Source organism: Plutella xylostella, chromosome 28 (genome assembly GCF_932276165.1).
Source record: "Plutella xylostella chromosome 28, ilPluXylo3.1, whole genome shotgun sequence".
Classification (NCBI taxonomy): domain Eukaryota; kingdom Metazoa; phylum Arthropoda; class Insecta; order Lepidoptera; family Plutellidae; genus Plutella; species Plutella xylostella.
The window spans coordinates 7,069,252-7,141,340 of record NC_064008.1 but is presented as its reverse complement, the minus strand read 5'-3'; the positions used below and the strand labels follow the sequence as shown (position 1 = coordinate 7,141,340).

At 37.2% G+C, this 72,089-nt stretch overlaps 3 protein-coding genes across 3 annotated transcripts in view; 2 read left to right on the top strand and 1 right to left on the bottom strand.

The window, feature by feature from the left end:
* LOC105391626 overlaps nucleotides 1-7,735 on the top strand; it is an 8,417-nt gene extending 682 nt beyond the window's left edge. Inside the window, exons 2-6 of the mRNA XM_011563131.3 lie at nucleotides 1-511; nucleotides 764-906; nucleotides 1,386-1,527; nucleotides 3,168-3,291; nucleotides 7,457-7,735. The exon at nucleotides 1-511 is cut by the window's left edge and continues 198 nt beyond it. Coding sequence (XP_011561433.3) covers nucleotides 1-511; nucleotides 764-906; nucleotides 1,386-1,527; nucleotides 3,168-3,291; nucleotides 7,457-7,657 — 1,121 coding nt within the window. The 3' untranslated portion in view covers nucleotides 7,658-7,735. The remainder of the gene's footprint in view (nucleotides 512-763; nucleotides 907-1,385; nucleotides 1,528-3,167; nucleotides 3,292-7,456) is intronic.
* A 24,325-nt stretch (nucleotides 7,736-32,060) lies between these two features.
* On the top strand, nucleotides 32,061-41,077 carry LOC105383938 (aldehyde oxidase 1). Its single transcript, XM_038111235.2, has 17 exons — nucleotides 32,061-32,201; nucleotides 33,524-33,681; nucleotides 34,048-34,208; nucleotides 34,769-35,151; nucleotides 35,361-35,581; nucleotides 35,803-35,905; nucleotides 35,987-36,111; nucleotides 36,235-36,522; nucleotides 36,741-36,902; nucleotides 37,252-37,380; nucleotides 37,631-38,118; nucleotides 38,296-38,479; nucleotides 38,683-38,878; nucleotides 39,018-39,787; nucleotides 39,899-40,091; nucleotides 40,509-40,622; nucleotides 40,870-41,077. The coding sequence occupies exons 1-17, from the start codon at nucleotides 32,159-32,161 to the stop codon at nucleotides 40,938-40,940; spliced, it is 3,789 nt and encodes a 1,262-aa protein (XP_037967163.2). The 5' UTR covers nucleotides 32,061-32,158; the 3' UTR covers nucleotides 40,941-41,077.
* A 6,582-nt stretch (nucleotides 41,078-47,659) lies between these two features.
* Nucleotides 47,660-50,284, bottom strand: LOC105383937 (UDP-glucosyltransferase 2). The gene is made up of 4 exons (XM_011554075.3): nucleotides 49,227-50,284; nucleotides 48,847-49,069; nucleotides 48,308-48,527; nucleotides 47,660-47,953 (listed from the first exon to the last, which is right to left on the bottom strand). The coding sequence occupies exons 1-4, from the start codon at nucleotides 50,061-50,063 to the stop codon at nucleotides 47,668-47,670; spliced, it is 1,566 nt and encodes a 521-aa protein (XP_011552377.3). The 5' UTR covers nucleotides 50,064-50,284; the 3' UTR covers nucleotides 47,660-47,667.
* Between the last annotated feature and the right edge of the window lie 21,805 nt (nucleotides 50,285-72,089).

Sequence of the window (72,089 nt, the reverse complement as noted above, 5' to 3'; positions counted from 1 at the left end):
AAACAGAGCCCACAGAGTCAGCTACGCAACCTGAAACAGAAGCGACAAAAGTTGAAATAAATAATCGTAATAACGAAGAGGCTATGGATATTCCAAAGAAACCTATTCAACCAAGGAAACCTAGTTTCAAGCCTCTTAGAAGAAAACTTGAAAGGGAAGATGAAGAGCGCGTAGAGACAACAGCTGAGACTTGGAATGAGCATCGAATGAGCCCGATCATAAGTTGGTATCAGAAGCCCGAGCAGACTTTAGACAATTTCGACGTTTCGTTTGAAACAGTGCCAACGAAACGTAGAAACACTAAACCTAAGAGGAAAAAGACTAAGTCTCCTAAAACTGAAGCAAGATACATGAATGAAGATGAAGAAAAACCTTCTTTTAAAGCTGATGAAGGGATCAATTGTGATGATTTTGCATCGTATGCTTTGAACTGTACTATTGAAGCTGCTTTGTTGTATAATTCTACGCGGAAGTCTCCTCCACTGCCTTCAAAGTTCTTCGATTGGTGCAGGTACGTCCAAAAACATTTTTATTGCCATGTATTCTATAACTTCAACTAAAGTCATTATGATAACTAAACCAATCTTTTGGACTGCCTATTACTAACGAAAATTAAACAAAGCATCTTTTCTTTGTTTTTGAACCTGTTTCTGCTTGTGTTCAATAAAAAGTATTATATCTTTAATTTTATCTTTATCAGTGTACCCGCTACGAGATTATATATTTGACTAAAATTTGCTAACGTATTCAATCCTTATTCCAGAGCTATAAGGCTGATGACAACCTGTGCGATTGACTGGAACAACGCATGCAAGCATGTCACTGAAAGTCATTTCAGTCACGACAGCGTCAAAGGCCACGTTCACGTCCTGAATAACGTTTGTGACGATGAACCTTTTGCTGCCCGTAAGTTTTGTGAATAATTATATGTTGGGTGTTATTCGTTTGTGTCGTTTAAGCTTTTAAATTGCTATTGGATTTTAACCCGCGACGGAACAAGATGGTTGTACTTAATTATGTTCTGGTTGTAACGTGTCTGTATGTCTATCTGTCTGTGGCACCGTAGCTCTCAAACACCTGAACCGATTTTCGATTTGCTTTTCGGGTCATAGGTTATGTTAATACTAAAATCGGCTTAGGGCCAGTTTTTGATCCAAGGTCAACTTTAACCATTAGTCAAAACACGTGTCAAGCATGACAGCTGCATAGAATTTTGATGGTTTTTAACTAATGGTTGCCATTTTTGACCAATGGTTGGGTCAACTAGGGATCAAAAAACTGGCCCTTAGACGTTAAACAGCTATGCGGCTTATAGTGTTAAATGTCGGTTTTCTTTAACGTTGGTTAGGTTATTACGGACATTCATTAATTACCCATTATCTTAGGTTACGAGGACGTGTGGCCCTGTATCGAAAACACGATATTTGAGTGGGAGGAATGCTACACGAACTTCAAGAAGGAAATCGACGAACAGAAGAGCTCTTCACAGTCTTGGACCCACTACGATACACATTTCAAACTTTGTTGGTAAGAAATATTTATTACTTATAGTCCTGTCCTAACTGAGCGGTGGTAGCTCAGTCGGGTAAGCGCTTACTTCTCAATTATTTGACGGAAGTTTTAATAGTTTTCTCTTCTCTAGTTATTTCCATTTCCACATCACATTATATTGATTCAGTGCTAATCGCTTCCACAACATTTTCCCCTCATGTTTCCATTAATATTGTCAATCTAGGGTGACTTAAACAATCACTTGTGGCAACCCTGCGCGTCCTTGCCATTCCTTAGCGTCGCCGAACCGGCATAACAGTGAAAACCCAACATTCCTCGGGGAATATTTGAACAATCCCTCAAAGATGGCGAATTCCCGACCTTGTTAGTTTGCAACACTGGCGACGCGTTGTCACAATGTCACGATGTCGCTGCGGGTGACGGTGGGCTTATCACGTAAATTTGGGTATTGCCATCGATTTACCAGTGATTTTTGCACTCGTATCACGTATAAATAAATAAACAATATAAGGATGACAGCCTGGAGTCTATTACTTCTTCTTCTTCGTTCCCGCTGCTTCTCCGAGGAGTCTAGGGCTGATACCAGGCGCTTCCATCCTTCTCTGTCGGTGGCCAGCAAGCTGAGCTCTGGCCGCGATATCGAACACTTTCGACACGAAATTAATTAATTTTACATTTTAATGAAAATGTGGATAGGATATAGTTATGTACTTCTTAAACGATAAGATACCTAAGTAGGTACATAGTTACTATTAATGTTTTGGAAAATTAATACATATGATGCGATTATATCCCATTCCATGGGGAAAGACATTTCCACGGGGAAACACATCTGACAGAACCCTTATTATATTCGAAAGTATATTATTTAGCATAACATGTCAAAAAAATCACCCAGCTGGTTTACGTAATCAAACTGTGTGTTGAATTACTTACAGTCATCATTTTGGTCTGTTTATGAAAGGTGCTTTCCCCTAATAAGTTTACCCGTTCGGGTGAAAACGGACACTTTCTAGGGAACCGGTTAAAAGGAAAATTGCTGTGTTTGTTTGTTAAAATTTGCCTTTTCCTTTGTCGCAATCACACAATGATGTACCTACCTAGATGAATTTACGTGGAATTTGTCTAAATTTGATTTTGTTTTTCTCGCTAATCCAAATGAAAAGCAAATATGAATTTCAAAGCTATAATACCGTCCAGATTATATTCCTTTAAGACCTTATTGCTATAACAATCTCTAAAGAACAATGTTCTGGCGCCAATCAGTAGCTTTAGTGTAAGTTTTTACATAATTATACAGTGGCATATGGAACGTCAATGCCAGGTGGAACTTTTTCATTGCTCGTGAGTGTAATAAAAGGTTGTATATTGCATTATCAGCACGGTACGTTAAGCCGTGGGTCCCGGTTGCTGCTTCAGCAGCAGTCGTTTAGCCCAGTCAGAGGCCTTCGGGCAGCTTGAAAAAATCTGACTGTCAGATTTCCCGGACAACTCTCTCGGCACAAGCTTGCTTGTTTTGGGGTCCACCAACCCGCACTAGGCCAGCGTGGTGGACTAGGCCTGAAACCCTTCCTTCATTGGAAGGAGACCCGTGCCCCAGCAGTGGGGACGTGATGAGTTGTGATAAAAGGGTAACATTTTATCATTGTCCGCAGTGCGCGAGCGCAGTTCCGCGCGTGCACGCTGGACATCCTGTTCCAGAAGTCCAAGTGCACGCAGGAGGAGGCCGTCACGCTGCAGAAGTTCTCCGTCATCGTGTCCGAGGGAGATGTCTATCAGGTAATATGCACAGACGTCTATTTTATACTGACGACACGGCACCGTAGCTAAGGCGGTATTGAAGCTGCTTCCGAAGCTTGGGGCCGCGGGTTCGAATCCCGCCCAGGGCAATCATCTGTGTGATGCAAATGCTCATCGAACAATGTTTGCCTTGTTTCTGGTTGTCGTTTATCTATTTAAGTATCTATGTATTTGTGTAACATACCAGAAGAGCTAGCACGGGGCGCTATTGACGGGACAAAAGTTTTGCATCGGGCAGACTCAAGAGCGAGAGCGACGGAGAACTTTTATCACGTCTTAAAAGCTCCCTGTGCTAGCCCTTGGCATGCATGACAGTGTTGACAGCCATTGAACTAATATTACTTGACAGCACGTTACGTTGCCATGTTCTATATTATTGTCTGTGCAGGGTTTTGTAAAAAGGTTGATCGAGTGATTCAGGGGGTCATTCTGAAAAACTATTCTGCTTCGAATTTTGGAAATTCGTGAAAAAAGTTTTCTTTACCAATTTAATGGTTTGGGTCATGGGCCATTTTACTTGTTTTTTCTTGACCATATTCCATTTCGAAAAGACGTTAGAACAAAAGTAGTCTATTATGACCCCCGAATAACCTGTCTTTTTGGCTTCCCATATTAAGTACTTTTGCAACTACCTAAATATACCACTAGAACCTAATATTAATACTTACCCATTATGTTCTAACTGTTCAGTGTCATTTATTTACGGTCGCGATAAACGCGTAAAAACAAACGAACGCCAACGATAATTTTCCGCGGGAGAGAAATCCTGCTGTTTTTTACAAACAGTCGATTAGTGGAAAAGAAAGGAAAAACAGTACTAAATTTCCCGAAGCCGGAAATAGGCGGAAGACAAAAGAAAGAGAAAATATCTTTCATATTGTTTACGATTCACGCCTCAGTCGGTCTTCCGGTTAATATAATGTGGGGGCACAGCTTAAATATCAAGTCAAATCGACACTGGAATAAACTAAAAAACGAGTAATGAAAAAGTTCCATTCACAAAATGCCGTCTCCAAAGATCCCAAATTGTTTAAACTTTTAATTTACAACTTGAACAAAATATTTACGTTTTTAGTTATAACTTATAACCCCCTTATTCATAAAAAAGTTACTGGACGCTTTAACTATTGAAGTGTTTTGTCCCTTTCTGTCAAATAACAAATTGTTATCTGTCAGAGAGTGACAGAACAGTTCAATAGCTACAGCGTCCAGTACCTTTTTTATGAATAAGGGGATAAGTATCTAGTCTGATGCGCTGCTAAATGGACTTCAATACTGCAGACGGCTTCATTAAGCTAGTCTTTTCCGTTTAGGAGTAATTAGATGCTATTGTCAATGGAACTTTTTCATTGCTCGTCAAGCCGAAAAGGGTCATTAATGAAAACTTTTGAAAATTCGCTACAAATATCTTCTTCATCAGAAGTAAATTATATGTTTTATTCAAAGTGTAGTTTACACTCCTGTATATTTTCTCATACTGTGCCATAATTGCTATTTGCGTTTTGTGTGGCTCGTGTTTTACAGCGTATTTATTAGGTATGTAAATGATTTCATACTTAGAGCTTGTTTCTTTTCTAGAAAAGTTCTTAAAGAAGCATATTTTTATGTTGATGACTGCAAATTTTCATTTTTTTAAAGTTGAAATAATTCACTACTCAAAATGTGTGAACTATAAAATGTTTGTAACTTGGAAACTATACTAGCTTTGATCGACACACAAAGCACTAAATAATTTAATCGCACCAAATATAATATGTGCCAGGTCTTTGATAAACAATAAACGAACAAGATAAAATATCACATACAAAAACAAAGCTAAATACCTACTGTCCGCATGTACTGATACAGCTACATTTGTTTACTGCCGCACCGAAACTGAGGTGCTATTATTTGAACGAAAAACGAAAAAGATATTAGTGCAAAAGAAAGGTCTCTTTATCAAACGCCTAAAGCACGAAATGGTTTGCATATCTATTAAAACAATCTTCAATGCTAACTTTGAACGTTACCCGGAATAAATAAAATCATCAACATTAGCCTACAGCAGTTCACTGCTGGACATAGGCCTCTCCCAAAGCACGCCACTGGATGCGATCTTTAGCTTTCCGCATCCAATCGTAACCAGTCACCTTTCGCAAGTCCCATCTTGCCGGAGGGCGTCCCACACTACGCTTGCCTAGTCGCGGCCTCCACTCCGGAACATGTTTACCCCATCGGTTATCGGTTCTTCGACAGATGTGACCAGCCCACTGCCACTTAAGCTTACTAACTCGGTGAGCTATGTCTGTGACTTTAGTTCTTTGAAGTATAAATAAAATAATTACTTATATTTTATGAACCGCACACCGCATAGCACCAAACAATTTTATCGCACCAAAATAAAACGAGTCAGGTATACGCTATACGCGCGACGCTGGCGTGATAAAATTTGCAACACTTTTGATAGAATATGGGTACCGACGGTCAAAGGCTAACAAGGTGCTTGAGAGTTGCGCGAACTGCGAGCGCGGGCGCGCCTCGGGCTTGCCGCGTTTTTTTTTGTCCTAACTGATCACGACTATGCAATGGGGTAAACGTGTTCTGGAGTGGAGACCGCGACTAGTCAAACGTAGTGTAGGCAGCCCTCCGGCTAGATGGGTGACGACTTTCGAAAGGACACTGGTAATGAGTGAATGCGGAAAGCTATATATCGCATCCAGTGGCGTGCTTTGGGTGAGGCTTACGTCCAACAGTGGACTGCTATAGGCTGTTGATGATAATGATCACAACTCAGCACGGGGCGTATGGAAGGAGCGTTACATGTCAACTGTATACTGTACCCATTATACTCATGTGTGACCACTGACCAGTCCTACGTCTTTATCTGCCGTAAGAATAGTCTATGGCAACCTCTTATTATTATAAATCCTGTAACAATTTTTCACTGTTCCAGCAGTGTACAAACTTGCTCTTCCTGCGGTGATCAGTTAGGACGCACTATAAACAAAAGCGCAAAGATAGAATACGATGTGCTTTGTTTCGTCATAGCAATTGCGAAAATCTCAACTTTTCCTCACAAACAACGAAGCTAGTTTTACAAATCAAATTGTCGACTTTTCATTCTAGTGTCGTTGGCTTATAGTTTGAAGTGGGACTTTTAACTTTGGTTTAAAACCCGTTGCTGTGGCGCTTTCTGCAATATCATTTTGTTTGCTGAATATTGGGTTTTTTGAAGCTAGGAAAATTTGATTCGTTTTCCTGAATTTTTGGAGCGTAGATATACTTTCATCGATGTTGATTACTTTGATACAGCCTAGCTAGATCGAAGATCGAAGCAAAATTTTACTCAAAATAGTTAATTTAACTTCATATAGTTATCGCTTATCGCCTATAAAGAGGTCCCCCTGCGAATTCCATACATATAAGTAGGTGCCTAACCTACTTAAATTTTTCTCTCTTTGTGTGTGTGTGATAGACCTTCAAAATAGTATATACGATAGTATAATTCCCTAATCCATATCCATAAGCTGTATCTTTATCTTAATTAGTGTGATTCTGGGAATCATTTCAACATTCGTCTAACTGAAATTTAATTAAAACTAACTCACAGCTGGCTCGCCGACCAGTATTAAAGTACTTATGCATACTCCAATGTATAATTCTATAGTTAATTCCCTTAATAAATACGTAATCCTTGGTTTTCTTCAGGATATTTGAATTAATTATGCTCATGTGGCATAGCCCTATTAGTTTGGCCGCTGTGGTCGGAATGATGCCAGGGAGATCTTACCTTTGAACTCAATATCATCATCATTACGACCCATCACGTCCCCACTGCTGGGAGACGCATCTCCTTCGAAGGAAGGGTTTTAGGCCTAGTCCACCACGCTGGCCTAGTGCGGGTTGGTGGACGGTCACTGAAGCTAGCTCGACTACAGACACTTCTCAATATACATTGTTCATAACTAAAACAATGATAGATAGATAAATTATTTATTTAATTAACACAATACAGGAACTTAGGATACATAACATTAAAATTACATAAACGACTTGACTTGACATTAATATAACAGATAGGCAGTTAGAAAAGCAATATGTGTGCATTCATCATTTTAGCAAAAGGGTTCCAGCTCAGCATAATGCAACGTATTCTCTTCCCCAGGACTGCGACCAAAATGTCATGTACGACAACTGCCCCGGCGGAGACCCGCGACCCCCGCGGGACCTGCTGCTCAAACTCACGGAAACCGAGGAAACGCCATCAACAGACTCTGGAAACGGAAACAGAAACGCCATCAACCTGACTTCATTCTACACTGTGCTAAGTGTGTTTTATCTTGTCCGATTGTGTTGTGCTGTGTAGACTGTGTTTTGTTTTTGTATGCGATTTTTGCGTTTTTTGTTTTGTGTGTTTTTGTTAGGTAATATATTTTGAAAGTTTTGGGTGTGTTTTATTTCATGGGTTTCGTGTCATTTAGGATGGGGGTGTAGCTATAAGACCTGGTTCAGAAGGGGCGAATTCGCCGCGAATCGTTTCGCGCGAATTCATACGCGCGTTGTTGAGATAGGTACTAGACATCAATACATCGCGTCCACAAGCATCGCGCGAATTCAAAATACGCGCGTAAATCGCGTGCACTACGCCAGACTCTCGACTCGCACGAAATACGCGAGAGTCGAGATACTAGGGACACCTTGTTGCGTCCAGTTAACGAGCGAACTCTAAAGCGTTTTACCTTCAACTCCATGTTTCCTACTGAATTCCTTCCCAAATCTCGCGCGTTGGTTCGCCTTGTGGACGCAACGGTCGCGCGTAAAGCTGCGTACACACCGGGCCAACGAACGCCCAAGGAACGCCAACGATTATCCCAACGATGGATATTAACATACATAATACAGGGCAGATTGCAGAAACGAAGGCCAACGAAAAACGTTCGTTGGCGTTCGTTGGCCCGGTGTGTACGCGGCTTAATACGCGCGAGAGAATCGCGGCGAATTCGCCCTTTCTGAACCAGTTGCCCGAGCACAGGATTCGAAACCTCCATTTACGTTGCGTATCGTCAAATGTCACTGTCAAAATGTAAGGCAAATTTGTTAGTTCCAAACTCGTTCCAAAAGTGGCATTTGTTTTTTCCATGTTAGGTGAAAATTCACCAAACTCTAAACGTATTTAGTAGCCTGTCATACGTCTGTCAGTTAGTACAAAATGTATTTAAAATTTGATTTAAATACGTTTAGCGTTTGGTAAAAGCGACCCTTCGTGTAGATTCGAAAATAGTATCGAATCCTATGCTCGCGCCTCGGTCTAAGTTACAAATATGAGTGAAGTAATGCAACAGGGACATGACGTGTACGTTGCATTATTATCAACACAAATATACAAGCCGTTTTAAATACATAATAGTATTTTTTATACAGGGTGAGTCTTAAGTAGGTGCATATCCGGCCGCCGATTGTGTTATTTAGTTTCTTTTCATGTTTCTGTTTGTGTGCAATAAAGAGTATTTTATCTATATATTTATGAGATATTGCAACGTTAGTCGCTTCATTATGTAGAATCAAGACCTAAAAATTATCCATTATCTTGTATAACGCCTGCTCAGGGCCACTACAAATCTGCGGCTGACCCAATTTCGATGAAACCCTTCTGCAAACAGTGAGCAGAGCTTTGTAAAAGGAATATTAAAATAGTTCTGAATTACCCGGCCACTGAGTAAGTTTACCAAAAATATGGTTTGTTGAAGTTGAGTCCTAGAGATTGAAAAACCAATATTGTCGGTTGAAAATTTATCAGTGACGATCCCGGTTACTAGATCAATGTACCCGGCATACTGAACAACTACAGACCTTCTAATATGGGATGAATATTGAAATCCGTAAAAAAAACAATTCATTTTGATAGAGTACGTCAGTACGGTGCTAATATTTTATTTCACGATTTAGGAGTTGATCCCACTATGAAAGGTGCAGTAACCATGTCAGGTCATTGACCTATCCAGGCTCCACTGCATATTTAACGTTTCTGACGTAGATAAACGATGAAAAAAGATAAAGATACCGTGAAACAGGCAACGGGAATGTCAATAAAAAAAATCTACCCTATATTATTTTATGTTTCACAATAGCTTTTTCCGCGAACTTTGGTTTACCTTTAAATTATAAGTACTTTTTGAAACCTTACACTGAAAAGGTAATAATTGCAATTTTATTTGTGTTATTAATTAATACAATTTGATTTTACTTTAATCTGATGCGAACAGATGTGAACATTGCTTTAAAATTTATCATACAATTTTGGAGAGGCCTTTGACCAGCATTGGATGACGGTGCCTCTGCCTAAAAGAGAGGTTTAATCAGATTAATAACGTGTATTTGTGTATCTATTTGTGGTAGCGTAGCTCACAAACGGCTGAACCGATTTTGGATTATTTTTTTATGGGTAGTAGGTGTTCTTAGACAGGTTTTATAAAAATCGGCTGAGCTGTTCAAAACTTATCCGACTTTTACTGTTGAATGTCGGGGTCTTTAACCATAGTTTAGGTTATTAGCAAATAAATGCGACTTCCTGGTTATACGACATCTTTATGAGTCTACAAAACAACAATCAAACTCGCATTACCACCCTGCGAGCCTTGCCTGGCTACCAACTGTACCTCTGAGTTGAACTCTGTAAGTTTAATAAAAATCTATACAGACATTATTTAAATTGTGTTTAAAGGACTAGTTTAGTAGTAAGTAGGTACTTTATTTTCCTAATTAAATGAAATTCATTTTTTTTTACCTGCGACCAAAAAAGAGCGATGTTATAACTTACACATGTATGTGTCTGTGGTAGCGTACCTCGGAAAACACTGATCCGATTTTCGTATTGTTTTTTTAAGGTAATTAGTAATGTTAAGTACCCCAAGTGTTCCTAGTCATGTTTCATGGAAATCGGTACAATTTTTATCAACCTATTTAAATTCAAGGTCGAATGGATAGATCCAACTAAAATAACATAAAATAATTGTGATATCTTTTAAATCTTTCCCTATTTTATGCGAAGCAGTGAGTTCGTCGTTACTAAACGCATTATGGAAACCCACTGATTTAGCACATTTTTTCTTTGCTCACCCACTGAAGTAGAAATTTCAACTTGTTTTTTTAACATCCGACGTTAGAAAAAGTTGGTGTTATAAGTTTAACGTGTCTGTGTATCTGTCTGTTGGTAGCGTAGCTCCCTAATGGCTGAACTGATTTTAGGGTGGTAATGTCACTCCGAGTGTTATTAGCCATATTTTATCAAAATCAGCTTAGTGTTGAATGAGTTTTTAACGATGACTAGATTATTAAAATTTTGTTTTTTGCCTTTTTTGCTTAAAAATATAATCTCTCCAGTGGCAATGTTCTTGATGGAAAACGAATTGAAAATGTATAATTTTCCATAACTATTTTATTTCAGGTATTTTTTAATACGTTCTTCTATCGTGTAAATGCACTAAGCTAACTTCCTCCAGTGTTTTGCTACTCTTATTGCGAGATCATTGGCCTTCATCAGGTCTCCTTGACTGCACTTTGGGGCATTAGGACACTTTAATACGTTGAATGTATTGCCTAAGCCCCTTTCGTCTTACTTTTGAAACAACCTGTAGTATAATAATAAAAAGAACTACACCCACTTTCATAAATTATAAAGTGTAATATGTTATTCAAGGGTGTCAGCTTCCTGCATACCGAATTTCATCAAAATCCGTTCAGTAGTTCTTACTTGAAATAGTAACAAAAGTTTATGATAAATACTTATTAGTTGCGTAGGAAGTATTAACCTACACACAATGAGACCAAAATAGGAGTCGAAAGGTCAACAGACTTACCAAAGTACAGAAACTGAATAATACCCCAGATATAATATTAAGCTCCAATGGTCACTGTAAAGTTTGTAAATTCAAATCATGAATGTTTCATAAATCCAAACTAAAACTATCTCAACTATCCGCCAACATAGATTGACCGTAGGTCTAGGGGTCAGTTCTGATAGGAGGGTTACTCTATACTGACGAAAAACGAACGAACGAGAGCTGTGGTTCTGCAGCACGTCTAATAAAACGAGATAGGGTCGTGGCTCGCACAGCAGCGGTCCAAAACTTAGATTTTCGTTATATGGAGTGACCTTTATGTTCTGATTAGGAGAATTCCCTACGAATAGTCACCTTTATTTTCATGAAGAGAACATTATGGCTGAAACACATGATTGCTATAAGAAATAAGGCCGCCTTTTTGTATTGTTTTTATTTTCAAGGACCTATAATTATAATTTACTGTAGTCTTTAGTGCAAATAAAGAGTATTTGTTACTGTAATTTGTAACAGTAAAACATGATTCGAAGCAACGATTATTTATTCATTAAACATTGCAGTGTTATACATTACAAAATACGATTCCCAGAAAACCAATATTTTTGATTGAACGGACATACTAAAAAAATATCCGTTCGGCTGAGGTTTTGTGCACCAAGCCATTTGATCGACATCTGTTGCTAAAAAGTAAAGTGAAAATATTTCTGTAAAATATTAAAATAAGTATTTCATATAAATTTACAGCATGTTTTTAGGCACTTGTTCAAACAGACAACCGGATAGCCGAATTTTATGGAATTTATTAATTTTATACCACGTGTACTTACTCTAAAGTGTGTTTTTTAATCACAGATACTAAATTTACAGATTCAAAAAGGTTCATGAATAGATTAAGTGACGGGACAATCGACTGTTGATGAACCGTTCAGAATCTGCCAATTTAGTATCAGAGATTAAAAAACAGACTTTAGACCCGGTTTCTCACTTGGGGTCTCAAAGCTCTTCAGCCTATCACAGAGCTACAATCCGTACTCAAGCTTATCTAGACGTTCTCACATGTGAAACTGACCGTTACTAATCCCAATGTAATTCGGAGTTATCATCGAAATTTTAGAATTTTGTACTTATAAAAAAAATTCATGAGTAGTATCTATTACCCATTTATAAATAAAGAAATATTATATTACAAGTCATAATTGGAACGGCAAATATTTTTATTACGAATTTCTTTTTGCCATATAAGAGTGCCTGTTTGTATTATTAACATACCTAAATAAATACTTACGTGTGTCTTTTTGCTGTGATATAAATTACTCACGCTACCAACCTTTCTCTTTTCCGCCCAAATAATTATGATTTATGTCTGGGAAATAAGGTAATTCGTTCTACTCGTATGTTTAGATAACCTAGATAGGTACCTAAGTACCTAAGAGCTGTGGTGCTGTACCGTGTAACGGATATTACTTATTTCATCTAGATTCTATTTCATATGTACCCTAAATTCATTATACCTATACTTATTCAAAAACGGAGATACGGCTCGCGATGTATCCCGTGAGTACAAATGTACCTACAGCGAAAAACGGGTGATTTTGCATTTGGGTGGATATATTATGGATATTCCTTATTTCTATAGAATTATATTTAGAACATGGCAAGAGTCGAACCCACGGCCTCACGAATGTGAGTTCAGACCTTACAGAGAGTGAGTTACACAGACATCTTTTATCCCACAGGTAATCATTATCCAGACATTGTGAAAAAAGACCTAAATATTATTGCTACAATATTTGAATACAGATGCAGCCTTCAACACTCCTTCCACACGTTGCCAAAATTTCTCACCCGCTACTGCAGTCGTACTAAAAGTTTAAAACGTTACAGCTCAAAGAGAGAATCCTTAAAAATGTCCTTGTTAATATTCTCAGCGCCGCCCGGCTCGCCCACAAATGATGGAACTTTCAGCGTGTGTCTACGTGTTGGCGAAACTTCGGTCTAGATTCTAGATATTTGCCGGCGGATCAGAGAGGTTATTGTGAATTTTTTACTCTTTCCGCAAAATGGGAAGTTTTGTAAGTTGAGAGTTTGTATGCAAATAAAAAAAACTGCTTTTTGAAGGAAGGTGATATGATCAAAAGTGTTTTGATCGATTCGATCGGTTTGTAGAATCTTATATTTCTTAAAAAAAGAAGAAATTTAATTATAGTTTATATTTTTTCCTTATTTTAAATCAAAGAAATTCGTAATAAATTACTGTAATATATTATATGCTTCACAATAAAAGTATCTTTACAACGACTGACGACGCACGCAGCCAAAATAATTGCAGACCTAACTTAGTACAGGCAAAAGCTATTAAAAATAAGAGTGAAACTTTTAATTACGAATTTTGGCTTCAAAGGAAACCTTTAAAATCTAGCGAAATTGCGGAGTGAAAATTTTGTAATTATGCCTTTATACTTGGGAAGCCCCTTTGAAACGTTTTATCTTGTGTAAGATTTGTTTCCTTGTTTTGGGAAAACATAGAAGGCTTACAACCTTATAACTTTTATCTCAATACACTTTGTATGCAGACTTCCTCATCCTTTTTAAATAACCAATGTGCCAGTTTCACACCCTGGTAACATCAAATTAGACTGAATTTTAACAAGGAATGCAGCGCTGTAGTTGTTTGATTTTTTGTTGATCAACATTCATGTTCCATCCATCGGCGTCGCGGAAGACCCAGACGGAGATGGCGGGACGACCTCGACAGGTTTTTGCCTCAATGGCCGAAGGAAGCACATGATCGGGAACGGTGGTCAGTTCATAAGGAGGCCTTTGCCCAGCAGTGGGACACAATACAGGCTGCATAAAAAAAAAACATTCATGTTTGGATTGTACGGATTTTCATAATCAAATCGTGTGGTTACCAGTAGATATAGCAAGTGAAATTGGCTGTATTTTTTTACGTTTTTCATTTTTTGATCGAAATATATCGATTCCTATAGGTACCTATGTTGTAAAAGACAATTGAATATTTAGACTTTTTTACCCGAATCCTCCCAATACTATTCTCAAGCCTTTTTCTTTCAGACAATAAATATTTATCGTATGACCATAGAAAGGGTATTCTAGGAATGATTCACCTAGAAAAAGATAAACTGGGTAGAATTTTGTTAGTGACCGACCTAAATATGAGTGAACAATAGTTGAAATTTACTAAATTTTGTTAGTTAGGTATATTCCTCGACGGCTAATTTCACTATTTTTAAATTAGTAAGTGCATGTTTTTTTAAGTATATTGACTACTGCTGCCACCGCACGGGTCCGTTATAGATTTTGATGAACATCGCGATATCGCGATTCGCCATAAATACAGCCCTGTGATTAGTAGAAAGTGCGTTAGACTAGCTAATCGACGTCCATAACAGATCCGTGAGCAGACGCTACCTTCATCGACTTGTATGGTTAAAATCACTGATAAATAAATAAAAAAAAAACACGCACTCACGCCTTGTACTGATGTACTCCCTTGCGGGGTAGGCAGAGGTGCATTGCTGCACCCACTTTTCGCCAGAGTGTTATGTTAGTCCCAATGTAATAGGGGGCGGGCCTATTGCCATGGTTAAAATCACTGATAAATTCACACCTTATATAAAAAAACTTTCTACGCACAGTATAAATAAGGGCCGATAAAGGAAGGTTAAATTTACGCTCCGGCGTACCTACATTGTTAGCATGAATTTGTACTAAAATTTTATGATCCAGCCGAAAAAGCTATTTGGTATTTCAGTTGGGCACCTTAAATAAATATGCTTTTCAATAATATTCTGAGAGCCAGTGTGTATTGTAAATCGGATTACAAGTTGACCCTTGCGGTAGTGTTGTTTAGCATAGGTACCAGCCGTAGAATGTGGGGCGCAACTTCTAAAATGAAGGTTTGTAATTTTAGTCAAAGTCAAATGTTTTTATTCATCGTAAAAATATAGAATTTTCTGATGAACGTCAATTTTTACAAACTACTCTCCGTTCGGATAAGGGGCTCTTTCTGTTTAGTGACCCTAGTTCAAGAATTGATAGTGATTTTTGTCTGAATTTAAAAAGCTAAGATTTTGAGATATTATGTCGGTATCTATCTTCTTACAGCTACATAGTAAAAAACAGTTTCCAAAAAAAAATTCGCGAATTTCAAAAATTGTATACCTACATAAGAAAAGTTGTTCTGAATTGAATGACCCCCTATGTCACCTCTTTTCGGGTTAATATGCTACTTTACCAAAACGAGGCTGAAGGGTCACTCTATGCGACGAAACTGGAGGGTCACTTTATACAGGGTGTTGCAAAAAGGGTATACTAAGCCGAAACCTACATGTGCAGCATGGTATATTAAGCCCGAAACTGAAATCAAACTTCAAAATTCCCGAGAAAAATACATTTTCCATAGAAACTATGTTGGTCACGTGACTTTTTACCATAGAGAATGACTTTTTTTTTCGCGATTTTTAAAATTCTGAATTCAGTTTCGGGCTTAGATATACCATGCTGCCCATGTAGGTTTCGGCTTAGTATACGCTTTTTGCAACACCCTGTATAAAACGTTCCGATTGCACGACAGCTCTCCTTCGTTAATTTTTCGTCAGTATAGAGTAACCCCCTGGTACGAAGTAGGTCACCTTTATATTCGTTTCTTCGTAAAACGGTTCGTATTGTTTAGATAAATTATTTTGGTTAAAGTTAATTAAGTTTTGATTGCGTTGGAAACAAACCTCAGCACGGGTTGCGAATGTTTAGTATTATTTTAGAGCTACGGCTCTGTAGTATTTATTCGAAATATTTACTTGGAATTTTGAAAATTTCAACTAAATACTTTATATTTGTACACTAAATAGTTTCCTTATCAACAAGGGTTACTATGTTTAACTAGTATTTCCCGCGGGGTTCCTTCCATCATTCCATCATCACGACCCATCACGTCCCCACTGCTGGGGCACGGGTCTCCTTCCAATGAAGCAAGGGTTTTAGACCTAGTCCACCACGCTGGCCTAGTGCGGGTTGGTGGCCCCCAACATAAGCAAGCTTGTGCTGAGAGAGTTGTCGGGTAAGTGGGCAACCCGACTGGTGTTTCAAGCCGCCCGAAGGCCTCTGACTAGGCTTAACGACTGCTGCCGAAGCAGCAACCGGGACCCACGGCTTAGAAGAAGAAAGAAAGAAAGAAAAATAGTTTATTGCCACAAACAGAAAATACAATTTGAAAGCTTACTTATAAATACAAAGGTGGCAAAAGGACAGCCTCAGCTAATGCTGCGTATTGCATGCGGCAACACGCTGCGCTGGTTTTCAGACTGCCCAGTTCTTAATACTAACTTAAAAACTAAAACTAAAACTAAAGGTCACACATAAGGTTTTATTGTAAGTATATGTGTATAGTGTTGCATAGATAAATAGGTATTAATACATGCAAGTGTGGTTAAATAATAAATAAAATATATATGTATATATGTAAACACATAGTTAATAAACTAGACAACTGATTTGATGGCATGGTATAAATGATAGTAAAAATTTAATAGATTATCATTTTTGTAATTTAAATAGTAAGGCAAATTCTTTTTTTTGGTTTTGACGTAAAAATATTTTAAAATTATGTTTAAAAACTCAAGCTTAACGTGCCGCCCGAAGCACGGAAACATCCAGAAAAGAACTACTTGAAATCGGTCACCCATGCAATGGCTGACCGTGCCAGTTGTTGCTTAACCTAAGTGATCAGTTACAATCACTGAAGCCCACTCGACTACGGACGCTTCATTCCATACTGAAGGCTAATAACCATTATTCCTTCGTATCCACATAATATTGGAAAACAAGCCTCGTCGTTAGATCTCAGAACAGCTAACGAAAAGAATAAATAACTGTCTTACATACGAACATAAATTGTTTACTGTAGTATTAGCAGTAAATACAATTTATTCCTGTCTGTTTTAACAACAAGCATAAATAAGGTTACTCTATAATCGTATAACTTTGGCTTGCAATATGTTTACGTACAGACGTCAACACAAGTATTATATTTTTTTAGTTTTTAAATGAATTAGTGCCGTATCTAACACTTCTGTAAATATATATGTATATTAATTTATTTTTTAAACGGACTATACAATATATTACGATATAGTCTTTTCAACCGACTTTGAAAAAAGGAGGAGGTTCTCAATTCGTCTGTATGTTTTTTTACTGACATGTTCATCGATTACTCAGTCATTTATGGACCAATTTTGATTATTCTTTTTTTGATGAAGGTATTGAGTTCACATCCGGGGTGGTCCCATTTTTTTTTAATTTTATTTCACCCCCAAGTTGGGAAAAAGGGGTAAAACAGAGTATAAATTTTCATTTTGGGCGCCTATAAACCGATTCTAATGAAATTTAGATCATAAATGTAGTTCTTATAACAATACAATGATATGATGGTGACCTGGAGCTGATCTGATGATGAAAACGGATGGTACTCAAGGGAACTCCTCAACGGTATATAGCAACTACCTCGAGTTTGGGCTTGAATGATTCGTATTGACGAGTAGAAGTTATTGGTATCATTTGCATCTAAATTTTATTACCAGTATTGAAAATAAACTAAAAACAGTAAAATAAAATAATAATTTTAAAAAAAATCAAAAACCGACGGGTTTTGTTTGAAGTCGGTATTTGATTTTTTCAAAATTATTATTTGCTAAAAAAACAAAAACAGACTTTTGTATTGCTCCATTGGAGAGGCCTATGTCCAGTGTTCCAACAACAAGGAAGGCTAAAGATAGTTCTGGTTTTAACCCAGTCTTAGACTACAGATTAGTAAGAAAACTCTAGACTTATAATTGGTTCTAAAACAGTACTATGTTTAGTCTAACCCCCTTATTCATAGAAAAGTTACAATACGTTTTAACTAATATACTGTTTTGTCCCTCTCCGACAAAGAACAATTTGTTCTTTGACAGAGAGGGACAAAACAGTGTATTAGTTAAAACGTATTGTAACTTCTCTATGAATAAGGGGGTAAGTCTGATACAATAAAAAAACACTATTTTAAATTTGAATTGCTAATCTCGGACGCTTTGACATTTTTGTAACCTTTTTCTTCTCGAGTGTACCTGTACATCCGCTTCGCTTGTTACCATAATGTGGTATACAAAGACAAATTTATACGGACATATTCAAAATGAATAACCGTATTATCTGTCCCCCTGTATCTGTGGAAGTAAAAGAACGGCTGTGGTTGCCTTCCGAATTAGCTATCTTTCTCTTACTGTCAGTATCAATAAAAGCCTATTTACTTCGTTTTTTTTTTTTTATAAATAATAACTCTAATATGTGGGACATCTCACACACTGCAATCTGAATCAAGCCCGTAATATGGGTATCGGACATCTAGTGTCTAGTACGGGTTTTGCATTTTTTTAAAACGAAAAAAGTTTAGGTTTCCTTTTGTCATCTGCATACATTATCTGTGAAAAGTTTAATCATATTTTCCGCTAGAGGCGCCACTTTGTATGCGAGAAAACGTAAACTTAAACGACATCTGACATATCAGCTGATACTATAGGCTAGGAGTGGGGTAGCCAAGTGTAAGATGTCCCCACTTTTTTTTAAATTATTTTTTTACTGTTTATCGCAGCAGAGATTCCTGTTACAAAATATTAAAAACAATTCCTATCGCAACTTTATAAATAATGCCTAGGCACAAAATATAGCCGAATAACTTCCCAGCCATCTTAACTTAGCGTTATATTATGTAAATAGAAATTACTTTTTACCTGAACACGATAGCTAAGTTCAGGATAAGAGAAAAAGTTGTATTTATTTTCCTAAGTTTTGATATATCCCGAATATTTCTGTCGAAAAAGTTAATAAAGTATGCTTCATCACAGGTAGAGTAAGTAAAGTATCTACATACATCGATATATTTATATTATGTACCTACCTACTTAAAAAATGGGTTCAACAATATAGAGTATGAGTAACTTAATTTTTAGTAATCTTTCACGAAACTACAATCGAGACTTTAACCTGATATATAATACATGTAATAAATAAATAAGTAAGAAACACAAACTTATCAATTTTCTTCGCTAGAAAATCACGATACCAAACGGAGATGTGATAATATTGTCACTAGGAAATCCTAAAGAAATATTTTATGTCTCATTTACCACCGTCTGTCATGGAAGTGTGGAAAAAAACCACTTATCCCCGTAACATTTGGCGAGGCCGTACGGAAGGGCTGGCTGGACGCATAAATTGGCAAACTCCAAAGTATATTCCGTATAATATTCGTATTAGGAGTCTGATATTGACTCTACACGGGTTTGTCGCATGAGTAAGTGAATAGGAGATAAAATAGGTGTGGAAATTGCCAATGTATGCTTCTGATTGTTAGCGAATAGGTGACAATAACTAGGTATAACTTAGAATTTGTCACCGTGGTGAAATGATTGGCCTGTCATATGAGTATGTCGCCAGATACTAGTAGTATTTAGGACCTCACTGTTGGACATACACTTTTAAAAAGGAAGATGGACGCGATCTTAAGGGGATCCCTAAAGCTAAAATGCTAAAGTCGGTTTGATATACTTGATTAGATTGGAAAAACGGTGGCTTCTATCACATTGATAAAAATATATTTTGTAGCAGAGGGTATACTGAACATGTTAGTTGCTTATAAATTGGTGCAGGATTATAATAAGTATGTTAAAAAAAATTGCAAACACACCATGTCTTTTGCCATTTTTTGACTTATTATGAAAAAACCCTCGAAATCAGAGGGCCCATTTTCATGGAATCTTATATGTATGTGTAGGTAATTAAATTCTTAACAAAGTTACCTTAAAGAGTTGGATTTAATGGACCAGAAGTCAACTTTTTTTGCAAAAAACTAATAAATTCCGGTTTAAAAATGATGACACCGTGACAGATTTCAGATTTCTTCAGTCGTCGCCCTGGTGGCGGCCTGTTAGGAGCGATACCCACGCCATTTTATTTTTTATCAAATATTTCACAAAAACTGATTAAATCAACAAATTATGACTACAAGTATTATAATACATATGCATTTGCTATGGAAAGTTAATTTTCTAATCATTTTAGATGCAGAAAAGCCGAAAATTCTTTGAAAACATTTCGCCTTTTCGATTTGTTTACATTTTTTACTATAGAGTTACAGATGCATAGATAAAGGTAAACATTGCACATAATGACACTTATTAGATTCTCCGAATAAGAACTATACGGTCAATGCAGTATGCCAAAGCGCGAGCCTGTTTATATTCTGAGGGGTAATTTATTTTATTTTAACGGTTGTGTATGGTAGGTAAGCTACACAATATACAGGGTGTTGAAAAGTAAGTTCATAATTTGTTTTATTTGAAACCAAAAACCGTAGTTAATTAAAAATATATATATTTTAAGATGTGGTAGTCTGTACACTACAGGTTGTTAAAAATAAGTAAGTATTTTTAAAAATTGAAGATCTAAAATTTACATAATTTTTTAAATCTATTTAACAAGCTTTGCAAAAAAGCGGTTAAGTGCGACTGTATCTCGCCATGAAAAAAATGAAATGTTTACTGTAGCTATGAATTTTATGCGTTACAAGTGGAATAAAATACCGCATAATATTATGTACAACTATGTAAGAGCCTAGTTTAAAAAAAAAACTCATAAGAAAATATTAAATACACAGGTTTTTTAACCCCTGAAGGAAATAGAGGGGTGTTATAAGTTTAAAGTAAGGGCTGAATTTTTTTTTTAAATTAGGGTGATAGGTAATGTATATTTTTAATGATTTTTTCAAATAGATAAATGTTATACCATTTTTAAATTGCCATAAAATTACCTATAGTTATAGTTATAGAAAAGGGCAGGGCTACCAGTGCCCATTCGCCACTGCAACCTAAAAGATCTATAAATTATGACTCCCCATGCCGAGTCTCACTCTACAGGCCCAGGTCTTTTATAAACCTGATATTACCTATACAGGATGTTGCAAAAAGGGTATACTGTGCCGAAAGGGTTTGACTCAGGGGTTATTCTGAACAACTTTTGTTCTCCAAGTTTTGGAAATTCTCGAAAAATAAATTCGGTCTCTATAGTAAAAAGTCACGTGATCGAATAAGTTTCTATGTAAAAGGTTTTGTTACGTGAATTTTCAAAATTGTAGAAGAAAAGTGGATCAGAATGGCACCTAAATCCACTTTTGGCTAAGCTTTATACCCTTTTTTCAATACCTTGTATAAAATATCGTCAGCGTCACCTTAGATCGTAATCATCGTAACTCCTCGTGACCAAATTTTAGAGGAGACAAAAATACTGTTTTATTTGTAGTTCTAGTTGGCATACTACCCACCTAAAGTTTTTTTTAACTAGCCTAAAAATGATTTGTTTAGACAGTCTATCTTCCTGTTCAACCGCAGCCTGAGTGCCAGTGACTCAATGACTGAAAGGAGGCCATTAGTGCTCCTAAATAAATAAAGCAGGCCTGTAGATTATCTTTCAGTGTACCGACACATCTGATTGCTGTAAGAGCCTGATAAGCTCTTCGAACGAGTCATACCTCTGTGGTGGTACGGTTTCGACCTTTCGGACAGTCAGTTTGGCATCCGAAATGCGGATTCGAATAGTGGGTACAATACTTTGCGTTCGTTCACTGTCGGAGCAGGATAAGAACCACGGGCGAGTTGTTGCGCTGGCTGTTTGCTTAAAAATAGTAACCGCGTTCAACTCTATCCCCTAGAGGGCGAACCTTTAGGGCGGCTCTTGTATACCATCACTTGTCTTCTTATCTGCAGAAAATTGACAGAGGTCATACGTGTCTAACAAGTACATTAAGGATGCGAAAAGAGAGGGTTTGTTTTCACTGAAGAAGTTCAGTTGCGGAGTTCCACAGCGGTAGGTCTTGGACCCCTCTGCTGTGGAACTTGGCATACAACGCGGTCCTGCAAATCAAGCTCGCAAACGGCGTTAGCACAGTGCATTTTTCTAATGTCACACAGATCGTGAGGTAGGCTGAGAGCCTCCTTCGGGGATGACATCCCAATGATTCATTACGAAAAAATTGCTGCAGCTGTGCTCGCCATGCAGTGCATGGGCTACTTCCGAATCTGGGGGGCTGTTGCAAAGGAGTCCGTTGCCTCTATACGGTACGGGTTCCGTGCGATCTATGATCCTTCCGGGAGCACCTGTCTTGTCAAGTCGAAGAGAATGGCTCGTATTCGACGCAACCTGCAGTACTGGTGGGATTGGTTGGAGGACAGGACAGCAGGAAGCTGCAGCAGCCGTCATGCTGTGATTCGACGCATAGATGCAAAAAAAAGTTGAAAGTAACTTCATGTTAATAAAATATTAGATCTTAATTTAACAACATAACATTGCAAAAAAAAATTAACATTGTTGAGTATGTTATTGTAATTTACTAAAGTAGTAATAAAAACAAAGGCTTATTGCATAGTTTTCGTTCACGTTCGCCTACATCGCACGTTGTATATGAGAATAAAGGGTATAATTACTAAGTTTTCTTGTTTAAAAATCACGGTTTGGGGTTTAGAGGAAAACAAATGGTAAAATGCGGAATACAGTTTTTTTTTTTCGAATAAAGAGGAAAACATGTGAATTCAAAAAACGTTTCTATTGACACCAAAGAGTACTTTTCGCCGAGAAAAGTGGAGTTACAATGTTTGCGATCTAAAGTGATGATAGAACTTTTTTCTTCGGTGTCTTTGCTAAGGATCGGACGTGTGCTGTGTTTTAAAGTTTTTGCTCTGATTTTTAAATTGTATAATTTAATTCCAAATTTCGAAAGTATCGGCGCCTCTCGTTTCATCTTGGGGACTCCACCATAAGACCCGGCGGCCATATTGCGGAGTGTCGGATTTCTCGCTCTAGCGGTGACTGGTGAGAGGATTGCTGTTACCTACTACAATTTTGCGTTTATTAATAAACGAAAAAGAAGTTGTCGGCGGAGGATTTGAACCGGCGGCCCTCGGCTCCACGACCGGCCGCTTGAACCACTGCACCAATCTGCTTGCCGACGCCGTGCCCAAAATACATACCTGTTTCGTCGTCGTGCTTGTAGCACTTGTAGTACTCGTAGCGGTGCGTTGCTACGCAGCGTAGGCTTCAGCATTATGCCAATCTGTTCGGGCTGCAGTGTAGAGTTAGATGATAAAAGACTGTTTTGCAAGCAATGTAAAGGGTTCTATGACCTATCCTGCGCAAATATATTGGAGAAGGACTTCAAAAAATTTACCTCGGAAGAAAAGTCTTGTTGGATCTGTGCATTTTGTAAAAGTAAAAATAGGAAGGGAGGTGACAATACTAATACCCCAGTAAGATCTAATAGCGCACCAAAGCTTGTTGAGGAAGATCGCAGTGCTCATGTCACACTTCGGAGCCGCGACCGCCAGCGCGGGCTATCCGGGCTCCCGGTGCCGCCGCCTGGCCAGGACGTTGGTCATACAGGGTGTGTAAGAATGGAAGAGTTAAAAGATTTGATAGCAAAGGAAATCAAGGAAAACTTATACTCCAGCATGTTTAGTATTATCTCAACCAAATTGGAGCCTCAGCTAAAAACCATTCGCGAGGAACTGGCGGACTACAGCCAGGCGATGAAATTTTTCAACGATAACTTCGAAGAAATCGTAACCAAACAAAGTGAATACGTTGACAAAGTCAAGACCTTGGAGGCCGAAAATCAATTTCTTCGTGATCATGTGGAAAAGATTAATCAAAGACTAAAACAAATCGAAGACAATGCACGTTCCACGAACATCGAGATACAGTGTCTGCCGGAAAATCGAAGCGAAAACCTGATAACTACTGTACAGCAGCTGGGAAATGTAGTCAAGTGTCCATTGAATGCTACGGATATTACTTACTGTTCGCGTGTAGCTAAAATGAACACAGAAAGTAACAGACCTCGGAATGTTGTAGTGAAACTCAGTAGCCCTCTACAGAGGGACACTTTATTAGCGGCATGTATAAAGTTTAATAAGAACAATCTAAATGATAAATTAAACACCAGCCATCTGGGAATCGCTATTGAAAAGAAGACACCAATTTATATATGTGAGCACCTGTCTCCCGAAACTAAATCCTTGCACGGTGCAGCTAGACTGAGGGCTAGGGAACTTAACTTTAAGTTTGTGTGGGTTAGAAAAAACAAGGTATTTATGCGTAAAACGGAGGCCTCTGATTTCGTGCACATTCGTAACATTGACTTCCTGAGTAAACTCACGTAGAAATCAAATACATAGCTAATCATAAATGATCGTGCATGTTCTTTTATATTTTATTGGACTCATCATTCGATACTTTAAATTTTTACTACCAAAATACTAGAGGACTAAATACTAAAACTAATGTGTTCTTTCATAATTGTAGTCTTGCAAATTTTGATGTGATCGTTGTAACGGAAAGTTGGCTTAAAAGTAACGTATATGATTGCGAATTATTCGATAATAGATATCAAGTTTATAGGCGCGATCGTGAATCCACAACGTTTGATCCTCAGAAAGCAGGAGGGGGCGTTATAATAGCCGTTCATAAACGTATTAATTCACATAGAGTTCTTGAATTTGAAAGCGGCTGCGAAGATATGTGGATAGTTTTAGATATAAAAGACAAAAATAAAAACAATTGTAAATTATATATTTGTGGAGTATATTTGGCACCACCCATGAAAAAACATATCTTGGATCATTACATACAAAATACAAATAGAGTTTTAGAAAATCTTGAAAATGTTATACTGGTAGGTGATTTTAATTTGAGCTGTATTTCATGGACCCTTAATACTGAAAATTATACTTGTTCGCCTGGAACTAATAATAGTTCTTTTGGAAATGAATTGGTGGATTTTTCTGTTTCAAATAATCTCTATCAATTTAATCATGTATTGAATGTAAACAATAATATATTGGACTTAGTGTTCAGCAACCTGCCGATCATCAACCTGTGCGCGGGTTCTGATTCTTTTGTCCCGATTGACCCACTTCATCCTTCACTTTTATTTTCTGTTTCATTTGTCAAAGACAGTACTTTAATTCCGAAACCTCAGCTTAAGCTCAACTTCTATAAGGCCGATTATAATGTGATTAACAGCAAAATCGAATCTGTACCATGGGCCAATAAATTTTCTTTATGCAAAAACATTGATGATATGGTTGAAGTTTTTTATAATGAAATCAATGACATAGTAAAGAATCATGTTCCCCAAAGTAAGATTGCTAGTTCTAGTAAATATCCACCGTGGTTTACCAATACTCTAATTAAAATACTACGAGAGAAGCATAAATTGCATATAAAGGTTAAAAGATACGGAAATCCGATGGACAAGTTATCGTTTGAGTTGCTTAGGGCTCGATGTGATAAACTACGCAAAGAAAACTTTAATAATTATATATCTAAAATTGAAGAATCAGTAATATCTAACTCTAAGTTGTTTTGGTCATACATAAAACAAAAAAGGCAAAATAAAAGTACATACCCCGCAGAAATGAAAATGGGTACCAAAGTAGCTAAAACTGGCGATGATATATGTAATTTATTTGCTGATAATTTTTCTAAGGCCTACAGTCGCTTCAATCCCCAATGTAGAGATGATTCAATTAACCAGCATTCAAGCAATAACTGTATAACCACTGCATCATTTAGTCATTCGGAAGTCTTTATGGCTTTAAAAAGATTGGACCACGCCAAGGGTGCTGGAGCGGATGGCTTACCGGCAATTTTTGTTAAGAATTGTGCTCGGGCGCTTAGTTATCCCCTTCATTTAATATACAACGCGTCTTTACAGTCTGGAGTATTCCCTACGGTTTGGAAGGAAGCTAGAGTAATCCCGCTCTTTAAAGCCGGTGATAAAAGTTCAGTTACAGATTACCGTCCTATATCAATATTATCAGTAGTTGCCAAAGTTTTTGAAAAACTTATACACAAAATTTTGTTTTATCATGTTAGGCCTCTTCTATCTAATAATCAACATGGCTTCATGAAGGCGAGATCTACCTGTACTAATATGGTGGACTTTGTGGATGAAGTTTCGCAGGCTGTTGACTCTCGAATAAGTACAAGTGCTATTTACACGGATTTTAGCAAAGCTTTCGATCGGGTGAACTATTCTATACTGTTAGGGAAACTTGAAAGCCTGGGGGTGGGGAGTGGTTTGCTGTCTTGGCTAGGATCTTATCTCCATGGTCGAAATTCTAAAGTGGTAATAAATGGCTATTCATCGTATTCATTTGAAGCCGTATCTGGGGTTCCGCAAGGATCACACCTAGGCCCATTACTTTTCAATGTTTTTATAAACGATCTTCCCCTTTGTTTTCGACACACAAATTTCTACCTTTTTGCCGATGACCTGAAAATAGTGAAGCCCATATTGTCGTTAGAAAGCAATGATGAACTTCAAAGTGATTTAAGTCGTCTGGTTGAGTGGTGTGATGTAAATGGCATGCCCTTAAACACATCTAAATGTTATCACATGATGTTTTCGCGATGTAGGCAAAATTGCATACCTCATACATACTACATAAATGACTCCCCTTTGAAAAATGTGGTTGAAATCAGGGATCTAGGTATAGGACTGGACAGTAAGCTACAATTTAACAAACATGTAGAGTGTATTGTGAATCGCGGCTTTAAAATGTTGGGTTTCATAATCAGAAATACAAAGGACTTTAAAAGTGTTTCAGCTAGGCTAGTTCTCTTTAATTCATTAGTACGTAGTTGTTTGGAATACTGCAGTCAAGTGTGGAACCCCCACTACGCTGTTTACGAGAAACGAATTGAGAGTGTACAAAAAAGGTTTCTGTGGCACTTAAGTTACCGTTATGGCCTTGCAAAAAAACTACAAAGCTACAAAGAGAGACTAGAATATTTTCACATGCAGTCTTTATCTTCACGCAGAAAGGTGGCAGATATTATTTTCTTGCACAAGTTGGTAAACGGAATGATAGATGCACCGACACTACTAGCCAAATTACAAATAGCAATCCCTGTACGTTTGCCTAGAAAAAATAAATACATGCTTTTCCACATTAGAAAAAGCAACACAAATTTAGGGCAATTTTCTCCACTAAACAGGATGTGTAGATCTTTTAATACAGTCACCAAAGAAACGGATATCTGCATATCTCAGAGGCTTCCAGTTTTCAAAAAGGAACTGATGCGGTTGTTATAGTCACATGTTGGAAGCTACATATTATTTTAAATGTCCAAATATTTATTTTATTTTATCAATTAATTATTTTTAATCAATCTATCAATTTCAATGTAAATTCAAATTATTTATTGCCAATTAATGTTATTTTAATAGTGTTTCAATGCAATTATACTTTTTTATAATTTAAATGTAAATTATTAAGGCTCTAATTTATACTTAATTTATATTTGATTTGTACTTTTTTATAATTTAAATGTAAATTATTAAGGCTTTAACTTTAAAAATCTAATTTAATTATTACTTATAATGCATGCTGTATTCGCCTGTTATTGAAGATGCATTTATCATTTAACTACTGTATTTTTATTAAGCATGAATTTAATGTAATCTTTGTTGGCGAATCATATAAAAATAAATAAATAAATAAATAAATAGAACTAGAACTTATTTTTTCAGTTCACCTGCTGTTGAGTGAAATCGTAATTAGGTAAATGACTCCTTGACATGAAAATAACTTTTTTTTATAATCGTTATAACAAAACCGTTTTTTTTAATACAGCAATATTTGTAGGTGTACTTGCAGTGAGCAAAAGAGCGCAGCAAGGTGTAAATTTTTTGGTTTTTAAGAAACAAAAATATTATTTCTATCATAACCCAAATACACATAAGTACTTAAAAAAAAATACACACTCTCGCCTTGTACTAATGTACTCCCTTGCGGGGGTACTTACATGTTATTATTTTTCTGGTGACCTCCCCATATCCCTTTGCCAGCTACGTAACCTTTTGTGACACCCTGTATATGCAGAGTTCTGCAAACTACTGTTCTGCTTTTGAAACACCAAAAAAAAACAGGTCGTGTAACTAAAAGGTCACGTGACCAAAAAAAAATTATATGAAGAAGCGTTTTTTTCATGAATATAAAAAATTACGTAGGATAAAAGTTTTTCAGAGTGACGCCTGAGTAACGCCCTTTCGGCTAACTATACTTTTTTTACTACACGGGGGCAGAGTTTAATAAACACCCTGAACTATTAAACTCTGATAATATTTTCGCGATTATTTACATTCTGATTTCATTTCCTGGCTTAGAAATAACATCAATAACATGCTGCACACGTAGGTTTCGGCATAGTATTAAACCCTTTTTGCAACAACCTGTATAAATATCGGCACGGGTACGACTTTATATATAATTAATTATTAAATATTAAAAATACTTTCAAATAAAAATAAATATTTTCGTATCACAAAACAATATTACTTACTTAGTATATTTTTAACAAAGTGGCATGTCTTCACTTTTATGTTTTCGAGTACTATGTTAAAATTTCATGTCATTGTCCGTAGAACGCCCCGCATACCTCAACCCCCCCTCACTAGATTTGACAGATTCTGATTTTCTTCCAGCTTTAGTGACAGCCTTAAGTTCGCCCCACACGTATGCTTATGATGAGAGTATAGATAGATAGATAAATAGATAATTATTTATTGCACACAAACACAGAAATTACAATAGAATATGCACAACATAGACGGTACAAATGGCGGCCTTATTACTAAGAGTAATTTCTTCCAGACTACCTTGGAGAAGATAAATTATACAAAAGTATATAAGAGTACTTAAGTATCTTCAAATACAATATACGGTGGTGGTAACTCCACAGGAAATCCAAAAGAAACTAGCGCCTACGAGAAGTCAAAATAGACCCTCTAGAAGAAAAACAATAGGTTTGGATCTGCAAATTATTGTATTTTCTGAGAAAAAGCCGGTCAGTAGGCCGTAAACTGCGTATTCAATGGGTTTTATTCGATGCCCAAGGACATACGAAAGGAAGGCTAATAAAATTATGTCACTGCTTTTTATATGTTATATCTGGGTTTTTTAGTAGGTACTTACATCGGATAAAAATAAACATAAATAGTAGTTATTCATGTTTTTAATGAAACACAGTTCTATCAAGTTAAATACTGTCCGTAACAGTGAACATGAGACCACTTGTACATTATGATTTCATGATTTTGAAAGATAGTATTATCTTAACATTATTTAAGTACTGAATCCATGTTGGCGACAGTGCTACAAAAAGAAAAATATGCAAATATCTTCTAGTAGTATTTTTAAAACATCCCTTTTGGCATTGATTTAAAAATAAATTATGTAAACGACACAAAAACGAACCAGGAATAACAAGACGTTACACATTGCTTCCTTTCACTGAAATAGCATATTTATGCTACCCATAAAATTAATTTATGTGATCACGATACTACATTGACGATAGCGGGAAAAACTTATTTTCAGATTTCACAGAGTTTTCTTGTAAAACTGCCTTCCTTCATTCATAAATATCGCGTGATATCACAATGGTAAAATGAGGTCTCCTTTCAGTAAATATTTGCTATCTACAGTATTTATAGTCCAACTATAAAGTCATGAAACGGAAGTGGATCCTAACTATTTATTTAAGATCGTATTTAATCGATCTGTTATATCTATTAAAGGACAAATTCGTTAAAAAACCATAGTCAATCGGTATTATATTTTTAAAATGTATGTAAAAGTAAGTAAATAACTGATGATCAAAAAAATACTTAGCAAAATCGCACTCTTTGATGTCAGGACTTTATAGGTTGACTGTAGAAAAAAGCTGGGAAAAGCGTTATTTCCTGTTTTATCACGATATTTTGTTGCTTGTATTTACCAGATCCATATGGCCCTAAGGGTTTTGTGATCAACTGGTGGTGAAATAACTTAATCTTTCTGCCTCCAAGATATCTCGCATCTGAAGCGGCTACCTAAGATTTTGTTTGGAAAAACAAATGTATTCAAATGTCTCGGTTTTCTCTAGATAAGAGATTTATGGTCAACTAACAACCTTCGTAGGCAAAACTTGAACTAAGTTATTTCCCAAGATTATTTTAAGGGAACTGTAGCAAACTCAGGATAAATAAGATTTATGTGAAATGAAATAAATGTTCATATTTTACGATGTTTGGTTGTGATTTCATCGCATCACAACCACATCGCTTCACATCCCCACTGCTGGGGCACGGGTCTCCTTCCAATGAAGGAAGGGTTTTAGGCCTAGTCCACCACGCTGGCCCAGTGTGGGTTGGTGGACCCCAACACAAGCAAGTGTGCTGAGAGCTTGTATTGTGATTTGACTTAAATCATAGCCATAAATCATTGATAGATTGATAAATTTCACAACACACAATAAACACCCACCCGTAGACTTTTAAATATCTCGTTTTTTCTTCGGTGGCAAAACTTTCTTTATAACTTTTTGGTTTACAGGTCTTTCGTGTTTCGACTTAAATTAATTCTCAGATTGTTTTCTATCGATCACATTGAAAAGACGTTATTGATATTTTTGCTTTCGCCGAAAAAAAAACTTCGGATAACTTTACCGCCGCGCCGGCAAATCCTTAACTTTTATTGCTACGAAAATAACTTGAAGGTCGATTGAGAATAGAAAACTGCTACAGCGAAAATTGAAAATAGGTAGCTACCAGAATACATTTAATATTTAGTACGGTTCCGTAGAGGTCTAAAGTATATGAATTTCACTGGCAGGTTGACTGGTAGAAAATGCTTTTATCATTAAGTCCCAAATAGAGCACTTTTTAGTTCACTTTTCTAGATATACCATTTACGATAAATTTCATCAAAAACACTGTACAGTGTACACTGTACGAAGTCATATCTCCCAGGCAACCTGAGGATATAGGAATGACTTAAAAGACTTAAAGAATAAATGAGGAAGGCGTACAAATATTTCAGTCAATTTCTTATCTCATTAAGATTTCTGTTTCCACACATTCGCCTGCGGAACCCCGTATTTTCGACATTGTTTCAATTTTCAGTCACAGATGTTCGGTGAAATTGAAATTCTGACGTCGACTGGGCCGGTTGACATTCTTGGGGTGCGTGCGGGGAATGTAGATGAAGAATTATTATTTTGGACCACCCTTTACAAGTTTCAACTACCGATAGATGGGTAGAGCTGGGAATTGAAGGTATCTGAAGATAGAGTTTCAGCTTCGCGGTCTGTAGAGTGGTTTGTCTTCGCTTACACATTAGTACGTAGTTTTAAGTCTTGTTCCTACACAGTAATAGTGGACTTTAGGTTATTACACTCACGTGCAATGAAAAAGTTCCGGTAACAATAGCACCAAATTACCTAAACGGAAAATTCATTCTATATCGACATTTTGTATGTGGGCCTTATTCATTGCTCATCATCATCATCATCATCATCAGCCAATAATCATCCACTGCTGGACATAGGCCTCTCCCAAGGAGCGCCACAACACTCGTTCAACATTCATTGCTCGTGAGTGCATATTTATATAACCGAAGAAATAAGATATTATCATCATCTTACCGAATAATTGAATATAATATCATGATCAGCTACTCCAAGAAGTTAAAGTTAATACAAAAATATAACCTGTTTTACTTTTCTTAACGCAATCCAAAGATGTTTTGATGGATACATTTTTGACCGATATAAATGTTCGTTTCACCACAATCTGTTAAAATTCAATCTATTTACACAGTTGCAAACTATATGTCAGTATCGAACGATCTGTGTGGACGGAAGATAATATAATTACCGTTTAAATTGCACTTTACATAATAATGAGTGGCGGAAGTAAATTAGAAATAAAGTATGCAGCCGTTGCCTAAATGAATTCCTGCATTCATTTGTTCAAATATTGAGTTTTTAGCCTCATATAAATGTTAGGATCTTCCGTAAATGTACAGTTCAAAAGCGTTTTGAACAAGGCGGCGTTCTGTGGTCGGTGGTCCGAAGTGTGTCTGTGTTTTTAAATTATGTCTCGAATAAATTTCACCGTAAACGGAGAGCAATTCTCTGGTAAATACTTTTTCATTTGTTTGTGTTAATCGTGCACATTTTGGCAAAGACAAGTGATTGGGAAATTATTCATCATCATCAGCCCGTAATCGCTAACTACTAAACATAGGTCTCTTCCAAGAAGCGCTACAACAATGTACTGTAATTGTGCTAACTCATCTGACGACCGAATGGCGTAGTGGTTAGTGACCTGACTACTGAGCCGATGGTCCCGGGTTCGATTCCCGGCTGGGGCAGATATTTGTTTAAACACAGATATCTGTTCTCGGGTCATGGATGTGCCCGAAAAATGGCAATAGGCCCGGGCCCTATTACATTGGGACTAACATAACACTCTGGCGAAAAGTGGGTGCAGCAATGCACCTCTGCCTACCCCGCAAGGGAGTACATTAGTACAAGGCGTGAGCGCGTGTTTTTTTTTTTCATTTGATTAATAACAGTTATCTCTCTATGAATCCAAGTTCACTGAAGGTGGAGAGGGAGAGTCAACGTCTGACGTTGTCTGCGCTCATTCTACGCAATTTGTAGGGTTATATGCGACTAATAATGGACAATCATTTTTCCTACTCAAAGAGTAGCCTTAATGACTCTGACAAACATTGGCTTTCTATTTGTGGAATTAAATAAATACAATATAATGTCCAGGTGCCTTACCACCATCGAAACATTAGAAATTAACAATCCTTAAGCAGCATCATCATCGTAGATTAGACAAATAAGCAATGCTGCTTACTGCCATTTTCACTAACTCTATCTATCGGGAGCTGACAGTTACTCTCATAATAATATGATTTTGACAGCTACTTTTTATGTGTCAAAGTCGTATCAAAGTAACTGTCAGTTATAGATGGATAGAGTATTGAAACTGGTAGTTAAGGTGCTGTCCGTATGGTACCATGAATTTCAGCATTAGTAATTGTCCCAGCTTCGGTTATTAATCTCCTTCTCTTCCCAGTCGGCAATTAAGTGCGCTCAGACACGTTCCTTGTGGACAACCTGCGCAAGGAGCTGTATTTTATCAAAACCGCCTTAGCCGTTCTAAAGTTATGCTACTTTCAGTGCTGTATATCGTTTTTTTTAACATTGGTTAGGTTATCCTACAAATAATATCATTAATGCGAAAGTTTATGAGTGTGTGTACATGTTGGTTAACGGTTAACGGCTGAACCGATTTTAATTAAATTTGGTAAGTATGGGCTTAGCTGACACCCTGGATTAACACATAAATATGATACTTTTTATCCCGGAATTGCCACGGGAAAACATTTTAAGGCGAAGCGAAGCTCGTGAGATCAGCTAGTTAATTCTACTTCTGTTCACAGTCGGCAATGAGGTGCGTTCAGACACTTTCCTTGTGGACTACCTGCGTAAAGAGCTGGAGCTGCGAGGCACCAAGTACATGTGCCGCGAGGGCAGCTGTGGCGCCTGCACCGTGACTGCTGTGAAGACTCCTGGAGGGAAGAGCAAGGCGGTTTACTCTGTGAGTTGGTTTAAATCTTCAGCTTCATTAGCTTCTTTGCTTCTTCTGTTTCTTTTTCTTCTTCTTCTACGGTACGGTTATCATGTCAGGATAGTAGATCCTTACGTGCACACTTGTAAATACTTTTATTGAATTTGTTTACAAGCTTTTCACGCGGCTTACTAGCGTTTAAAGTTATTCTGGCATCTATTGTTATAACCCCCTATAGAAAGAGAGATCTTATAAGTTTAACGTGTCTGTGTATGTTTGCGTGTGTATATGGAGCGTAGCTCCCAAAGGGCCGAACCGATTTTCCAAATGTTTTTATATAGCTGTTTTAATAAATCATAAGTTTTTCAATAAACAACGCATCTTTTCCATCCACAGTGCCTGGTACCAATCTCAGCATGCGACAACTGGGAGATCACGACGGTGGAAGGGGTAGGCAACCGGCTGAAGGGGTACAGCGAGGTGCAGACCACGCTGGCGGAGAACAACGGCACACAGTGCGGGATGTGCTCGCCGGGATGGGTCATGAGCATGCACAGGTAACAGTTCCATCACAGGTTATCTGATGATAATTATGAGGGAAATCTCACACACAGCCATGTGACCGCAAATTAGGCAGAGCCTGTAACATGGGTATCGGACAGCGGATATATCAACCCAGATATATAAACGCGAGGACCCGAAGACCTGAGTATGTACATTAAGTACCTGTCTTTAAACAAATATCTGCCCCGGCCAGGAACCGAACCCGGGACCTTCGGCATAGCAACCAGGGTCACTTACCACTACACCATTCAGTCGTCTATACGACGATGATAAGGATGATAGTTATTATTCGATCTTTGTATCATGGTGATTGTAGCGGTTATGGAGAATGCAATGTAGATTTACAAAATGCTTATTGTAAAATGCATAACTGCATGACTGCTCGAACGCCTAGACAGGAATTGGCGACTTAGTTTTCATCAAGATAAACCAATATAGGATTCTGTCCTTAACACAAAAGTGAAGACTTGTTTCAATAAGAATAGAGACGGACTTTATTATACATTCATTATACATTATTAAGGACCTGTAGTAAAGATTATTCTTTCAATAGCTTGCTGGACAATAAGAAGCCGGAAGACATCTCACCGATGGAAGTGGAGAAGTACTTCGGAGGAAACATCTGCCGCTGCACCGGCTACCGACCGATCTTGACGGCCTTCAAGAAACTCGCCAGGAAAGACGAGAGCAACCCGTCGGTTAGTGACATGGAAGATTTGGCCATCGTTCCGAGGACCAAGTCGAATGGTTGTGCTACTAAATGTTGCGAGAACGAATGGTGTATGGTCAGCCAGGATGATGCTGGGGTCCCGAAGAAATTTGTGCTCAGGGATAACAAGAAATGGTTCACCGCTTACAAGTTGCAGGACGTTTTTGACGCCTTCCAAGAGACTTCGGGAGAAGCTTACATGCTCCTTGGTGGGAACACTGGAAAAGGTAATAATATTTAATATTTATAGGTACCAAAATGTTAATCGGAAATTATTTTTTTACGTCGCTGGTGTATTTCCGTCTTTTCCCTAGGCTTTTCCTTATTAAAGGTTAGCTTTGTGCGTCATGCCACGCCACTTTATCCTACCCTCTATCACACCCTCAGTGTATTTAACAAACTATACCTATACTCAAATTAAATATTTTGTATGCAGGTTTATACCCAGTCCTTGAAATGCCGCCCGTGATCATTGATATCAACAACGTTGTGGAACTCAAAGGCTACACTACTGATCAAAACCTCATCATTGGCGCTGGCAACACTATGCAAGATTACGTTGACATTTTCACTGAAGTCTCCAGTCAAGAAGGTTTTGAATATCTGAAAAAGTTCCTCGAACATTTGGAATGGGTTGCTAATACGGCGATCAAAAATGTATGTCTTTTTGTCCTTCCTAAGTATGAGCTAGAAAGGTAACAATCTGATTTATCTATTTATTTTCTTGCTTAGTAGAACCGATGTTATCGGTGTCCTATTGCAAAAAATATGCATTTTTTTATAATCATAAGTTGGTGTAAATAATTAGATTGAATAAAACAAATCTCTATGTAACTTTTTGACAAGTTAATTAATTATATTTTAACTTACTTTAACAGCTTGGAACTGTAGGTGGAAACCTCATGTTGAAATATAACGACAACGGCAACGCCTCAGATTTCTTCCTATTGTTTGAAACTGTTGGCGCTATGTTCACTCTCGGTAAGTTTATAATCTATATTTGAAAATGATAATGAATTTGAAAATCCATAAAAATACCTCGTTGCTTTTTTTCGTTTTTAGTTTCCGCCAGTGGTGAAGAAGAAGTAACACCAACAGATTTCTTAAAAACTGACATGAAAGAAAAACTAATCAAGAACATTGTGATCCCACCCCTTGGTGCAAATGATAAATTTGTATCGTACAAGGTATTTTCTATAATTTTTATTTTAAAAGCCATTAAGCTTTTAGCCTACTGTGTCCCACTGTAGGACAAAAGTCTCTCCTTGGGTATTCCACCTACTTACCTACATCAATTTTATTTTCAATAGATAATGCCAAGATCTCAAAACGCAAGTGCCAAAGTAAACGCTGCGTTCTTATACAAGCTCGATGCAGACAACGCTACAGTTTTGGAAGCGAGAATTGTATATGGAGCCATCAGTAGCACATTCATCCATGCTACTAATACCGAAGAATTCCTGAAAGGAAAATCACTTTTCACAAACGATACCTTACAAAGAGCTTTGGGTATCTTGAAAAACGAGTTGATACCAGCAGCCGGTGCTGAGTTGGTGACAAACTCAAAGAAGAAGATTTCTTTGGGTCTGTTTTATAAGGTTGGTAATCAAATACAAAAAAGTGATACTTTTATTTTAAAGATAAACATCGTTTTCTGCACAATATCATTACAATTATGTTATCCTTAACCTAATTGATGACCAATCGTCTTACTAGCCGTACGCTTAATTGGAGTTGGTTTTCTACAATAATATTAGGTATTTTCTTTAGATCCTGTACCAACAATTTTAATAATTTGCTATATTTTCTATTTCAGAGTTTGTTGTCGTTATATCCTTCTGATACGTTGAATGCTCGTTTCCAATCTGGAGCCACCATCTTGAATCAAACACGTCCAGTGTCTCAAGCAGTACAGGTTTACGATACGAAACCTTCTTTGTATCCGTTGACTCAAGCTATACCGAAAGTAGAAGGATTGGTAAGTTGGATATTATTTTTCATAAACCCATTTGTAAAACCTTAATTAAGCTAAGATCATCATCATCATCTTTATTCACTATTCATCTACTGCTGTCTACTGCGCATAGGTCTCTCTCATGAAGCGTTACAGCACTAACTCTTTAATACCAGCTACATGGCTAAGGTCTTCGGCCCAGCGGGTCTGAAGGCGTCCTACGCTACGCTAGTGGTCTTCTAAGTTCGTGGTCTTCACTCGAGACCTCGTTTAACACATTGGAGATTGGTTATCCGGCATATATGGCCGCCCTGTGACACTTCTTTATTGTTTATTGTTCATTTATTTATAATATTTGTTTTGTGATTTCTAGCTCCAATGCTCTGGTGAAGCTCCGTTCGCAGACGACACGCCGAGGATGAACAAAGAAGTGTTTGCTGCGTTCGTTCTCAGCACCGTGGCTGTGGGAGAGATCGATACTATCGATATTGAAGGAGCAATGGTAAGGAAAATGCGGACTATATTTATATTCAATATTATTTTAACAAAATATCGACTGTGGAAAGGCAAAATGTTTTTGTTCACCAATGGTGAATTTAGGTACATAATGAAATTAAATTGCTTGCTATTCTGAAGGCATAAATCTTAAATTTACCTATGTAAAGACGTTAAATTTTCTGTTCTATGTTAGAGTTTATGATCGACTGCATAAATAACATGTTTCATATTCATTAACAATTTGTCAATTTTAGGCTCTCCCTGGTGTAGTTGCTATCTACACGGCAAAGGACATTCCTGGAAACAACACGCACACACCCACTATGCTGCCAGAATACAACTTCAAACCTGAAGAACTCCTCTGCAGTGGACAGGTTAAATATCACAGTCAACCTGTAGCTCTTATTGTATGTAACTCAGAAGAAGAAGCAGTGAGGAATGCTAAACTTGTAAACGTTACGTACAAAAACGTGGGCACACCAGTCCTTGACGTGAAAGTAGCTAAGAATGACGCAGATCGTACGGTGAAACTTATCAACGTGCCATCACAAAGCCGGGGCGATGCAACTACTAAAGTTATCAAGGGAACAAGCTTCGCCCATGCTCAGTACCACGTACACATGGAGAAGCAAGTCTGTGTTTCGAAGCCGTCTGATGACGGTCTTGATGTCACTGCGTCCGCGCAATGGATTCATGCGATGCAACTCACCATCTCGGAAGCCCTCAATGTACCAATGAACTAGTAAGAATATTGTTATACTATTATTGTTATTATGTGTATCATCTTCATCAGCCCGTATGCGGGTGTAGGGGAGGGGCCTCCTAATAATGTATCATTAGTACTAGTGATGTATCAATCGCACACTCGTTCAGTTTATTCTCAGTAAAATTTCTTTTAATTTTTGTATTTGTTTTTCAGCCTGAACCAAAGCATCAAGAGAGTTGGCGGTGCATTTGGAGCTAAGATTACTAGATCAATTCTAACAGCTGTAGCTGCAAGTTTAGTGGCCTACAAATTGAACAGACCTTGCCGACTGATCTTACCGTTGACTACTAACATGAGAACTGTTGGTTCTAGGCCTAATTGCTTCCAAGAGTATGAGGTAATTTGGAATACTATACCAACTTATATATTTTTTATCGGTCTAAGATATGACTAGTAGAAAATGATTTTAGCAATAAGTTCACCTGATTGTACAGTATCACTATTGTAAAGTTTGCAATTCTTTCTAACAATCAATTCCATGTAACATTTTTTTATCAATATCTCTGTATCATCCCTTATACTTATTGTTTTTTGTTATAGGTGGGTGTCGACGACAATGGTGTGATCCAATATTGTGACTTCAGTCTCTATGAAGACCTTGGCTGGATTATTAATGAGCTGTTCCTTGAACTTGGTTTGACCAGTGTAGGAAATTGCTACAACAAACTGCGATGGGACTTTACCGCATACAATGTCAGAACTGACAAAGTTAGAAGCTGTTGGATGAGATCTCCAGGTAAATTGTATTTATTTGTTTTATAATAAAAAAGCTCTAGTAAGTACATAAACGACTTGGCAGTGATAAGTGTCCCTAAATTTCCTATCCGGATACGATTCTCGAACTTAGTTGCTTAAATTTAATGTATATTTTTTAGGTCATCAGGAAGTCATCACTGCCGCTGAGTTTATTCTGGAGAGGATAGCGTATGAGCTGAATCTAGACCCCGTTGAAGTCCGTACCAGAAACATCGGTACTGACACCGCTGGAAAGGAAATGAAGACTACCATCGGCAAATTAATCGACAGTTCTGACTACGCTAACCGCAAACAAGAAGTCGAGACTTTCAACCAGAACAACCGTTGGAAGAAACGTGGATTCAGATTTGCACCCATGAAATGGGAACCTAACCCTACTGAGTTCACAATTGCTACAGTCAGCGTCTACAATAGTGACGGTACTGTAGTGGTAACCACAGGAGGTGTAGAGATTGGTCAAGGTCTTACAACTAAAGTGACTCAGGTGGTTGCTTTCACTCTACAAATACCCGTGGAAAAGGTTAAGATAAGGGCAACTAACAACATCACATCGCCGAACGCTTTCACGACTGGTGGAAGTGTTACCACTGAAATGACATGTCTGTCAGCCATAAGGGCTAGCAAAGTTATTAATGAGCGTTTAGAGCCATTGAAACATGAGTTGGGCAACGTGTCTTGGGAAGAGTTGATTAAGGAAGCCTACAAGAGGGAAATTAATTTGTTTGCCAGCGGTTACATAACGTCGAAGGATCAAAATGTGTACAACATTTACGGAGGTGCCCTTGTGGAAGTTGAAGTGGATATCTTGACTGGTGAGATACAAGTGCTCAGGGTTGATCTCATAGAAGACGTTGGTCAAAGTATGAATCCAGCTATTGATGTTGGTCAGGTAATTTATTTCTTTTCATATTCTTTTAGCCTCTTTCAAGCTGTTCCATATTGCATTTTTTTAAATCTCGTTACCTGCTTGGACTAAGTATAGAATGGATTATTTTTTCAGATCGAAGGTGCATTCATTCAGGCCCAAGGTCATTGGACCTCTGAAGAGTTGTCTTACAACCAACAAACTGGTGAACTGACCAATGACAGAACATGGACCTACCATGTGCCTGGCATGAGGGACATCCCTCAAGACTTTAGGGTGCACTTTGAGAGGGACACTTACAATAATATTGGTATTCTTGGATCTAAAGGTAATTTTTATTTGCAATAATTTATTATGCATAGATATCATTTTGTTTGTATGTTGTTACCACTGGTTACCCATTTAGGATCTATTTTGCGTCATTATTATTTGAAAATCTTCTTTTTTTTTGTTCATTTATTTTATTTTTAGTCTCAATAACTAAATTACCTTATTCTTTCTTTCTTATTTATCTTGTTTCAATACCGGCATTATGTGACCTTTTACTGTAGCCCCTTACACAATTACAGGTTTATGTTTTAAAAGTAGCGTAACTTATTTGTTACTCCCTCATCACTTGCTTGCTTGTGTTGGGGTCCACCAACCCGCACTGAGTCTGCGCGGTGGACTATGCTTAACCCTTCCTTCATTGTGGACGTGATGTTTTATGATGATGGAATATTAACATTTATTTGTCTAATTTCAGCTACTGCGGAGCCAGCAGTGGTCCTTGGTTGCGCCGTAGCCTTCGCAATCAGGCATGCTCTAGTGTCTGCCAGATCTGAGTCTGGTATCCCTGCTAACGTCTGGTTTGAAATCGGTATGTGTCTTTTAATTCGACTGTACATTTTTTACGCTTACTCACTACTTATTAGTTCTCCACACGTCAACTGCATATCTAATCAAAAAAAATCCTCAGCTTTGCTCATTTGATCATCATTTAGCCCCTAATTAGCTATTAGGCTAGCTGTGGTTGTTCAAAATGTTAGAAAATTTATCTCTATCTGAAAATCATTATTTACACACCCATGTATTTTTTTCTTAATATGCATGTTTTATTTTTTCAGAGGGAGCTCACACTATTGATAAAATCAACTTCTTCTCTGAAACCGACGACAAAGACTTTTTGTTTGAATAATTTTCTCTTTAATAATCCTTGAATATGCGATTGTTTTTTAATTAAATACTAATTGTACTAAAATCACATTTCAATTCATATTCTTTAATACTTTTTTTTTTGTTTAAATAAAATTGTTTTACTTTTATCAGTGTAAATATTTTTTTATTAATGATCCATAACTATAACGAAAATAAAATACCTACCTATAATTTTATCCATACTTCAATATACTTAATTGTTCTTATTTAGTTTTGCTTACCACAATCCACCAGATTTGCTACATACATTACATTGAGTAGGTTTTAAACATATACTTGGTGATCTATAAACTTACATTCTTTTCTATAATAAATACAAATAATAAGCAAATTACCCATTTCTAATAATTTGATCAAATTAAATCTATTTTATGCATACGATCGTGAATAGTAATTTATGAAAACTTTATCTGATTAATAAAGGGGTATTGATATCAGCGCCAGCTAGTTTAATACTCCACTAGAGAGCTTCTACACGGCTATAGGAGTCAAGTGTTTGTCAAGGTACGATCACTTTAAAACACTGATATGTGTGGATAAGGCAACGTGGTGTATTTTGTGTAATTTGATTGTATGTAGTTATTGCAAATATTGAATTCAATTTTAAAAAAAAGCATTTCCATCGTTCAGAACCAAGACTCTTATTTAAATGGACTTTCCACTCTCCGGATTTTTGCAGTCATAATATAATTACAAATTTGGACGTACTTTTCATCATCATCAGTCTATAGAAGTCCACTGCTGGACGCAGGCCTCTCCCAAAGCACGCCACTGGATGCCATCTTTATCTTTCAGCCCCTGTATTCACAACACATAACACATAAAGTAATTATAGTACTCTTTTAATTAGAATATGCATGTTTTTATTTATAAGGAAGCATATCGGATTAATCGCAGCTCGCAAGTTGCATGCGTTTACGAAGCACCCACTTATATGCGCGGTGATATTAACTTTACTTATAAGGGTTGGTTTCATCTATGGCACATTTTAAACGTGCCATAAATTACATACGAGTACATAATAACATGATATTATGTCATGACATAACACCACATAGACCATTTTAGGTCATCCTGATCCAGCTACTTTAGTTTATTAATCCATAACGTAATTTTGATGATTGATTTGATAATAGATATTATGAGCATTTTATACCAGAAAATCAACAGGATAAAATAATATGTTTTTTCTATATACTTATAAAATATAGAGGCAATCTCCACTAAAAATGACACGTCTAATTCGAGATGTTGATAACAATTAATATAACTTACGTATTTTAAATTTATATTTACATAAAATATTTGCCGTTTTAGCATAAAATAAGCCAGCCTTAATTCCTAACTGAACGAAAGAGGCCCTCATCCGAAGTGTTAATAGAGTTCGATAGAACTATTACGGGAGTAATAATGACTTTAATTATAAACTATTACGATGTATACTTAGGTATTTATAGTGGTTTTAGATTAAACGCTAAGCGGTTAAGTTTAGTTCATAATGTGTGATCTGAAAGGTACAGCTTTCATAGCTTTTTACGCTGAAAGCACTATACTTTAAAAAGGTACCTACATCTACACACGCAAGTAATAAAATGCCGACACCAAACGAACGAAATTTTAAATAAAAAAATGGTAACATTCTGATGCTCTGTTAAAATGTACTTCAATATTGCAGACGGCATCATGAACCTACTGTTTTCTGTTTAGGAGTAATATAATATAGGTGCTATTTTAAATGGAACTTTTTCAATGCACGCAAGTGTTTTACCACATAACTGGCATACACTGAGCAAGCTATGCGTAGAATAGTACCGACAGCAGAGACCCGTGGTGGTTGTGGCTTTAATTCTCAACGGTGAATAAACTTTCACGGCCTTTGCCCTTGTGGTCGGAAGAAAATATAAGTGGGGACCACACAATGTAGGATACAGACCACAGGACATAGGCGCATCTGCTATACAGGGTGTTGCAAAAAGGGTATACTAAGCCGAAACCTAAAAAGTAGCCCTTAGTGGTGTGTGTGTGTGTGTGCGTGTGTGTGTGTGTGTGTGTGTGTGTGTGTGTGTGTGTGTGTGTGTGTGTGTGTGTGTGTGTGTGTGTGTGTGTGTGTGTGTGTGTGTGTGTGTGTGTGTGTGTGTGTGTGTGTGTGTGTGTGTGTGTGTGTGCGCGAACTTTCAAATTCTAGCGAAGCGTCAACATATGGGTATCGTAAGCAACTGACACATCGGAATCAGTATTCTATGTACAGAAATTCACACAAGTACGTCCACTTCATCGGCATTGCCAACGCCATTTCTCATTAGGTACCTACATTAATTATAAATAAGTATGTTTGGTGCAATACGTAAGATACCAATAGGTGGACACTTACCTTTAAAGATTTGACACCAATGGTTAAGTTAACTACTTACGGATCAAAAAACGACCCAAAATTTACGTACCCATTTCCTATGGACGCGGGAGAGGTCGAATCAAGAGCCTCTTAAATTAACGATCTTGGTCCGCCCACCACGCCCACGACATTTCCGCATCACCCATGTCTTCATTCATTGAGCACTGTATAATAATTATCAAAAGGAAAGTTAAAGATCGCATCCAGTGGCGTGCCTTGGGATAGACCTACGTCCAGCAGTGGACTGCTATAGGCTAATGATGATGATGATGATGATAGTAATTATGCACAGGTCTAAGGTTTTGCGCCCATTATCTTAAGAGGAAAGTGTAGCACTTGCTCGTCGAAAAGAGAAAACGATTTTCTACTTCTAAATATATTATTATCTCCATGATTTTTTAAGATGTTATTACAGACTCAATTGAATTACTAGGTTTATAATATATCTTTTGAATTTTTCTTACTTTGCTATAGATTCAAATTTATAGGCACCTCAAGTAACGTAATTTTTGTACTGTTTGCACTGTAGAGGTATAACCATTATGCATTCATTTTCCTGACCTAACCTTGAGCGTGTATTCCTCCTTTTTCGCGGCGATTTCCGTGATACAGGGTAACTCCTGAATGGCTAGCACGGGGAGCAATAAAGATATGATAAAAGTTATACGTTGAGCTCGCTCATGAGGCTATGCGATATGAGTGAGCTCGATGCAAAACTTTTGTCACGTCTTCTTATGCGCCCCGTGCTAGCCGTTCTAGCTAGGTTTGGTGTAATTCCTTCATTCACAAGTCTAAGCATTTCCGCCCATTCTTTTAATACATTCACCACGACCCATTACGTCCCCACTGCTGGGGCATGGGTCTCCTTCCAATGAAGGAAGGGTTTAGGCCTAGTCCACCACGCTGGCCAAGTGCGGGTTGGTGGCCCCAACACAAGCAAGCTTGTGCTGAGAGAGTTGTCGGGTAAGTGGGCAACCCGTCTGTCAGATGTTTTCAAGCCGCCCGAAGGCCTCTGACTAGGCTTAACGACTGCTGCCGAAGCAGCAACCGGGACCCACGGCTTAACGTGCCGTCCGAAGCACGGAAGCTTCCGGAAAAGAACCATTTGAAATCGGTCACCCATCCAATGACTGACCGTGCCAGTTGTTGCTTAATCTCAGTGATCAGTTACGATCACTGAAGCCCGCTCGACTACGGACGCTTCTACATTCGCCAGAAGTAAAAAAAAAACCAGTGACAATGGCACCAAAGTATTACTAAACGGAAAATACTACCTTAGTGACGCCGTCTGCAATATTGAAGAACATTTAAAAGCACATCAGAATATTACCTACCAACTACACTCACGGGCAATGAAAAAGTTCCATTGAGAAAATAACCAAATTACTTCTAAACGGATAAAACTAACTTAGCGACGCCTTCTGCAATATTTAAGTATATTTATCAAAATATTACCAACTAAAAACGTAAATAATTTGTTCAAACTTCCTATATAAAATGTTTTTAAAAAACGGGACCATTTGGTATCTGCATTTTGAAAGTGGAACTGTTTCTTTGCCCGTGAGTGTAAAAACGAAAATATTGGAGTAATTTCATTTAGACATTTTGTAAGTGGGACTTATATATTATTATTCGAAAATGTATACTTACTATCGGTTTAGGTATTCTGAGAAAAATAGCTGTGTAATAATAATAAAATGTTGAGATATTATATATTTACTGCTGGGATTCCAAACAGTATATATTTTATACTTAATTTTACACCCTTAATGGTTCCGTTAAATTTTATGATTAATATTTGCATGAATTTTAGGTTTTAGACTGAAACTCGAACCGTAATATCAACCCATTTGAATACAGAAAAGTAGAAATACCTAATGCAAATCATATCATTGTTTGAATCGCTGTGTTATTTATATTTAGTAATAGCTGTTCCCACGCGCTTCGCCTTAAAAAGTTTTCCTGTGAGAATTCCTTATAAGGTAGCCTATGTTTTTTCTCAAGGTCTAGACCATATCTGTACCAAATTTCATTCAAATCCGTTCAGTAGGTTTGGCGTGAAAGAGTAACATACAGACAGGCAGACAGACAGACAGATATAGTTACTTTCACACATATAATATTAAGTAAGGAAGTTTGGATAATAACTTGTACTGAATAAAATGAACAATACAATAGAAAATATTTTAGACGATATATTATTTCTAATTTTTCTACGCGGTCGGAAATACACCACGGTACGTTAGTTTTCCACCAACCCGCACTATGCCAGCGTGGTGGACTAGGCCTAAAACCCTTCCTTCATTGGAAGGAGACCCGTGCCCCAGCAGTGGGGACGTGATGGGTCGTGATGACTGGCCAATGACGTTTTCGGCGAATTTAACTTCGTCAAACAGTAGTTTTGGGGAACCGGGTTGTGAAGACGTTAGTTTTGAACACAAAACCCTATTTAAACTCATAAGACCTACCCTTTTCGTTCGAAATCAAAAAGGTTAGCGATAAAGTCAAACCAAAAGAAGGTTCACACCTTCCGACGCACCCTTGTCAGAGATTTTAACAAATAAATAACTCAAAAAAGGTCAAGCCATTAGTTTCAAGAAGTCGGGATATGTTTCATCCCGTGAGACGCCATATATTTAACGAATTTATGGCGTGACTATAGCTTGTATTGGCGCCTACATAGCCTTTGTACATAATTATTTTAGATATACTATACTGGCGAGCTCTGAAAAAGTTCCACTTTAATGAAACCGACACCAAATGGCCCCAATTGGGATTTTAACATACAAACATTGTTAAATTTATTTGAACATAATTCTATTGCTTTTATATTTCTGATGTGCTTTGAAATTTGCGCCTTGTTTTGTCTTTTTTGTTTTCCAGACACTTCAGTCACTAACCTAACGACGTAGTTTTTGATATAACGAATAATGAAAAATAAAATTTACATATCCAATTGTCATCTAGCTAAGCAATGTTTTATTCAAGAGGTATATTATCCATAGACATTGTCTTCAAACTAAACCCAGTTCCGTGGGTCATTAGTCTACTCAGCTCTAAAATGATTCATTAAGGCGAAATCCCGCCATAGAACTTTCATTCATTAGCGAAAACAAATTTGGATTTCGTCCAAAAGTCATTATTTAGTATTGTGAGCAAAGAAAACCTTGTTTATTGACTGAATTAGCGATTTACTTCAGATATTTTTAGACATGTCGATGAAATATTGACGTGTTTGCATAAAGTGCCACATGGACTGATTTTTCCACGAAGCGCGACAAAATAACATACTGTTCTCAGAATCCCCGTAGACTTCAACCTGACATATAATTTGAGAATGTGTCTACCCCAACAATTATCGGGTTTTCAGCAGACTTTACTATACCTCAAGCAACATACTACATCAGTGCAATCTTTCGAATCTAAATAAGAGGGAAAACCTAGTCAAGGTAATATTATAGGTAACCAAATATATTACACAGAGACACCGTATCAGAAATTTCAAACATAATTTCATGCCCAAGGATTTCCTATGGTGAAGTTACAGATAAAACTAAATACCATAAAAAATGGCCCCTTTTGCTTCTTATCCCTTCCTTTATTTTTCAACCTTTACTATTTATTATTTCACCTACAGCCGTTACACAACTTTTTACTTGCCGTTTTTAGTAGCGAAAATAGCTCTTATTGTATAGGCAATAAAGGTATTGCGGGTTGTAAGATAACTTTGTTGCGTAGTACAAAACCCTTACCTTAAGGGATTTGGCGTCAGGAATAGCCACAATCGTTGACCTTTTTATAATTTCGTAAGTAGGAAGAGGAACACAAATAATAATTTCAACCAACTAAAATGTTCACTTGAGAATACTTAAACTGCCTTAATGTTGTGCTTTGGTTATTGTCCGCAAAAAATATGCACATTTTACTTAGGAATAATTCATCTCCCGTTTTAAACTCAGTCATCTCATATGCGGAAATCCGTCCCCACCCAGGCGGAGCCTGTAATATGGGTACTAGGGAATGCAATCTCGATCGAGATCTGGCGAGATCTCGGCCTTTCTGAGCGAGATTAATCTCGGAGTGAAAAAAGGCGAGTTCTCGCGAGATTAACGAGATTGAAACCAAGCTAAAAAACGTGCTCTTCGACGCGAATAGTTTTAATACTAAAATATTTTTGTTTGTTTTTAGAAGACTGTTTCATTTTGTATTTATAATTTGATGGATTTTTATTTTTTATATAAGTCAAGGTCACTTTATTATAACCAGTACACTAATGTATGTAGTATACACCAATAAAAATGCGTTTATTCACGATTTACTCTTTTTTATTCTTATTCACCTTAACATTTTTACGAAAAATCTTGCTAACAGTCCGCCAAACTATTCCCACTGCTGCCAAAAATAGCAGAACTGCGGTAGCCAAGGCGGCTACCACATCCAGCATGAGGTATTCAGACCAGGATATATTGGCCGCTGGTGACCTCAAGTGTTTGGCTCCTTTATTCCTCAGCACGTATTCTGTCCACCACACTGCCCTTTCCAGTGGTGTCTGTGGCTGATCCCGCATCAAGACTCCTAGCTTCTTTACGTTTTCACGGTAGCTGAAAAGGAAGAAAAACTGAATATATATGTATGTATATGCACCTATATATGTGGGGGACATGAATGAGTGTTTAAACATCAATATTTCAATCAATCAATCAATATTTGACACATTTATAAGGCGTTTGACAGCGTTTAATATCTGTAAAATACAGTCTAAGTTTTTGTCATAAGGCTCTACTGTATTACCACAAAAAACTTTATACATTGTTTAACAAGTATTTAAAACGAAATTTGACAGTTTTATTAGGCATTTGACTATGGAACTTTGTCATTGCTCATGATTATACTATAATGTTCTAATCTAAGTGTGCTAAAGCGATAACGATAATACAATTTTATTTCATTATCACCTCTTATCGTTGACAACCGTGTTGACGCCATTGACCAGTTCCTCGGGTTTCAAGGTCTCAAAGTTTAGTCTGATACCGATACCAAGTCTGACATACTGGTCTGTGTTGAAGTACTGATCCCCTAGGGCTGGAAGACCAACGAATGGCACTCCTGCTTCTATAGCTTCGTCTGTTGATTGCAGGCCCCCCTGCGTCACAAACGCTTTAATGTTTGGATGCGCTGAAATAGAAAAAAATAATATTAGTAGTCGTTTTTAATCTATATATTGGTAATTTTAAAAAAACTGGTTTGTGGGTCATCTCGGAGACAGGTCTGGCTTTAAAAAAATTATGCACCTTCTTACACTGATTTGTTAGTTTGTAAGACTGACAAACAAAATTTTTGTTAATAAAAAAAAACAGGAATGTTGTGGATTTGGATTTTACAACCAAATCTAGACACAGCCAGCATACGGTCTACATGTTTAACGTCAAAAGTTATATGACTGCGATGAACATGCGCTGTTTTTATTGGTTTAGATAAAATTGCTTTAACTTACTCAGTAAATCTCTTTGCGGAAACCATTTTTGTATTTTAACGTTTTTGGGTGCATTCGGAATGTTTTGACCGTCGAATTTCCACAAAATATCGTATGGCATGGCCTCGAAAGCCTTAACAAACACATCAATCAAAGATGGTTCCATGGTTTCAAAACGCACATTAGTTCCCAAACTCACATAAACAACACCTCGCTTTGAATTGTCTAAAAAGGTTTTTAAGTCCTGAAATATAAACAAAGTTCTGATTAACCGTGTGTTCATGATTCAAATTATTAGACAGTTAATGCTTATAATATGAATAAAAGGATTTGTTAAAATAGGAAGGAAGGGAGGTTTATATGTTGTACGAATCTAACGCATAGAATTGAGGTTTACTTACACTTGGTAGTTCTTTTAAGGGCTGCATATGAAGAGCTCCTAGATAAATCACATTAGGAGGAACTGGTCGATTTCCCTCAAAAATAGGATTTGCATTCACAAACAACAGATCCACATTGTTTTTCAATTCATCAATACTTGGCGCTTCTTCACCGAAATATTTCTTTACAAGTGATTCTTCATAGGACAACACCCGGCGAGTGTTGTACCAGAATTGAAATTCTAGGTATGTTTCGTAAATTTTATCCCATAGTGAGAGATTAACAAATTTTCCTCTGAAATAGTTTGGATACAACATAGGGTGTCCTGGGGCACCAACAGTTTCGTAAGCATTGGGACTACCATAGAAGCTACTGAACCAAATAGTAGGGGCATCGAAGATTTTGGAAAGCATCAACGGAGACACAAAAAGTGCCTCGGCCATAATCAGATCAAACTTCTGAGTCTTGTCACTTATAATCTTTTTGAATTCTTCCATCTTATATACTTCTTCGACGAACGCAATCATCATTTTGAGCGATTCATATTCCGACATCTGTTTAGCAGGGAATATAACTCCTCTGACTGGCTCGAATGCATGCATAAATAATTTAAAAAATAACTGGTAAGATTCGCTCATATCAATTTCAGTGACATTGTCCTTTGGCCGGTCTTTAGGAAGCGCTGGGTTTGGAGTGAAAACAACAAGCTCATGCCCCCTTTTTGCCAGTTCTAATGTCAAAGCGCGAAAAACTACTTGATGACTTACTGATGCAACAGGATATATTGCTAAAATTCGAGCAGAATTTACACTAGTAGCCAATATGGCTAAAGCCACAAAACACACGCGTAAAATCATTATTTTAATAATGTTTGATGTACAAACGGCGCTGAAAGAAATACACTTTAGAAACTACTATTCATAATTTTATCAAAATTCTATTGATAATGTTACTAAGACACGTAAATATCTGCAACACGTTTCGTCTACTTACGAACTAGTAAACAGCACCTGTTCCGTAAAAATTATCTAATCTGAATAATCATTATTTATCGTTTTTGAGAGCACATGGTTTTCACGGCGAAACGAATGATTTTGTTATTAAAGCGTGTAAAAGAAGATTATTATATGAAATTATAATGTGATTATTTATCATATTTACAATATTTATAATTGTGATTATGTTGATATTTTAATCGTATCTATTAATCGTAGTCTGGCCGATGATAATGCAATGACGTCTTACCTTGCGCCCAAAAAATATTCAAATCTAGCGGTAAAAACTATTCTTAGATTTTAAAAAATATTGCTAAAATCGGAGAATCACTTACAGAATCATCTAGCAGTTATTAATTCCCAGACTAAAATAAAATTCAACTTAACTGCATCCTAATAGCTGGTATTGCTCTACAATTCATTTTAGATTTTATCTTTTGCACTAATTAAGAAGGAGGTTTATTGCCTGCAAAGCGCACAGCTTTCGAGTTTATTCCTTTTCAGGGTTTAAAATTAAATAGCGACGCGCAATGGCGTAATTTTTCATTAGAAAATATATCTCTCATTCATTTAATTTTATTTGTGTATATTTTCTTATTTTTAAGTAAAATAGCTGTCATTGTTGGACCTTGTGTATGTGTATGTAATCATGACGATATTATACCTACAGGGTGTGTCATTAAAAAACGAGTAATGAGTCCTGTGGTCGTATCCCGAATATTTTTGACACTGTCAATGTGTTATTCGATAGTATGTACATCAGGATTACCAAGATATTTACCGACAACTGGGGTGCTTTAAAAATTACGAATACAGTAAAAATAAATGGGATATTATGCGGCTACTGAATAACTCCTATGTTTTAACAACTGCTAGATGTTCCGATGACATCTGCAGGGTTGCGGGGAAGCAGCAGACAGAAGCGGCACAGGACCGGAAAAATTGGCGTCCAGAAAAGGAGGCCTATACATACCCAACAGTGGTCGATAGAAGGCTGATGATGATGATTTCCATATAACAAAAACCTTTGACGTTATTTTATTTAACTTGAAATTAAATACTTACCAGGCGGCAATAATTATGAAACTTGATAAAATAATTGGGGGAAACATATTAACGTAAAAGCTTTGTATATATTTTTGTTACATTAACATGCATACCTATTGTTATACGATATCCTACAATACAATCATTAAAGAGTATTTAATAACCGTCACTTGAAATTATCGAAATCCAAAACGAATTTAAGTTCCTACTAATAATAACATTTGTGGTAATTACCTAGAATATATCTATATATTTATATTGCACAGGCGATTTGACCACTACAAAGAATCATTACTATTACCAATCACATTTCAGTCAACCACACTGGAAAATATTACACTAAGAATAACTATTTTATTCCCACTCAGCAATAAATAACATTACGGTTAATAATTCTTATGTGCAAGGAGAAAATATGTGCATAATTTATGGAGCTTAAGATTAAAATAAGAAATACCTAACTGTAAAGCAATTTTCCTCACGGAAAAATTGAATTAAAAATGCTTGGAGGTTTAATACTTAAAGCAGTGGATAAAACTATTTTGTACCAACTGGCCCACGATCGTAAAGAATGGCGGCGCTTCACTTCGGCCCTTTGCTCCCCAGCGGAGATTGGGAATAAGTAAAAGTAAAGTAACAGTATTATTTTGTGGTTATTTAAAATAAGTTTTCCGGTAAGAATATCGGTAGAAAAGTAGCGTAGCCCAAAGTAGGGAACTGGCCTAAAGCTATGTAATAATAATAATATGTGGGGTCGTCTCACACACAGCCTTCCGACCCCAAGCTAGGCAGAGCCCATGTTATGGGTATCGGACAGCTGATATATCTACACAAATACATAGATAGATACATATTAAATATAAATATCAACACTCAAGACCCGAGTACGAATATCTGCCCCAGCCGGGAATCGAACCCGGAACCTTCGGCATCAGGGTCACTAACCAATGACTCTATTACCCCTCCTAGTTTTTTGAGTGTGAGTGGATATCATAACAATATCTGTGGTATAAAAACCATGCTGATTTTTTTCGTGCTCTTTGCTGATTTGTTTATAGCTTTATCAGGATCACTGATAAAGTTGTGTTTGAAAGAAACTTTGATAAAATCCCCCTTGTCTCAAAAGTTTGTGAGTTTAACTGATATTTATTTCACACAGTTTAATATCTTAAGATATTGAACAAAACGGTTTATTCATGCTAAAAACAAAACGTGTCTAGAATCTGAATCAGAATCTGAGACCCACTAAATTAGATCTTATTTGTTATCTTGCGTAGCGTATTATGCTTGGATGTGGCTTTCGTAAAAAAAAAACTAACCTCACGCAACTTTTTCATTTGCTGGCGTTCTACAGGGTGTTGCAAAATTGGTATACTAAGCCGAAACCTACATGTGCAGCATGGTATATCTAAGCCCGAAACTGAAATCAGAATTTTCAAATCAAATTCTGATTTCAGTTTCAGGCTTAGATATACCATGCTGCACATGTAGGTTTCGGCTTAGTATACCTACCCTTTTTGCAACACCCTGTATGTACCTACTTACAAAAAGCTGCTACTTTTTTTAAACATAAAAAAACCCGAACATGTTATAGGTTTAACGTGTCTCTCGCTGTGGTACCGTATCTCTCAAACGGCTGAACCAATTTCCGTTTTGCTTGTTTAGTGTTATGCGACTTTAAGTCTTCTTTCTCCCTGTACAAGCTTGTTTTTGGGATCCACCAATCCGCACTGGGCCAGCGTGGTGGACTAGATATCCAGACTAGATATCGGGGTTTTAATGTTGGTTAGGTTATAGGCCGCAACTAGGCAACGTAGTAGGGACGTTCTCGGGCTAGATGGGGTGACGACTTGCGATAGGTGGCTAGTTATGATTGTATGCAGAAAGCTATAGATCGCATCCAGTGGCGCGCTTTGGGAGAGGCCTACGTCCAGCAGTGGACTGCTATAGGCTATGATGATGATTTTTTTTTTTTTTTAATTAGCCTGTTTTGTTTCCCACTGCTGGGCAAAGGCCTCCCCTTTTTCCTTCCACACCCTTCGATCCTGTGCACTCTCAGCCCAGTTATTATCAAACTTATCCAGGTCGTCCCGCCATCTCCGTCTCGGCCTGCCTCTCCGCCGGCGCCCGTCGCCCGGCACCCACTCGGTCGCTATCTTGGCCCACCGGTCCGGGTGCATGCGGCAGACGTGTCCGGCCCAGTTCCATTTGAGCTTCGCGGTCTCGACACCAACATCGACTATGCGAGTTTGGGAGCGTAGTATGGTGTTTCTGACACGGTCTGTCAATTTGACACCTAGAAGACTACGCTCCATCGCTCTTTGGCAAACCTTCAGTCTGGTCTTTTGATGTTCGGTCAGTGACCATGTCTGTGCGCCGTAGGTTAGGACGGGCAAGATACACATGTCAACGAGTTTGCGCTTGAGTGACAGTGGAAGGTTACCCTTCATCAGCTGCTTCATAGACCAGTAGCTCTTCCAGGCGTTTTCGATGATGATTATGAGGTTATAAACTGGAGTTCCACTCATTCTTAGCTCCATGAGGGAAAAATCCAAGGATAAAGTTCATAATATATACAAAAGTTTATTCCATACGAATTAAGTAGAGCGGGCTTACCCTGGCTTCATTAGTTCGAGCGCGATCCATTATCACGCCTTAACTTTCCAAAAAGTACTTATAATATTGTTTAATGAAAGCCAACTTTTTTGTTTTTCTTTATAAAGTAGGGTCAAAGTTAATCTATACAATAATATGTAGTAGTAGGTAAGTACTATGCATCAGAAACAAGTGACGAAAATAAAAGAAGCTCATTAGGTCTCAGATGAAATACTTTTGTATATTATTTACTTTAGTTCTCTACCCATGTAACGTTGGCTGAGGGAAATTGCTTATTGGTAATAAGACTAATAAGCCACCTTTATATACCTACTACTTTTATATACCTACTTATTTCTAACTTATTATTTTGTTACTGTATTAAGTATTCATACAACGAAGTGTGAACACTAAACTGTTTGTGTTTGTCTTCTACAATAATTTAGGGCCTCCAGTTGAAGCAAAATCGTTGGTTCTTTATATCACTGTCGTGATGATGGCGAATGACGTTTATCTACGTCGGTAACGAAGTCCCATGTAGCGGCAGCAGACCGAGTTTTGTAACCCCATGTCTCCATAAACTTAAACCACTACCGGAGAGGGCTCAAATTATTCAAAGGCATTGTTACAATTATTAACATAATCCATTATCAAGAACGGATATGGGCAAGCCCCTTGGTGTGCCTTTTTACCCGCTTAGGCGGAAAGGAGGGTTATATTTTTTGTGTTTGACCGATATGTCTGTCTGTACCGTCTCTGTGCTATAAAGCAGCCAATACCTTTGTCCTTCCTATAAGTATTATAACTTCAGTATAATTATTATCAACTATGTAACCTATATTCAGCAAATAAATGCCTTTGTCTTGAGTTGACTTGATAATAATAATGACCTTCAAATGAATAATGTCATACACCTTTAATTTTTTTTTGCACACCTTTTATATAGTTATTCAGGATAACGACCTGTGATTTCACACTTTTAACACCCATAGAATAATAAATTACATTATTTGACTCCTTAGAATATCATTATTTGACTAATTAGAATATTTGACTACTTATAAATTGACGACCGAATGGCGTAGTGGTTAGTGTCCCTGACTACTGAGCCGATGGTCCCGGGTTCGATTCCCGGCTGGGGCAGATATTTGTTTAAACACAGATATTTGTTCTCGGGTCTTGGATGTGCCCGTAAAATGGCAATAGGCCCGCCCCCTATTACATTGGGACTAACATACACTCTGGCGAAAAGTGGGTGCAGTAATGCACCTCTGCCTACCCCGCAAGGGAGTACATTAGTACAAGGCGTGAGTGCGTGTGTGTGTGTGTGTGTTATAAATGTAGTTCAAGATCGTAGTATCATCTATTTTGACACTCAAATACCATTAGAAGTTCACAAAGTTTCACAACTAACTAATAACCCTAATGCAATATGACATAAACTTGTTCAATGGACTCACGAAACCCAATACAAGAGCTGACAAAATAATTATTAAAATGTTCATTTGATTGATTGTATTTATAATTTGATACCTAAATAAATGTAAAATGCGAAAATGTACATAAAGTACAGTTAGCGAAAATATCGAGTAGGTACTCTATGCAGAGAAATAAATTCCGATTTACGGTTCAATAAGCAGGAGGTTTAGGTTATTTATTTCATAATTATATATTACGAGCGAGTAGTTTGTACTGAAGTGTAAATTGTTCTTTGGAATGAAACTGTTTTATTGGTAACCTAACCGATATTTGTTCACTATTTAAGTTCATTGGTATACTGGCGGTCATTTTGAACAACTTTTATTCTACAATTTCTGGAAATTCGTAAAAAAATATTCCAGTGCCCACAATAAAACGAGCAACAAAGTTTCTATAGCGTAGCAACTTTTTTCAAAAGTCATAGAACAAAAAAATACTGAGAATGACTAACAAAGTCATCCCCTTTCAGCTTAGTATACCACAAAGTGTCACAACACCCTGTAGATAGGCTGATAACTTGTTGTTTTGTTTGATTCTAAATCAGTCTGAATGCCAGGCCCTTATCATATTTGTATTTGGCAGAATTCCGACAGGGAGAGTTTGGTAAAAGTTACACGTAGTATATTAGGTAGGTACTAGGTATGTGTATTATGTATCGAAGATAGAGATGTCGTAGTCATAAAATCGTTTTTCAATAATGATACGAGTAGGCGGAGACGAGAGGAGATAATATGATTTTTCAATAGAATTTCATCAACTGAAAGTATTTTTTCATATAGGTTATATTATTATAGGAAAGTGCAAGAACACTGATATCTACGTTAGTCCTCGGCCCTTTATCTCCACTATTACTACTTAGGCTACAAAAGATCAGGTCAGTGTTGTAGCCAGAGATGATTTACAAAATAATATGTTGTTTTATTTATTTATTTATTTCTAACACTTATATTAACTAACAGTATGTACCTAACACCTTGCTGTTCTTTACAAAGTAAGTCTAATATATAGTTTTATAAGTAAATAAAAATATTAATGAAACATAAAGAGCGTGTGTGTCTGACATGTTCGACTTATAATAATTATAACATCCATTTTTATATCTGTGTGGTTAAAAAAGGTCCGTCACTAAACAACACTGTGCCGTGTGTCTGACTACTGCAATAATCACACGGAAAACTTTCCAATGGGACGACACAGAAACCTCGTTAGTACGGCAGTAAGCCAGGGATCGTAACTTAGTTGTACAGTTAGCAAAAGAGACAAGTATCCACCTCGAGTGCTTACGGTTTCATAATCCTAACTAATATTATAAATGCGAAAGTAACTGTGTCTGTCTGTCTGTCTGTCTGTCTGTTACTCTTTCACGCCTAAACTACTGAACAGATTTGAATGAAATTTAGTATACATATGGTCTAGACCCTGAGAAAGAACATAGGCTACTTTTTATCCCGGAATTCCCACGGGAAAACTTTTTAAGGCGAAGCGAAGTTCGCGGGAACAGCTATATATCATAAATAAATCTACTAAATTTTCTGACGAATCACAATTGGTAAATAGGGGTGCTCGAAAGGAGCTTCCCCGATTAATGTCATACCTATCACCTGAAGGATCACTCTCTGAATTGACGAAGGAGCGAACTAAATTGTCACACTTTATACAACGAGATAAAGTTGTGGCTGGCCATGGAAAACAAAACTGCAGTTGAATGTATTGTTAAGAATTATTATAAATAAATGAACAACAGAGACGTGTGGAATAAACATGGGGAGGCCTTTGCCCAGCAGTGGGACACAAACATAGCTACTTAAATAAAAAAAAAGATCAATAAACAAACAAACAATGTGATTGGTAATCTTCACTACGATGACAAACCCTAGTGTGATGAATTCCACTCGTTGCATTGTGATTTGTGACCCAGTATCTCAGTATAAAATTGGTGGAAAATAATAAATGTTCTTCCAAAATACACTTTCAAGCCTTCTAAACAAAATATTACACTTTTGACGGGGAAATACTGAGACAATTTATTCTCCAAGCATTTTATATCGATATCTTTGTGAAACTTGACAATAAAGCTATAAAGTAGGTATCGAAACTTTTAGCATGGACACTGAAGAAAGCTTGTTTAGTCTTCGGACAGTTTTTTAAGTCTTAGAGCTATTTTCCTTAAAAGCCTTTACGAAGATGCTATGACAAAGAGCGATGAGCTTTTCAATTTTTATACAATACTAGCTGTTCCCGCGAGCTTCGCTTCGCCTTAAAAAGTTTTCCCGTGGGAATTCCGGGATAAAAAGTAGCCTATGTTCTTTCTCAGGGTCTAGACCATATGTATACCAAATTTCATTCAAATCTGTTCAGTAGTTTTGACGTGAAAGAGTAACAGACAGACAGACATACAGACAGACACAGTTACTTTCGCATTTATAATATTAAGTTAGGATTAGGATTAAAATAACACTCGGAAAACCTGATTAGGTACCTGATGAGTACGTCTATACACGTCATGTCCTGGAATGTGTTATTTTATTATACCCTTGCGATTGTGTTTTTACTCTAACCAGCTATTCCAACACCCAAAACTTCTACATAGAACAGGGCAACTGATATTCAATTTAATGCCTTCTGGGACTGTCAGGCACCACACATTCGTCTTTTCTTATTGTTTTATAGGCCCTTACGAGGCGCGTGCATATTATGTTCTGGGGAAGCGTTAACGGCAGATATAAAATGGGATTTTTTGGATATTACCTCACTTGTAATGGCTTTTGACATACCTATGAGTTAAGGTGGATGTTTTCATCTATAAAATGTCAGCGATTCTGAAGCAAGCAAAATTAAATTTTACTTTCTATTCTTTGTTTGAATTCAACTTTACGAAGGACGACTGGCGTAAATCCCATTTTCCATTTTGTAATTTTCTGTTTTATTAGAAGTAGAATTAGTAGATACGGTACCACTGATTTATTATTAAGTTCCTATGGTTTTAATTATTTATGTGGGTGCAGCAATGCACCTCTGACTACCCCGCAAGGGAGTACATTAGTACAAGGCGTGAGTGTGTGTGTGTGTGTGAAGAGTGTAAACACCCGCTCGCGTGCGACGCGAGCTCGACGCGAGCTCCTTTGACTCGTGCCCCAAAAACCGCTCCGGACGCGAGCGCCGCGAGTGGCGAGGCGAGCGAGGAGGCGAGCCACGAGCGTCTGTTCACACTCGCGCCTCGCCCCTCGCCTTGTCGCTCGCCTCGCCACTCGTGCGAGAGTGTAAATGGGGTATTAGAAGTTCACAAAGTTTCACAACTTATAATAATAACCCTAATGCAATATGACATAAACTTGTTCAATGGACTCACGAAACCCAATACAAGAGCTGACAAAATAATTATTAAAATGTTCATTTGATTGATTGTATTTATAATTTGATACCTAAATAAATGTAAAATTCTAAAATGTACATAAGTACAGTTAGCGAAAATATCGAGTAGGTACTCTATGCAGAGAAATAAATTCCGATTTACGGTTCAATAAGCAGGAGGTTTAGGTTATTTATTTCATAATTATATATTACGAGCGAGTAGTATGTACTGAAGTGTAAATTGTTCTTTGGAATGAAACTGTTTTATTGGTAACCTACAGGGGCGTATTTAAAGATTTCGCGCCCTGGGCTCCAGTAGTTTTCCGCCCCATCAAGGAATGAAAGACAACAAAAAGAGCGAGTACATTTTAAACGTTGGCGACTGAGTAAGACAATTTTTTTTTCTTTAGATTTCCTTAAAAAAATACAGAGACGGAAAAAATAGTCTATTTTACCGGTTCAGAAAAGAACAAAGGCCGGCTTTCATACTTAAAAAATCCAGCACTGCTCGTCACCAAAATAAATCGGAATGACCCTAGATAGATCCCTCGCGTACAACACCCACTGCCAAAACATCAAGAAGAAAGTCAGCTCCCGAAACAACCTTCTGCGAAGGCTTGCGTCTACCAGCTGGGGCGCCTCTCCGCTAGTTCTACGAACAAGTAGCTTAGCACTCTGCTTCTCAGCCGAATTTACCTGCCCCATATGGGCAAGATTCCCATTCCTCAGAGCCAGAAGACAAAAGTCTTCAACCAGTGCGTCCTGCCAGTGATGACGTATGGTGCAGAGACGTGGACACTGACGGTAGGACTGGTCTACCTACCGATTAAAAGTAGCTCAGCGTGCTATGGAGAGAGCTATGCTTGGGGTTTCTCTGATGGATCGTATCAAAAATGAGTTTATCCGTCAGAGGACTAAGGTTACCGACATCGCTGTCAAAATATGCAAGCTGAAGTGGCAGTGGGCTGGTCATATCTGCCGAAGAACCGATAACCTTTGGGGTAGACGAGTTCTCGAGTGGAGACCACGAACAGGCAAACGCAGCGTGGGACGCCCTCCTGCCCGCTGGACTGACGACCTTAGGCGGGTAGAGCCGGTAGTGGTTGGATGAGGCCGAGGACCGAGTGTTGTGGCGCTCCTTGTTGCTTATAAGTATTGTATACCAACTGTTGACTCAGGAGTTTCTTGCCTCCGTTCTTCTCCTTTGACAGAAAAAGCCCCTTATCCGAACGGACAGTAGTTTTTAAAAATTGACGTTCATCAGAGAATTTTATATTTATACTAAGGAATAAAAATATTTGACTTTGACATTGACTTGATGATGATATGGGCTAGGTCCGCGCAGGCTAGATAAGTAGATTTTGCTCTTTACGACACAGTTCGTATAGTAACGGGATGCCTCAAACCGACGCCGCTCTACAAAGTCTACTCTCTGGCTGGGATAGTACCCCCCAGCATACGGCGAAAAGTGGCATGTTCTGTTGAGAAAGGCAAACAAGAATGCGACGAAGACCTTCCCGCCTTAAGAGCCGCAAACGCCAAACGCCGCCTTAACGGATGAAAACCCACAAAACGCAAGGCTAAGGCTCTGGGAGGAAAAGCAGCCCCAGGATCCTTTTCTACCTCTTGAAGAAAAACTTGCTTCCGGTATCAGTCTCCCCTGGCACATTTGGAAGACTCTAAATCGGTTGCGAGCAGAGGTAGGCTGCTGCAAGGACAATCTTTCCAAGTGGGTACCGCCCCCCTGACTATGAAGCAATTACTCTCCTGCGCCCTATGCCAACCAGAATGCTATCAAAGTTGCTTCGTTTTGGTCTGGACAAATTAAAAAATTCGCATGTTTACTGACACGAAAGAAGAAGAAGTGTAGAGTTCCTACCGACCTACATACTCGTATGTATAAAAACCATATAAAAACATTGTGGTGATAGATTTGCATAGATAATGATATATTCCGAAGAAAAAAAAATCTGCATGCAGTTTTTTTTTAGAATTTTAGAACGTTTAGAAATAAACTTGTGCAGGGCTGAGTGAGGCAAAAAAAGCCAAGCTTTAGATTTCCTGAAAAAAAATACCGAGGCGGAAAAAAATTAGACTATTCCACCGGTTCAGAAAAGAAAAGGCCGGCTTTCATACTTTAAATCATATTTCTTAAGACATGAAATCAACATTTGGAAAAATGGCTCAGGGCCGTTCTAGGCTTAAGTCCTAAAATATTGTTCTGTACTTTTTTAATCCCCCAACCTAAAGCCTAAGGGCGGCCTGCCGGCCGCCCCTGGGGCGCCCTTCGCCGCCTGCCGCCCCGGGCTGTAGCCCTTTTAGCCCTAGGGTAAATACGCCCCTGGTAACCTAACAGATATTTGTTCACTATTTAAGTTCATTGGTATACTGGCTCTGGCGGTCATTTTGAACAACTTTTATTCTACAATTTCTGGAAATTCGTAAAAAAATATTCCAGTGCCCACAATAAAAAGACAAACAAAGTTTCTATAGCGTAGCAACTTTTTTCAAAAGTCATACAACAAAAACATACTGAGAATGACTAACAAAGTCATCCCCTTTCAGTTAAGACCACAAAGTGTCACAACACCCTGTATATATGCTGATAACTTGTTGTTTTGTTTGATTCTAAATCAGTCTGAATGCCAGGCCCTTATCATATTTGTATTTGGCAGAATTCCGACAGGGAGAGTTTGGTAAAAGTTACACGTAGTATATTAGGTAGGTATGTGTATGTTGTATCGAAGATAGAGATGTCGTAGACATACAATCGTTTTTCAATAATGATACGAGTAGGCGGAGACGAGAGGAGTTAATATGATTATTCAATAGCATTTCATCAATTGAAAGTATTTTTTCATATAGGTTAAATATTATTATAGGAAAGTGCAAGAACACTGATATCTACGTTAGTCCTCGGCCCTATATCTCCACTTTTACTTAGGCTACAGAAGATTAGGTCAGTGTGGTAGCCAGAGACCATTTACAAAATATGTTGTTTTATTTATTTATTTATTTCTAATACTTATATTATCTAACAGGATGTACCTAACACCTTGTTGTTCTTTACAAAGTAAGTCTAATATATATTTTTATAAGTAAATAAAAATATTAATGATACAAAAAGAGCGTGTGTGTCTGACACGTTCGACTTATAATAATTATAACACCCATTTTTATATCTGTGGGGTTAAAAAAGTTCCGTCACTAAACAACACTGTGCCGTGTGTCTGACTGCTGCAATAATCACACGGAAAACTTTCCAATGGGACGACACAGAAACCTCGTTAGTACGGCAGTAAGCCAGGGATCGTAACTTAGTTGTACAGTTAGCAAAAGAGATAGGTATCCATCTCGAGTGCTTACGGTTTCATAAATATCAAAATCTACTGAATTTACTGACGAATCATGATTGGTAAATAGGGGTGCTCAAAAGAGCTTCCCGGTTAATGTCATACCTATCACCTGAAGGATCACTTTCTGAATTGACGAACGAGCGAACTAAATTGTCACACTTTATACAACGAGATAAAGTTGTGGCTGGCAATGTTTATTGTATTGTTAAGAATTATTATAAATAAATGAACAACAGAGACGTGTGGAATAAACATGGGGAGGCCTTTGCCCAGCAGTGGGACACAAACATAGCTACTTAAAATTAAAAAAAAAAAACGAACAAACAAACAATATGATTGGTAATCTTCACTACGATGACAAACCCTAGTGTGATGTATTCCACTCGTTGCATTGTGATTTGTGACCCAGTATCTCAGTATATAATTGGTGGAAAATAATAAATGTTCTTCATTTTATAAAATATATATATATACACTTTTGACGGGGAAATACTGAGACAATTTATTCTCCAAGCATTTTATATCGATAGCTTTGTGAAACTTGACAATAAAGCTATAAAGTAGGTATCGAAACTTTTAGCATGGACACTGGAGAAAGCTTGTTTAGTCTTCGGATAGTTTTTTAAGTCTTAGAGCTATTTTCCTTAAAAGCCTTTACGAAGATGCTATGACAAAGAGCGATGAGCTTTTCAATTTTACAATTTTTATACAATACTAGCTGTTCCCGCGAGCTTCGTTTCGCCTTAAAAAGTTTTCCCGTGGGAATTCCGGGATAAAAAGTAGCCTATGTTCTTTCTCAGGGTCTAGACCATATGTATACCAAATTTCATTCAAATCTGTTGAGTAGTTTACGTGAAAGAGTAACAGACAGACAGACATACAGACAGACACAGTTACTTTCGCATTTATAATATTAGTTAGGATTAGGATTAAAATAACACTCGGAAAACCTGATTAGGCACCAGATGAGGACGTCTATACACGTCATGTCCTCGAATGTGTTAATTTATTATACCTTTGCGATTGTGTTTTACTCTAACCAGCTATTCCAACACCCAAAACTTCTACATAGAACAGGGCAACTGATATTCAATTTAATGCCTCCTGGCACTGTCAGGCACCACACATTCGTCTTTTCTTATTGTTTTATAGGCCCTTACGAGGCGCGTGCATATTATGTTCTGGGGAAGCGTTAACGGCAGATATAAAATGGGATTTTTTGGATATTACCTCACTTGTAATGGCTTTTGACATACCTATGAGTTAAGGTGGATGTTTTCATCTATAAAATGTCAGCGATTCTGAAGCAAGCAAAATTAAATTTTACTTTCTATTCTTTGTTTGAATTCAACTTTACGAAGGACGACTGGCGTAAATCTCATTTTCCATATTGTAATTTTCTGTTTTATTAGAACTAGAATTAGTAGTTTCGGTACCAGCGATTTATTATTAAGTTCCTATTTTAATTCTTTCTTTTTTCCGATTTTAATTATTCATTGAAGTCGAATCGTTTTTATAACATTGGGACTAACATAACACTCTGGCGAAAAGTGGGTGCAGCAATGCACCTCTGCCTACCCCGCAAGGGAGTACATTAGTACAAGGCGTGAGTGTGTGTGTGTGTGAAGTCGAATCGTTTGTAATTATCTAAACTATATAGGTTAAAAGTCAATAGCACAAAATCTCTTTACCAAACAAAATTAACTAAAGTAAGTACTTACATACCTAATATTATACCTACATATTTCTTAAGACCTAAACTAGAATACAGAATAAACGCATCCAGAAGTACCATAACAATGTCAGCTGTTGAAAGAGTAAACATAAACATTATGAAATAAACAAAGACACTTCTCACTTATGATATTAGTGACTTCACATCGTGCATCGCGGATTGTGCGAAATAAAGTTGGGAATAAGCTTAGATTAACAATATACGAACTAGATGGCGTGTCACATATAAAAACATAGCAAAAAACTGTCCGCATAAATTTGGTTTACTGTAAAACTATTTTATGTTAAATGACAATCATTGTACCAAAGAATAAAGTCTCAATTTTTCAAAAACTTTATCAAAATAAGAGCTAAGTGGTAGAAGTGGGGATATATTTGTGTTCGAGATGTTTCTTTTGCACTGACACTCCATCTAGTCCGTATTATAATATGGTTGTCTTTACATCGCGGATTGTGCGAAATAAAGTTGGGCATAAGCGAGCGAGCGAGTCGCCTTTACTTTCAGGGGGTCACTCTCTAATCGACGAAAGACCGAACAAAAACGAGATAAAGGTCCACCCAAAGGTTGTCTGGAAAAAATCGCGTTAAGCGATACGATCGCAATTTTTGTACCTATATTATAAGTTTTGTGATTTATTTTCTGTTTGCGTACAAATCAAGAATATTCTATCTATTAAAGCCGTGATTCACGCCGAGCGTGCTATCCACGACTATCTCGTTGTATAAATCGTGCCGATTGCTTGACAATTCTCGTTCGTTCGTCGATTTATACATAGAGTGACCCCCTGTCGCGTTTAGTTTCAGAGCGACAGTGTAGAACTTCTGCGTCTGGTTTAACGAATGCGACTGCACAGCTTGCTGGCATTGATGTTTACTTTGTGAGGTAGGTAGATCTATGTTTCTATTTATTTATTTATTACGGTTCACCAAAGCCTGTTACATCAAAACCTTCACAAATACAAATAGGATCAGAATACTTAAATACAAACTAGATGGACAAACAATTCAAGATAAACACTGCATTCACAAAACACAATAAATCGACAATTAGTTACCCAACTAAACTCAAAATTTAAATTATACATAATAATGTACATAAAAAACTAGATCTGTACCAGATGTGTACCCTTAGTGCGCTGGGTTCATTCGAAAACAGCGATACGGCTCGCGACCTATCAAGTGAGTGAAAATGTACAGCGAAAAGCGGGTGACTCGCTGGCGAGACATCTCTGACTATCCCTTCTGGGATTACAGTCTTGAGCATAATATGTGTAGGTATATGTAGAAACGTTTTTTCACGACGCTATTTGACAAGTTATGGAGTACATTTACTTACAGTGTACCTACGCATACCTCTTGAAATTCATGAAAAATATCAATGACTTCATCTTTAGAGTTGTTGTTGGGAAGTAAAGTGTGAAAGCGCGAAAAGTACAATTTGTTCCCTATAATATAATGTATAGTGCCACAATCTTATCTGTTCCGGTGGTCAAAATGTGCAACTAACGAGACGTCATTGTCAAACGTCATTTCATACTCTGTGCGTTATTTAAGTTGTCAAGTTCTGCGAAGAGGCTGACGCTACGTTATTTAATTTGTTTTGTGATTTTCTGGGTGAAATAATGCCAAAAGCGCTGTAATGTGATGCAAGAAAAGTAGTACTATATATATTGGCTTTTATGCAGGAAGAATAACATATTCAGGCGCCTTTAATTCCGTTTGAAAAATTGGAAGTACGAGTTGCAGCGGCTACAGGTTAGTGTTGCCAAATATGACGAATAATTTTACCCATATACTCCATGTAATTTTATTAAATATTTTCCCGAGAGCAGAGAGGCCCGTGCCCCAGCAGTGGGGACGGGATGGGTCGTGAATAGTCGTGATACTCGTGATGAAAAGTATATAATCTTTATTTTTCTTTGATTACAGGTGTGAGGACATGACATGATACTTTAAATCTTATGCAGTATACCAAGAAGAATTTCTCGCACCTTCAGCGATTTTAGACGAAATAATCATTGTTTTCCCAACCTATCAAGAGTTGGCTGAAAGAAATTGCTTTTTGGCAATTAGCCTTTGGAAGGAGACCCGTGCCCCAGCAGTGGGGACGTGATGGGTCGTGATAATGATGATGATGAATTAACCTTTGCACACTGTCTGAATTTCTTTTAATTGTATGCTCTTGTTTCTATTTACTTTAAAAATGTTAAATAAAGTGTTCAAAAATAATAATAGTTTTTTTTAAGTCGTATCTCTTTATCCCCACGACCACATATCATCACATAACCAGAACTAATTTTATTTCTGTTCGCCGTGGACAAATTTTCCATACAACAAATGTCGTTTGATATATTATATCCTCTTTCATTTACTATCGACCCTATATTTTGATTTATCTATACTTATGAATGTACCCAATTATAACAATAGGTAATAGCAGAAATGCATTGTCGTTTAAACCAGAAATAGGCAAAATTTAATCGATGGCATCACTGGATTCGATCACAGCGAAGTCGCCACCGGAACAGATAAGATTGTGGCACTATACACAAGACACTTGCACCTCAATCTTACATGACGACGTAGGTGGTACTTACGTGGATGGATGTCAATTGAGTGACAATGTTAATTTACGAGTTTCATATAATAATAATTATGTAGGTATCTTACTAAACAGCTGTTGTCGTTATTCTGATTGGATCCTTCAGCCATGCAGATATAAATTTGTAGCGTAGAAGATAAATACGTTTCGTTCGTAGCCTCAAACCGGTGCAATCCAAAGAGAAACAAAACAAAATTCAACTGGAACCTTAATAATTTCTTGATTAGCTATGAAAAAACATACAGCAATAAATATTTAAGTTTTTATTGACGACCGAATGGCGTAGTGGTTAGTGACCTGACTACTGAGCCGATGGTCCCGGGTTCGATTCCCGGCTGGGGCAGATATTTGTTTAAACACAGATATTTGTTCTCGGGTCTTGGATGTGCCCGTAAAATGGCAATAGGCCCGCCCCCTATTACATTGGGACTAACATAACACTCTGGCGAAAAGTGGGTGCAGCAATGCACCTCTGCCTACCCCGCAAGGGAGTACATTAGTACAAGGCGTGAGTGCGTGTTTTTTTTTTTTTTTTTTTTTTTTTTATTGTGTAAGCTACATGGCACTGAATAAACGCCTTTCTTTCTTTCATTCTAATAAAATGAGAGTGTTCCTTTTTAATTTCCACGACGAGTCGAGTTTATCTTACAAAATACACGAAGCGAATCTTATTTTGCATTCTTCATGTCAACGAATATGTGACAAAAATTCGGCTCCTAGCTACTCGGCGGACTACTTTCGTTAATGCCACTGCATTTGATACAGCCAGTTATTGTATAAAATGTGTATCTTAACGGAGTATAGTAGTTGTGGACAAAAAAATATTTAGTGTTTCTTGTTTTTGTAATGCTGTTACTGTCTTCCCACTTCGTAATGCATGTAAAAGTTATGCGACTTTCACCCTTGAATGTCGTAAAGCGTTGGTTTAGCTTTAATATATTTTCCGCCAAAAAACAACCTGGAAACGTTCTGTGTAGAGTGAGGCAATAGTTTTTGGGATGGAGTGGATGGATATCGCAGGTGCTGCCCAAGATCGACTCAGATGGAGACATCTTCTCAAAGTCATTTGTCCCTGCCGAGGGATGTTAGGATGGATATACATAATAAAGCATCTAAAGCAGCCCTCAAACCTGAAAGCCCGCAGAAGGTTCTCAATCCCCAGCGCCGTGCTGCCCGCACGACGCGCTCAGAATTCAAATAACTCACCAAAAGTGCGAACAGCCACTGCGTCGACGAATATTAACGTGGTCTTTGTACGTTGCACGTTGTAAAATTTTAAATTTTACATGTAAAATTTGGTGGAAGACTGAACAGCTAGTGGAGTGGTTTGTTCAGCTATTAAAGGACTAGAGAATTGCGTTATATTCCTGCTACACCAGCGACATATTAGCTATTAGCAATCCTTTACAGTGTCACGTGCTTGTCATAAAATAGTCAGATGCATACGAGTTACGTCAGATTTGACAAGCGAGCAACAAGAATTGTTAATTGCTAATGTTTGGTGGTGGTATCTTCACTGGTCAGGGAAAATATTCACATATTTTGAAAATATGGGTCCTAATATCCCAGAAATTAAGGCAATAACCTCGTCCTTTATTACATTAGAACAAGTACCATATATTATTTTGTATTGTTTTGCTAATGGAAACATTACACCCTCTGTATTAAACAACTGCTTTACTATCGACTGCGTTGGCGTTTGTTTTTCTCTCGGAAAAAAACCCTCAAACAGTCTAGCTAGTCCCTATCTAGCAATATAAAAAAGAAATTATCATGAAGTAACTCCGAAATCAGGACCAACTTAATTGGACGCGAGATTCGTCAAAAATTTCGAGGAAAAAATCTTCATCTTTTTCTAATTTCGTCCGCAATGATATGAATCCTTAATCGTAGTCACTCGTGCAGCAAAAGTGGATCAAGGGGACACGACTATTAATCACGGGAAGGCCTAAATTTTCACGAAAATTGCTAGTACAAGGGCTCTTGGGACACTGAGATTGGTTTTATGAGGTAAAATTTTAGTGGCCTGAAAGCTTCGCTTCGCCTTAAAAAAAAGTTGGGAATACTGGGAAAAAAATAGCCTTACAGGTTGTCATCTCTGTAGTGATGAAAACGGAAATAGATCCTAACCCTAACCAATTTATTCAGTCGATGTACTATAGCTTTATTTAAGTACAAATCTGTACAAAAGAGATTATCAATCGGTATTTTTTTTTTACATGTATTTAACTATAAGTGAATAACTGTAATAAAATCGCACTCTATATTTTCATGATTTTATAGATGTTTTTTTGGTCATTCGACTGTGTCAGCTTCCATAATACAGTACAATTCAGTGAAATACGAGTAGCCGCAGCCGTTTTCCCCTGAAATAGTGTAAAAAAAACAATTCTTCAACATCAAGTCCATACCCGTCCAACACTGATTTTATTTAAAGAGTAATTTGTCGCAAATTTTCATTATTTTGTAATTTCTAGGTTACAGCTTGTTATTTAATCACTGTGACCGACACTGCTGATTTTTTTTTTTCGTTACACGGTTGGGTTAGGTTTGCAGCGCTCTTAAACTTCGTTTTTCCTAAGATAGATGATAATATGTTGGTTAATTTATGTAGGTACATAATAGTTATTTATATTTTATTAGTTTAGGACAATATGTTAGGTTAGTTAGATATGTTTATTTAAATTTTGATTAGGTTACACTTTGTTTGTTTTTGTATACAGTAGTTTTATTTAATTTTAAGAGTTATAGGCTTACTTTTATTTCCACACCATTAAGGTTGACTGGAAGAAATTTAGCGCGTTTAGGCGATAAGTCCGCTTTTGTATATATATACTTGTATTGTTTTTTCTACTTTTACTTTAAACTATATAATTTGTGTATACAATAAAGTGTTTAAATAAATAAATAAATAGATAGATAAATTATTTATTTGCTATACACAATGCAGTAACTACACATTTTACACGAAAAGATTCCATTAAGACATTTGAAGATTCTAAGCTGCTCCTGGGCTCTGCTTCTACATCTATTCATTAACTGTTGTTCCTGTTGTGACTGGTAGAAGAACCCTTTGTCAACTTATCGTTATATATTTTATTGTGCATTATGAATAAAATAAATAAATTTAATTTGCCTAGAAGATTCTACAATGTTATCTTCAAAATAAGTATATTGACTTATGCAATACTTTTAAAATGTTGAATCCTTAACCTTAAATTTATTACACAAACATATATCCTACCTACTGTAGAATCTTCCCTTTGTTTGTCTCTCTCACCCTAATTTAACTTCGCAAATTACCATTTTCCATCTAATTGCCCTAAACTTTGGGCTCATTGTTGTTTGTGTATTAAAGTGAGTGTTGTTTGAAACTTGTATCTTGTATCTGTTTGTTCACTGGTTTGGGATATAAAGCTTCGTATAGTCAGTGACATGTTAATGGTGAGAAGGACTATGAATAACGGTTTTGCCTTCAACTAGCAGTAGAAGTTACACTTTGAGACACGGAGGTGTCAGGTTCAATCCCGTTTGAAATGGTCTAGCCAATAGCCAGCTTAGAACGGTCAGATTTCTTTGTATAGACATTCAGACAAGTGCGTCCACTTCATCGGCATTGCCGACGCCGCCGTTTCTCCAGACATTTATGAAAGTCCGTTTGGTCCGATACGTCGATACCGATATGTGGACGCTTACCTTAAATGTTCTATAATAGTGCCCTTCTATTTTTGTACCCCAACATAATTGTTATGTTCTAGATTCAGTGTACCAGTAAACACACTAGATACTTTCATTGCGACGTCATGTATTGTTCAAGAAAACAATAATAGAACACAGCAATACTGGAATGAACACAGACTCTTATTCTGAAAGAGGTTGCAATACAATTAATATAATTATGTCGATTCTGAAGTCAAAAAATCTAATTTTAGTGCTGTTATGGAAAGTATATTTCAGGAATAGTATATTTTCTATCTAATTAAAGCTCCCCCGTCCGAGGGAAATTGCATTCTTGCATCTAAAATTACATGAATAATTTGCTATAATATTTACCTGGTTATTATGGTTAGGGAATTAGCAAAAAAAATGTAGCTCGAATTTTAAAATAATACTATAAAAATAAATATCTAAATTATTAATATAAATTTAAAAAAAAATACTTACTTAAATTGTTTATAACTTACAAAGGGTTGGTTGACCAACACAAACAAAACGAAAAGAATTTTGCCGTATTGACGGACACTATGAGTTTAGATTCGTGTATTTTACGCCAATTTACAATATTCATACAAATCGTTTCTCAATAATAATTATAGGGGAGTTATTTTTCGACAAAGGACAAACACAAAGTCACAAACACATACCGCCTAGGTCATTCACACGAGACCTAAATTCTCACCCGTTGGTGCCGTTTATAAATCTATGTGGTTTATCGTTAAAGGCGTTATACGGTACATTTCACAAGATGTAAACAAAGTATTTTATCCTTCCCACAAGTTCCTACAATAGTAACTAGTAGGTCGTGTTTTTTTTATTATTTTTCATAGAAACTCACGATCACGTGTCTTTTTACTATGGAGAATGACTTTTATTTCGCGAATTTAGAAATTCTGATTTTATTTTCGGGCGTAGGTATACCATGCTGCACAATTGCACATGTAGGTTTCGGCTTAGTATACTAACCCTTTTTGCAACACCCTGTATATTTCCTAGTCTATTTATAGATAAACTTTCTCCTTCTCCATCACCAAAGGTTAACTGGTAGAGAATGCTACTAGCACTAAGTTCGTTACTTATTTATCTAATGAGCAATAAATAATTTTATGCTAACATCTACGAGCGGCGACCGCCAATTGAAAAAAAAATATAACATAAAAGTATGTGGTTCTAGTTATTTGTTCGCCATTGTATTTCTTTTTCACAAAACGTACTGAAAGGATTTTGTAAAGCTGAACTGACCTAACTTCAGTTACATTTCTTGAACTGACTACTGCACTCCTTCAGTTTAGACGGTAAATGGAGTGTAGAAAATTGTGGTATTCGTTTTATTTAGGTACTTACCAACACATTTGTTTTTTACAGTTGTTTAGATATTTGTGGAGCTTGAAAGATAATTCTCATGAAGTACCTACCTAAACTGTGGCTGCTGCCTCTGATCGTCAGAAATGGAAATCTGTAGTTGCGGACCTATGCTCCACTAGGAGTTAAAGGTAAGAAGAAGAAGACCTACCTAAAAATTTGCTCCGAAAAGCGGGTGACTCGCTTTCAAGTCACTGGGATAAGTTTCGGGGATTACAGTCATAAGCCTTTAGTACAGCTTTGACAAACACAATTCTAGCGCTTTGAATCATACAGAGCTGCTGTGCTAGTCACAAATTACATTGCAGTCAATAAATCGTTAAGGCGTTAGCACAATGGAATGCAGTTACGCAGAAAGGACTCAACCCACATAAACCTTGTTTTGAAATATTGAAGTTGAAAGTTATTTCGCTATAATAATAATAAATTCAGCCTCTCCCATGTAGTAGTAGTAGAAAGTTCTCGTGTATTGAATGAATAGTATTTAGTGGTACTTACCTATATAGTGCCTCATAGCTCTCTCAAACTTACCTTACATACATACAACTACCAATGTAACTGTAAATGTCGGATTACCTTACACAAGGTGTCCCAAGTAAAAATTACACATCCGAATCATAGTGACACAACTCGCCATTCTAAACA

Bases quoted from the DNA above. Each gene is read 5' to 3' on its own strand.
- LOC105383937 (XM_011554075.3), bottom strand. From the start codon at position 50,063: ATGATTTTACGCGTGTGTTTTGTGGCTTTAGCCATATTGGCTACTAGT. The intron at 49,070-49,226 runs GTAAGTAAACCT...TTTATATTTCAG, and splicing joins CCTTAAAAGAACTACCAAGT to GACTTAAAAACCTTTTTAGA. The intron at 47,954-48,307 runs GTGATAATGAAA...CTTCCTTTTCAG, and splicing joins ACGGTTGTCAACGATAAGAG to CTACCGTGAAAACGTAAAGA.
- LOC105383938 (XM_038111235.2), top strand. From the start codon at position 32,159: ATGTCTCGAATAAATTTCACCGTAAACGGAGAGCAATTCTCTG. The intron at 35,152-35,360 runs GTAATAATATTT...TTTTGTATGCAG, and splicing joins TGGTGGGAACACTGGAAAAG to GTTTATACCCAGTCCTTGAA. The intron at 38,480-38,682 runs GTAATTTGGAAT...TTTTTGTTATAG, and splicing joins ATTGCTTCCAAGAGTATGAG to GTGGGTGTCGACGACAATGG.